Genomic DNA, 72,089 nt, shown 5'->3' on the forward strand with positions numbered 1-72,089 from the left:
TAGATTCCCAATATTAATTGCATACTGAATCATAAAACGTGTCTCATTACTTTGAGAGACAAATTCAAATATTCAAATATTTCTAACTGAATAAAAAATAAATCACAACATATTTAAGGTAGTGGGAAGGAGTTAAAGCAAGGCTTAGAGTGAAATTAGCAGACTTAAATGCTTATTTTTGAAAATAATAAAGGTCTAAATTAATGATATAAAGTAAATTTTATCCCACATAAGCAGAAAGAAGAAAATAGCAATTATATATGTAGAAATCAATGAAGAAAATATAAGATAAGAAATCAAAGATTTGATAACAGAAACAAATCCGTGAATTTTTTAGTTGATTGAAAAATTTACTAGAATCAATAAAATTCTAGCAAAAGAGATCAAGAAAAAAGAGAAATACATATCACAAATATCATATGTGAAAGAGGGGACACAACTAGAAATCATATAGATATTAAAACATAGTGAGAACATAATATGAATAAGATTAGATCAATAAATTGAAAATTGAGATGAAATGAACAGATTTACTTAAAGATATATATTACTGAATCTGACTCAAATAGAGAAAATCAGCCTATCCCTCTTTACACTAAAGAAATTGAATTCATAGTTATAAAACAGATACACACACACACACACACACATATGCACGCACGCATGCCCATCTGGTCTCCATGACATGATTGCATAATCCTATCAAATTCTTAAGGAAGAAATTATATCACTCATATGTAAAATCCTTTCTAAAAGTAGACTATAAAGGGGGAAATTCTTTCCAGCTCACTTTATTAGGCCAACATTACCCTGAAAGGAAAACTAATCAAAATCATTATGATAAAATAAAAATATAGACAAGCACCATTTATGACAGATATTTTGTCCTTAACAAAATATTAGCAAATTGAGTCCAGCAATTTGGGAATGCACCGTGACCAATTGGGGTTCTTTCCAGGAATAACATTGGTTTTACAATCAAAAAATAATTAATTCAAGTTGCCATATAAATGAAATAAAGGAGGGAAAATAAACAACTTCTAGATTCACAGAAAACATTTAACAAAATTAAGCTATTAAGATAAAATATCTCAATAAATTAAGAAGAGCAAGGATTTTCTCAATTTATAAAGATTATCTATAGAGAACCTGCAGCTAACATCAACTTACTGGTAAAAATTTGAATTCTCTCCCTGTAGGATTGAGAATAAAACAAGACTATCTGCTCTGATCATTTCCATTTAACATTAAACTAGAAGTCTTAGTGAAATATGGCAAAAGGAAAAGAAGGAGCTTTTATATAAATTGAAAAGGTAAAACTGTCTCTTTGGAGATGACAATAGTGTGTATAGAGAAAATCTGAAGAGATACAAAGTCACTAAAACTCATGAATAAACTTACTGAGTCAGTATACAGAAATAAATTATATGTCTGTATATTTCCTTTAAGTAAATAACAAAATACAGCAGATCATTTATAGTAACATCAGAAAAGATTAAATATCTAAGGATATATTTGATAAAATATGTGCAAGACTAGTACAGTGAAAGTATAAAATATTGTTGACCGAGATTAAACAATATCTACATGTACGTATGTGGTTAGGAAGACACAATATTGATACAATGTTCATTGTCTCAAAAATGATATATTGGTTCAATATAATTTCATAACAGAACGTTTTGGGTGCAAGTTGATTGTAAAATTTATATGGAAAGGCAGAGACCTAAAATAGCCAAAATATTTTTTATCATTTGATTGATTGATTGATTGATTGATTGATTTTTCATCATGGAAGTGTACTCGTGAATCCCCATCCCCTATTTCACCAATCTTCCCACCCAACTAACCTCTGGTAATCGTCAGTTTGTTTCTTGTGTGTGTGTGTGTGTGTGTGTGTGTGCTTTCTCTCTCTCTTTTTTCTTTCTTGTTTGTTTTGTTTCTTAAATTCCACATATGAGTGAGATCATATGGTATTTGTCTTTCTCTGACTAACTTATTCTGTTTAGCATCATATTCTCTAGCTCTATCCATGTTGCAAATGACAACATTTCATTTCTTTTTCATGGCCAAATAACATTCCATCATTCCATTGTGTGTGTGTGTGTGTGTGTGTGTGTATCACATCTTCTTTATCCACTCATCAATTGATGATGGACACTTGGGCTGTTTCTATAGCTTGACTATTGTAAAAAAATGCTGCAACAAACATAGGGGTGCATGTATCCCTTTGAGTTAGTGTTTTTTGTATTTTTGGTGTAAATACCCAATAGAGTGATTCCTGGGTCATAGGGTAGTTCTATTTTTAAATTTTAAAGAACCTCCATACTGTTTTCCACACTGCCTGCTCCAGGTTGCACTCCTACCAACAGTGCATGAAGATTTCTTTCTCTCCACATTCTCCTCAACACTTGGTGTTTCTTAGACTGTTGATTTTAGCCAATTTGACGCATGTGAGGTGGTAACTCCTTGTAGTTTTGATTTGAATTTCCCTGATGATGAGTGATGTTGAACAACTTTTCATATGTCTGTAGCCATCTGTATGTCTTCTTTGGAGAAATGTCTGTTCATGTTTTCTGCCCATTAAAATATTTTTTAATGTTTGTTTATTTGTGTGTGTGTGTGTGTGTGTGTGTGTGTGAGAGAGAGAGAGAGAGAGAAAGAGAGAGGGAGAGAGAGAGGGGTAGAGAGGGAGAGAGAGAGCATGAGTGGGGGAAGATATCTTCTGCCCATTTTTAATGGGATTATTTGTTTTGGGGGATATTGAGTTATATCAGTTCTTTATATATTTTGGACGCTAACCCTTTCTTGGATATGTCATTTGCAAATATCCTTTCACATTCAGTAGGTTGCATTTAGTTTTGTTGATTGTTTCCTTCACTGTACAGAAACTTTTTAATTTTGATGTACTCCCAATAGTTTATTTTTACCTTTATATCCTTTGCCTCAGGAAACATATCTAGAAAAAATGTTGCTATGGTTACTGTCAGAGAGATTACTTCCTTTGCTCTCTTCAAGTATTTTTGTGGTTTCAGATCTCACATTTAGGTCTTTAATCCATTTTTAGTTTATTTTTCTGTATGGTGAAAGAAAGTGGTCCAGTTTCATTCTTTTGAATGTGACTGTCCAGTTTTCCCAACACCATTTGTTGAAGAGATTCTTTTCCCATTGTATAATCTTTCCTCCTTTGTCAGAGTAATTAATCATATAATGTGAGTTTATTTCTGGGTTTTCTGCTCTTCTATTGATCTATGTGTATATTTTTATTCCAGTACCATACTGTTTTACTTACTACTGCTTTGTAATATACTTTAAGTATATTTACTTACTACTGCTCTGAAATCTGAAATTGTGATAACACCATTTTGTTTTTCTTTTTCAACCAAAATAATTTTCTAAATGCTTATTTATTTTGAGAAAGAGAGCATGCACTAGTGGGGGAGGGGTAGAGAGAGAGGGAGAGAGAGAATCCCAAGTAGTCTCTGTGCTGTCAGCACAGAGCCTGATTCAGGGCTTGATCCCACCAACCATGAGATCATAACCTGAGCCAAAACCCAAGAGTCAGACACCCAACCAACTGAGCCACCCAGGTGCCCCCAGCCAAAATAATTTTTGAGGTGAACAACAAAGTTGGAGAACTTACAGTGCTTTATTTCAAGATATACTATAAAGCTACAGGAATTGAGACAATGTAATATTGGTATGACCTATAAATCAAAGGAACAAAATAGAGGCTAGAAACAGAGATATATGTGTGTGTGTGTGTATATATATATATATATATATATATATATAAATCTTTTGGTTTGTGAGCATAATTGGTTCTGGAAACATGCTTGTAATCCAAAGCACTTGTATATCAAAGCAAATTTACCCATAAGAAATAATGGAAACTCAGATGATTTGTTCCACAACCCAAAAATATTCATATGAAAATGATTAAAATACTGTAATGTAACACAAAATAATAAATAAAAATACAAAATATAAATAAAAATAAACTAACCTGCATTTAACTTTGAAAACCTTCGTGGCTAATGTGAGGGAGACAAGCGATAGGAGGGTTATTGTGTAGGACGACTTTCACTATCACTAATGGAATCACTGCTGTCTATTGGCTCAATGGAATATATTTCTTTTCCTGCAACTTTAACAAGGAACCTATCCAATGACACGTGCTTTTGCCTCCTTTTGAGGATTTTGCAGAAATGTGACATTGCATTGCTGTTAAACAGATTCATTGCTCCCACTGCTTTAGACTACTTCAGGTGGTGTTTTTCTACAAAATTTTGCACTGTTTCCCACATTTTACACATCTCCTTAATCTCATTTGAAGTGAGGGATCCTCACCTTTTTCTCCTCCTCCTCTGCAGATGAGATGCAAAGACTTCTTGTAAAATCTTGCAACTTTGGCCACTCACATACCTCGTTCATACTTCTTCATGATTTCCTTCCTCCACCATAATCATCTCCTTCTTACCACCTTTCTTTTCAACTTTTTTCTGCATGGGGGGCCATTGTATATGCTTGCACGGATGTTGACTACAGTACAGCATTAATAAACCCTTTTCATATACTGTAATGTAACTGGCAATAAGGCAGCAGAGCAAAGGGTCTGAATCTGCAGGCAGCCTGACCTAGAATGAAGCAAAGCATTCCTAAGTCACTCTTGTGTGGAAAAGCAAAGGACTGTCCATAGGTGCTTTGAAGTGACAAAAACTATACTAGTGCCAGTTGTGGGCACCTTCCAACTTTCTGAAAAATCACTGATTTATGCAAAGCACTGTGGCCTGAGACCAAGCATCCAAGCATGGGAGATGAACACCCACAATCACTCAGTGAGAGAGAGAGAGAGAGAAGAACCATTGGTTTGGTTGTGATCATGTGATGTTGTAAGACTCGTATTGCAAGACATCGCTCATTTATCTTGCAGAACAAGTTACTTGCAATCCAAGGTTTTACTGTGTCATTTTTTTGTTTGTTTTTACAGGAAAGATAATCCACTAGGGAAAATGAGAGTTGTTGTTTTTTTTTTTTTTTTTTTTAATTTGGTGCTGGATGGTGCTGGATAATTTGATATGAATATAGAAAAAATATAAACCTCTACCTTTTATCTTAAACTTACAAAATTTTTCTTTGGAATATAACATAAGCCTAAACTTAAAACCTCAATCCTTAAAGTTTCTTTCCAAAAAATGTATAAGAAAAAAAGTTTGTGACCTTGGGATTGGCTATGATTTCTTAGGTAGGACTAAGAAGTACAAATTGTAAAATAAGAAAATTGGTTAAATGGATGATATAAAAATTAAGAAAATTAAGAGGTAATTCAAAGACTAGGAGAAATTCATATACATATGAATATAATTATATATATATAACATATCTATATGAATGTTTAATATGCACATAAAAATTGGTCATTGGGGAAAGATTAGTTGATACCACAATGAGATACCACTACAGACTTACATAGCTAAAATAAAATAAATTCATAAAACCATGTGGTACAATGAATTTTGAAGTATAGGTATGCTTTGCTTGTAAAATGCTAATTTGACCACCACTTTAAAAAGTTTGGCATTTTAGTATAACATGCAGATATCATATGGTCGACCAATTTAATTCTTAATTATTTATCTAAAAGAAATGAAAACATATGTTCATGAATGTTTATTGCAGCTTATTTCTCATAATAGCTTTGCGTTAAAATGAATCTAATGTCCATCAACAGTGAATTAACAAATAAATTGCACCCCATAAATACAATGATATATTACTCGTCAAAAGTCAGCACAAGCTACTGATACACCCAATAATGTGTACATATCTCCAAATGTTATTGAGGGAAAAGGAAGTCAGAGAGAAAACAAAGTGTGACTCCTTTTATGTTAAATTATAGGAGATCCCCAAAATCACCTAAACAAAAATCGGACCCCAGATTGCCTTAAGTTAGGGGATATTGAGGAACTTACTACAAAGAGTCAAGAGCATTATTTGGAGATGTAAGAAATATTCTGTCTTAATTATGGTTTAAGTTATATAGGTGTATACTTTGCCCAAAGGCACCTCACTGTATTTTATATATGGATATATTTTACTGTATATAAATTATGCTCCCCAAACTGATGAAAGATTAGTAATACCTTGATTTAATCATGTATTCTCTGCCTATTTGCATATTGTGCTTGTGGGACAACACCCTACTACTGGCTTCAACATTATTCACAAATCTTTGCCATATTTTAAGAGCACATTGTTTATATTTATATGACCTTTTTCAGTTTTTTTTTTTTTTTGCAGTTCAACACCCATTCTTTAATGCAGTTATTTTTTCTTCAAGTTCATGTGGCTGTTTGAATAAATTATCAAATACAATTGACCCTTGAACGATGTTGGTTTGAACTGTGAAGTTCCACTTTATAGACTGATTTTTTTTTCCCCTGGAGAAAGATTTATTGTTTCCATTTGCTCCATGGCTTGGGAGAGGGGGCCAGGGTGGTTATAAAGCTACCTAGTGCCTTTCAGGAGAAGCTCAGATAGAAGCCCTGATACCAGGTGGGTGACCAAGGAGCTGTTTAAGAGCAGCTGGGCTTAGGAAGCTCCTAGTAATGCTTGGAGGTGAGCCTTTCTAAGATATACTCTCCTCGCCCAGCCTGGAGGCCAGCCAGCAGGTGGAGTTGAGTGAGGTGGTCGCCACATTCTTAATAAGTTTCACCTCTTCATCTAGGAAGTGGTTCTCCAGGAAGTCACAGAGATGAGGGTCTGCTCAGGCCGAACCCAGGGTATGCAGACCCCAAGGGCCTGGTTCAGATTTTTCTCTAGAACTGTGGCAGTTTCAGTTTCGTTCTGGGTTTTACCCTCACCCATCCTGGGACAGTTTCCGCATGTTCTGGGTGAGGGAGTGGTTGCTGTGCTGGTTTTGCGTTTTCAAAAGATGCTTGGCATCCTTGTGCTTCTCCTCTGCTGACTCATGAAAGAAGTGGCCTATGCGCTCCATCATCGAAATAGAAGCCCAGAGAAAGGTAGGTGTAAATGGCCCATAGATGCATGTTAAGCAGGTGCTTGATTGTGCCCCCAACTTGGGGGAATAAGTCTGACAGAATCTGTGAGCTTATGGTTGATTGCAAATAAGGAGTAAACAAAAAAAAAAAAAAAAAAAAAAAAAAAAAATTGTGTCTGGTGTGGTCTGGAGGCAGAGGGCAACTGAGAAAAATGGTTTGTAGGCTTGGAACGGAAAAGAGGTTGGAAGATGGTTGAAGGCTGGAAGAAGGGGCATCCCAGGGCCACACTGTCGAAGGAAGGGTAGGTCTGCAGGACCCTGGACTCATGGATAGGCCGACTTTTTACAGTACATTACTGCAAATGTATTTTTCTCTTAGGATTTTCTTTTCTCTAGCTTGCTTACTTTATCATAAGAACACAATGTATGATACATATACAAAATATGTTAATCAACCATTTATGTTATTTGTAAGGCTTTAGGTCAATAGTACGTTATCAGTAGTTAAGTTTTATGGGAGTCAAAAGTTATAAGTAGCTTTTTGACTGCACAGAGGTCACTGCCCCTGACCCCTGAGCATTGTTGAAGGGTCAACTGTAATTGAACGCTTCACTGTGTGTTTGGCTTTCGGCTTTGTCCAGCAAAGCCAAGCTGAGGACAGCAGAAAGAATATCTCAAGACTCCATGCAAGTCAAGAGAGGTGAGAGTGAGGCTCAGGGAAGTCTCCCCAAGCTGCCCTCAAGCTCCCAGGTTTATTAAGCATACATTTAGGGAAACATCGCACAATATGTCTGTGAGCAAAGTCCCAGTAAGAAGATATAGAGAAACAATGCCTTCCCAGGGCGCCTGGGCGGCTCAGTCGGTTAGGCGTCCGACTTCAGCTCAGGTCATGGTCTCACGGTCCGTGAGTTCGAGCCCTGCGTTGGGCTCTGTGCTGACAGCTTAGAGCCTGGAGCCTGCTTCAGATTCTCTGTCTCCCTCTCTCTTCTGCCCCTCCCCTGCTTATGCACTGTCTCTCTGTCTCAAAAATAAATAAAAACATTAAAAAAAAGAGAAACGATGCCTTCCCAAGACTACAAAAGAGCAGATTCAGAAAGCAGGGTGGGGAACAAGATAAGATATTCCATAGATAGCATGGTGTAAGGAATTCTCGAGGACAGGCAGGACCAACCCCTAATATGCATCAATTAACTAGATACTGGCCCACTGTTCTCAACAAGGCCAGAAAGCAGTGTTCTGCTTTGCAATGTGTTCCTTATAATCTCCTAACCCAGGACAGAGTTACTTGATTTCCCACACTTCATGTTTGTAACTGTGACAAATAGCACTGAGGCTGGGAGAGAAGTGAAATAATAAAAGACAGCCCCCCATACTTAGAAATGATTGTGTTGCTTTCTTTCTGTCTATAACCTACAACTAGATTTTAGTTACACATTCCAGGTGGAATTGAGGTGAAGCCATCGGTAAGCAAGCCGAGTTTCACAATCTTGTACTCACCTATTACTGAAAGACAAAACACCTGGAGGAAATGGTCACAGCCTTGAGTATCATTTTTCTTTAAGTGACTTCATGAGGAAAGCTAAACCTACCTACTTTCGACTCCCCACCCCTCTTGATTTCAAACTCCATTACTGATAAGACTGGTTAACCTATTGGACTGTTTTTATTTGGCTAAATTTTCTAGGTAATTGATTTCCTTGTGAACAGACTATAATTAGAAGTGTAAACTATTAGAATAATATTAATCTGTGGTGTATTTTATATGCATAGGTTTGCAGTTTAGAAATTGCTTTGTTTCTTCTCTTTTCTTTTTTCCCTTAGTGTGAAGTAAAGTACCATGAAGTAGTTTCCTTGTGAAAGGAGCAAAGGGACTTGGGGCATATATTTGTGTGTGTGTTTGCCTAACTTCATTGTTTCTGGAGAAGAAAGCCCTCTAGTGACTTTGTTAGTTCTATAAGTTATGTCCTAAAAATGATTGAGTAGATAATACTTCAATTATCATTTTTTACAAGATTGTAAACAGAACGTCAGATAAACTTTGTGGACATTGTATTTACGCATACATATGCATTTTATGGATCTACACTTACGTTGAAAGAAAGTTGTGGCATATAGAAGAGGTCACATTGCAAGTGTAACAAATAGGAAAAGTCACAAAATGCAGAACTGATTTGAAGAAAATAAATGATTGATGGTGCAATCACTGTGCAAATAGCTAAGGAGAAACTTGGGAAGCAAAAGGGCATCAGGACAATGGAACATATTAAATAAGAGTGGTGGGTGAATAAGCGTCAGTATGGTAGACACTCATAGAGGAGAAACAAATGATTAGAATACACACTTTCAATGAGGACCATAAAGTATTTCCTGTGCGTAAATTTGTAATGTGCATCCACAATATCGTAGGAAGTGTTTACTTTACATATTTTATTGTTACGTGTTTACAAAATAATGAAATCCTTAAAGGTTAGATTTTTGGGTATTGAAAATAACTCAGTTGACAGTATATACCAGTTAGTTAACAGTATTGATATTGACAGGTCTACAAGGTAGTATACTAGCACATCAAATAACCCAAATCTCCAAAAGATAGGTTCATAAGTTAAATTTGAATTATAATCTTAGATAGAAACAGGTTTTTCTTTAGTTCGACCACAAGGTAACCAAACCAGTGGTAGTTTCCTGTTGGGCATAAATCTATTTAAAAACCAGCTTCCCATCATCAAATTTCATATAACTAGAAAATCCTCCAAAGAGAATGAATCCAAAGAGAAACACAAACATACCAAAATGTCTCTTTAGTGTCTTGGCATATAATTTGCATAATAATGGCATCTGAAGTAAGTCAGCACATGTTTAGTAATAATGAAGTAAATTATTCATCAAGTACCCATATGTGGAACAGCAAAAATCAATAGGGTATCAAAGTAATAGGGTCTGTATAGATGCATTTGCTTTTCTCTATATGTATAAGCCATTTTCATCATGGTTTGTTAATGGGAGGTATAAATGCCTGCATTAAAAGCTTTAAGTTATCTGCCTGTGATTTATGTTTGCTGTTCTGCAGTCTAGTTTAATGTAATGCTTCTGATGCTAATTGCAGCTTCACAGCGCTATTTGGTGAACAAAAGTTCTCATTTTTGTCAACATGCAGACCAGTTCCTTTTTTGGACACTCCAACCGGCTTATTCTGCTCGGTCTGTATCTCAGAGGTCAGGGAGAGCTCAAGGGGCTGTGCAGCTGGGGCAAACATTACTCTGCTCTCAGAGATTTGTGGTTCCTGAAAAGACTATAGTTTTAAATTTGCTGTCTTTTATATAGTTGGAGAAGGAAGCAAATACCATTTAACGTGCAAATACTACCTTCTAGGTGCATCGTACAGGTACACTTCCTTATCCCTCACCACTCTGAGAATGGTAAAGTTCTCATTTTATTGATGATGAAACCCTTCAGTTAAGGAACTATATGCCATATCCGTACAACGGTAGAAAACGGTATTCCTTCATACTTACCAGTGGTATGAAGATAAATGAGAAACTACTTGTAAAATTCTTGGAAGAGCGACATTTTAAAAGAATTGATTTAAGGGATGCCCGGGTGGCTCTGTCAGTTAAGCATCCAACTCTCGATTCAGCTTAGGTCGTGATCTCACGTTGGTGAGATGGAGTCCAGCATTGATAGCCCCGCGCTGATAGCAGGGGGCCTACTTGGGATTCTCTCTCTCTGCCCCTCCCTCCTTCTCTCTCTTTCTCTCTTTCCCTCCCTCTCTCAAAATGAATAAACATAAATAAATAAAATAGTTAATTTTAAAAAAAGATTTAAATAACTTATGTCTTATATGGGAGACCATGTTCTTTGCCTTCTAATAGGTGTCACAGAAAATTATATAGACAGGCCCTTGGAAATACAGGATTCTTTGTATAATCAACGTTCTAAAACATTCTGTGATGGAGCTAGCTCATCTGAACACTTTGAGTTAAAGAGAAAGAGTTTTTGAGTTTGTGGAATGCCTCACCACCAAACATTACTATAGTAATCATCAGTGTTGGAAGATACCAGACACATAACACATGTGACCTATAGGGTGGGCAGCCACGGCTGTAACTTTTTCCTGGTAGAATCTTATGTCAGTGTTATGAAATCAAGGCAATAAATACCAAAAAAAAAAAAAAAAAAAAAAAAAAAAAAAAAAATATTCCTATCCTGAAACAGTGAAATGTTCAATTTTTTCTTTATCAATTAATTGACATCTAAAGTACAGATTTGTTAACATGTGTGATTGATAGCCCGATATTAAATTAATCCTGTCTCTAGAGATCACTGAATCATTTCCATCACTTCCTGTGCCGTTCTTATGTTCTCACTTTCTATTACAACAGTCGATGGCAAAGGAAAGCAGAATATTAAATCATTTGTTTTTCATTACAGTTAAGACTTTTAAAACTCCTATGTTCAAAAGTTCAAATTGTTTTCTCTGGATGCTTAAAAATGGAAATATGTTTAATAACTAATAGCTCATTAATCTCACTCAGTAATATTAAAATCACAAACTGACATTTTTTATTATAAATTATCCTCTGTTAAAAGCTGTTGCTTGATAATATATTTCCCTCTCCCTATGCAACTAGCTATTTAACAGCCATTAGGTTTGTTTTTGTTTGTTTTCAGTGCGATTCCAAATGGCTAACTTCAGGCATTGTAACTCCTCCGCTGAGCTCAACCTCCTGAATTCAATCTCCATTAACTTCCCCAAAATGTTAGCGTTGACGCTGATTAGTATATCAACTTGAGAGTTAAATGTTTCTCCTTCCTTTCATCAAAGGGACATTTCTGGATACATGATATGTCCCTTATGAAACACTTATTACTTCTTCAAAGATCCATACTTATTTTGTAAGATTTAATTATCTTTAATTTATCATTTACTCCATGACTTTTGAAAATTCTTTAAAAAAATAATCTACAAAGGTCTGCAGGTAAGGAAGTATATCCATGCCACCGTTCATCTGTTCATCTCAGAGAAGTCTGTCTTTTCTAAAAACATATTTAATCTCACAACATATAGAACTTTTGGGGGGTTTAGGTGAATAGAATTGGCAATGTGTCATTAAAGTAACAGTAAATGGTGCATTAGTTGGCAAGGGATAACAACCTTGTTTTCTAGAGTTATTTTCTTTGTTTTATTTTGATTTCCCGAGAGATTTCATGTTATTAAGATGCAAAATATGTGTTCTAGGTTTTAGAGAGAAGTCACCCATGGCCTTATGATTTGTTAATAAATTAGAAAATACTTCTTTCCCATTGTTTTATTTTGGACAAAAAAATTCCCCAAAGGTATCTAACTTAGCCAGATTTCTTCAGGTGTGCTTTTAATGTAACTGTAATATTTACCTTCGTTTACATATAACAATGGATTCTTCAAACAAATATTGAATGGCATCTATGTCAGGCTCTGTTCTACACACTTGGGGGATAATTGTGAACACTTTCTCTCCCTTTGGAGCTTATTCCATAGGAGAAGACACATTAGTAAAGTGGAAAAATCAACACATAATAATTTACAGTGGCAAATAAAATTAAACAGGTGATATGATAGAAATTGCAGGTGGATTGTTCCTTAGAGTGATTGAGAAAGTTCCTTCAGAGGAAACATTGAAATTGAACAGTGAAAGAGGATGATACTAAGCATTATGCAGAGAAGTCTTAGAGGGAATAGCAAGTGCAACATTCTTGTTAGAACAAATCTGTCATGTTTAAGGGAAAAATATATCAGCATATCTGAGGATTATGAGGGAGGAAGACAGTGACGGAAAAGGCAGATTCCGATCACAGAGAATCTTTAGGTCCATTGAAAGCCTAGTGGGAAGCTATTGGGTGGCAATTGCAGGGGAGCAATAGTGTGATTTAAAAATTTTAAATCACTCTGACTACTTAGTGGAAAAGAAATTTGGGGTAGCAAGGCAAAACCAAGGAGAATGTTGCAGTTGTGCAAGTGAGAAATGATTAAGGGTGTTGAAGAATGAATGCAAGATGGGAAGACATCTTCAAACAAACCTTCAGAGAAATAATACGAAGAAGGACTACAGAGATGGAAAAGAAATTTAGGGTTAAGAAAAGAACACCTAGGGGTGCCTGGCTGGTTCAGTCAGTAGAGACTATTGATTTCAGGGTGGTGAGTTCAAGCCCCACTTTGGGCGTGGAGCCTGGGAGGAAGGAAGGAAGGAGGATGGAAGGAAAGAGGAAAGGAAGGAAAAAAATCTTTCTTTGTCTCAAATAACGAGAAACACTAGAAGAGGTTATAGTTGTATGCCAAAGTGTATTTTCCAGTTGGCAGAACTAAATTGATGTGGGAGAGAAAAATGAAGACTTTGAAAGCATGCTGTTGAAAGTTACTGAAGTATACAAATCCTTGTCGTGAGAGGTGTGGGATATTCCTTTCATTTAAATAAGAGAGGGGAGACTGAATGTGGGTGAATGAACACATTCATGGCAGTTGTTGTTAATGGCACATGGAATGGATGGCATTGGAGACAGCCTGCTGATCCAATGCTGTGAAGGGAAAGGTTGTCTCAACAAGTCACCTGCCATGCTATGTCCCTCTGCCAAGGATATGCTAGCGGTTAGTAAAATGGGTTTGAAGTTTCCATAGATAATCATTTGAAGACAGGCTGTTGCATACATACCAGATGATTTTGTCTTCAAAGGCTACTTTATAAATTCATTGCTGGCAGTCTCTGAATGATCTGAGATGTTTCACTCCATCTTCTCAGCCAGTCAGTGTCCTGTAGTTAGTATTCACCCAACTAGCTCAGAGTCCTGGTATGGTAATTCACTACTCCAAGCATGGCAAGTTAACAGAGCAACTTTAAGTATCTATTCTGAAATAAATAATAGAGAAATGTAACAGGAAGACCAAATGCATATTTCTTCATGAACATCTTCTACCAAATTCACAATGAGGGCCAAAACTAATTCAACTGAGACAGTATTAGCAGGAGGTACGTATGAGTAGTTGGAGAGATCAGGCTTTCTTAATTATTCCAGCCCCTGCCTTATCCATGTTACCATTTCCTAAAAGCACATTAATTTTAAGTATCAGAAATTTCAGATTCTTCAGTTTGCCAAGGTTCATGATAATTCTGATCATGATCCTCAGCATGTCAGTAGCTACTGGCAGAGAAGGCACTGAGCTGTGACAGAAAGCCGCCTATGAGCTTTCAGACTGGACAGATTTTCTCTCTTTCATTATCTTACTTTAGACCCCATAAGTAAATAATTCCATTCTTTATGTTAACATTTCTAAACCTTATAATATCTTCCGTGGAAGGCACATGATCTAAATTAGGTACAGCCTCTAGAAGTAATCCTTATTTCCAAAAATGTTTTTGATTAGGAAGGCAAACCAAAAATGGTCTCTATCCAAGATAAAGAAAATGAAGCTGAGAAATTATAAGTGAAATGGTCAGTACAGTTGACCCTTGAGTAACACAAGGTTAGGAGCACCTAACCTGCACTCTGATGCAATAAAAAATCCATGAATACCTTTTGACTCCTCAAAAATTTAACTACTAATAGCCTACTATCGATCAGAAGACTTACTGATAGCATGAACAGTTGATTAACACATATTTTATATGTTCTATGTATTATACTGTATCCTTACCATAATGTAAGCTAAAGAAAATCTTAAGAAAAATATAATGAAGAGAAAATGCAATTACAGTACTACACTGTACTTATTTAAAAAAAAAATCCGTGTATAAGTGGACCTCCGCAGTTCAAACTCATGTTTGCAAGAATCAACTCTAATTCCCAGTGTTCCTGGGATTCTTGGCCTCTTCCTGTTCTTATGATGTAGTTAATAATAATTCTTGGGATTACATTAAAAAGAATCCATATTTTAGACTATAAGATAAATAGTCTAACTTTTCCCATGTCATTTAGCTAATAGATGGCAGAGTGGGTTTCAAGCTTACATCTAGCTTAAAACTCTGCTCGTTGTTCTACAACCCAATAAATATGCATCTCAGCTCATTAATTTAACCTTTCTATCCAAAAATTCTGTAATTACAAGATAAGAGGGTTAAGATATATTAATTTCAATGTCAATTTGTCTTTTAGACCTTGACCATTTCTATATACCATATTAGCCATATAAGTTAAACAGAAATTAACTTCAGTCGCTTTTGTTTATTGAGAATTTTTTTCCTAGAAAAATATCTCTCTGATAGTTAATTTTTAGATGGATGATCTGTCAATGGATACTTGTTTTACAGTGAACTTTGAATTCAGTCTCAATTCTGTAGGACTAAATATGTGATTGCATGTTTCAGTTCAGATTTAATAGGAAATAATTTAAAAATATATTCAACACAATTTTATTGAGTATCTACTGGCAGGAAAAACTGATAGTCTGTTTTGGGGTGTTAATTATTCCTAGTTTGTTCTTAATAATCATTTTCAATTTTCCATATGTCTCTTCTCTAAGGTAAATGTTGGGGTGAGGCTTTATTTCTAACTGCGTACAAGTCACCCTTGTTTTGTTAGCTTATCTAATTTATAAGCAGGAGCATAAGCCTGTAGTCTTATGTGTCAAAATATGATTTTTGAATTTTATACCTCTTTTTAAATCATGAAAAGAACAAACAAATTCAAATTCCACCTATGGAAGTAGCTAGAACTTTTATAATAATAAAGGATTGGACTGAAGTTAGTATCATACCTCTTAAACACATAATTAAAGTGTGATATCTTATCTGACACAATTAGCTTTCTGCATTTCAGTTTATCCTAATTAACTTGGTTGAGTTTGACAGGTATCAGAATCTCTTGTCTTTGTGCCCTTGTTATATTCTGGCACATTAAATTTAGTCTTAAAACATAAAAAAATATGCCACCACATCCCTGGTAAACTCAAGCCTCTCTGGAGCACTGAAATGACAGTCATAATTTCCTTCATTAAGAGGAAGAGATTTAGAGGATAAAAGTATGGAAATTTAACCAATTTTCCACTGAATATTTTTGCATGAAGTATCCAGTAACTTTCAAGAAAACGTTTTCCTGATGATTTCAATATGATGCTGATATAGCTTATGATTGCTCAACATAAAAGGGAGAAAAAATAGTGACAAAACCCAGTTCTGTGCATTTCTTTTGCATAAAGGATGACTACAATAGCTTGAGATTGAAAAATTATCTTAAATAATTTTACCATTTCTGTATCATCATGCTAAATAATTACAATTAATTAGTTTTTCAAAATTTAAATACATTTTTATATACAATGAACAATATTTTTTGTCAGTGATATGGAAATTAACCAAAGAAGCCATTACATAGAATCACCCCTAAAAGTTGATCAGGCTCTGTTATTATTTGTCTCAAAAATTTCCACATATTTTAGTGAAAATGCTCATATAGCAGTGAATCTCAGGAAGAAAAACTAAAGAAACCAATTGAAGCTCTTTATCAAGTGTGTTTTCCAATATGGCACCCTATTTGTATATTTTTTTTCTTTCTTTAACTTTTTTGGTGCATATAATCACAATCCAACATTAGGTAAATATAATTATGACATCCTCACATCCTGGGGGGGGAGGGGTTTGCAAAGTGCCAGATTCCCGAATTCCTAAAATAATCTTGAGAAGGTAGCTCGCCAATTATTTTTCAATGTTTATTTATTTATTTTTGAGATAGGGAGAGAAGGAGAGGGAGAGAGAGAAGGAGAGAAGGGCAGAGAGAGATAGAGGATCCAAAGCTGGCTCTGCTCTGACAACAGCAAGCCTGATGTGGGACTCGAACTCATGAACTGTGAGATCATGACCTGAGCTGAAGTCAGACGCTTACCCACCCAGGCACCCCAATAGTTTGCTAACTTTGTTGATGCTACTCTGTGGGTACTACACTCTTGGAATATCTGCTAAATAGATGAAAACATGAAATAGGATTGACTCCATCACTGATGAGATTAAAATGATACAACTTTCAAAAAATTAGAATTAGAGAGTAGACTTTGGTAATGTTTTCTGCTTATTAACTGATATTAGAAACATAGCTGCTGTGGATCAGGGTACTTTTTACTTGTTTTAATTTGTAGAGATTTTTTTTGACTTAACATTGAAGTTTGAAACTGATAATAATTTTGTTTGTAATTTGAGCCATACTATATGAGTAAAAGTATTCACTCCTTGATCCAAATGTTATGGTGCTTAAGAAAGGCATGTATTTCTTTTAAATTTAATTATTTTTAACTTGCTCATGGGAATTTAATTCAGAAAAATATTGGATTCTTAATAAATTTTCCTACATGAAAAGGAGAAAAAATATTGTTTTATGCAGATGTCCCGTTTAAGAAATGAGTAAGTTTAGATAGCTATTGAGATATCTAATAACCTAGATGTTCTGATGTACCCTACAACAAAATTTGTCAATTCATATAACCATAAAATATCTTGAATTGCTACTTTACTATAAGTAATAAGAGTATCTACTAATTTATACTGCATAGGGCTAGCTTTACTTTTCAGAACATAAGACAGTCATTTTTCTAGACATTAGTCTTTATGTTCAACTAAATAGCTCCATTTAAGCAATTAATTTGTTGTTGTTTCTTTTTATTTTAAAAAGAGTATTTTCCATGAACCTAGCAGAATGGAAAAAAAGTACATTAAAATGGAAATTACAAATTCTGGCACAGAACATGGACCAACTGGGACTCTCATACCTTCCTGGTGGCACAGTCACTTTGGAAAACAGATTCTCAGTTTCTTAGCTACATTTATATTAACCAGCTATACCATTCACAGTGTCTACCTAAAGAGTTGAAAGCTATTTTCACACAAAAACCTGTGTATGAATGTTTATAGGTAGCTTTAATCCTAATAACCAAAACTGGAGGCATTACTTCATCTGGTAAATGGATAAACTGTGGCATAACAGTATAATCTTATAGCGGAATACTACTGAAGAATGAAAATGAATGAATTGCTGACAGCTGACAATGTGCAGTAGCATGGATGAATCTCAAATGAAAAAAGCCTTATTCAAAAGCTACATTCTCCATAATTCCATTTGCATGACATTCTAGAAAAGACAAATGTATATAGATAGAGTCATCAGTGGTGGCATGGGGATAGAAGGGAATGACTGCAAAATGGTAGCATGAGGGAATCTTTTTTGGGTAATGGGTCTTTTCTGTATCTTGATCATTGTGATACATTTTTAAGTTTATTTATTTTGAGAGAGAGAGAAAGAGTGCAAGCTGAGCAGGGGCAGAGAGAGAGGGAGAGAGAGAGAATCCTGTGCAGACTCCATGCTGTCAGTGCAATGCCTGATGTGGAGCTTGAACTTACAAACTAAGTGATCATGACCTGAACGAAAATCAAGAGCTGGTGACCCAACTGACTGAGCCACCCAGGCACCCCAGATTATGGTGAGAATTTCATGGTTGCATGTAATTTCGAAACACAAAACTATATCAAAGAAAGTGAATTTTACTACATCAGATTATAGCTCAATAAAACCTAATTATATATATCATATATATATATGTTATCATATATATTTATCTTTAATCACATCTAATTTAATTATAAATTATCATCCTCTTTTAATTCCGTATTATTTTCCTTTCCTTATAGGAGAGGTTTCTATTGCTTTCATCAAGTTGCCAAATAAATAACTATTTCGTAAGAATTACCGGTAATTATTTTGGAACAAATGCCACTTAAACACTGTGTCAATTACTATCAAAAGTTAACTTTTAAATGATTAACAGCAAAATGTTGGAAATAATGGTTTGTTTTATTACATTAATGAAATAAGCAAGTTTTCCCTATAGAACAAGAAAAAGGAGAAATAACTTTCTTGTGTGGGAACAAGAATTTGCAATTTACTAACAATGCTAGTTACCATTGTAAAAGCTTGTTTTATTTTTAGATTATTATTTTAAAAATGAAGCATAAAGACATTTCCTAAAAGGAAGGCAAAAAAGTGGAAATTATTCTCACACTACTCAATGTCATTCATTTCATTAGACTTTGTTTTGTATTCATTAAAATAACTGACTTTTTCTAGGCTTGAGTATATTACATGTGGGGGCTTTGTCTCTTTTTTAAATAGTTTTGTTTGAAGTGATTTCATTTCTGTGAAAGAAGGACAAAGCAGAGATAATTACAGCAATATGCTCTACAAGCTCATGGGGTTTCAACTTTTCCATAGTTACTTCTTGAATTAGTTCTATTATAAAAATAAAACCCTTCACAGCTCATTGTCACTGCTGTTCTTGCCTTAAAATGAATCACTTCTCATCTTCTCTTCTTAATATTTGACAAGGCACAACTATTTTTTTAAAGCTTCTCACATCAAACTTTAAAATACTCTCTCAAAAAAAAAAAAAAGGAAAAAAAAACCTGTCTAGGCAGAAGAAAGGTAAGAAACTGGGCAAGTGAAAATGAATTATCAGCTTCACAAGAAAAGTTTTGATGATTAGTTAATTTATTTTTATGTGTCATACTGTCTTAATTATCTCAATAAGTCTAAGCAGAAAAATTCCTAATGAATAACCTATTACCTTTTGAAAATTTATAGATTTTAAATTAATAAGTACATACTGGTTTTCAATATGGAGCATATCGAATACATGAAGTATGAGAAATGTTTCCAGAGTCCAAGTTTCAATAAGTAAAATACAATTATCATTTTATTACTAGATTATGGGCTAAGTATCACAACATATTTAAAGAAGACTTGATTATTTTGCCTCACTCATTATTAACTGTATCTTTTCTGTCTTCCAAAACTTGAGATCTGTTTATAATTTTAAAAAAGCATAGTTAATAATTGCAGGTTATTTTCTCTTAGGGCCCAGGCAGATGAGAGGAGATACAGGGATTATTAACTATTGGCTTATCTAATTTATCTTATGGATACAAGTTTATTAAGGCACACCATTTTCATACCTGGATCTTATGGACCAGCAAAATTTTAATTGTTGATTCTTTTTTTTTTAATTTTTTTTACATTTATTTAATCATTTTTGAGAGAGAGACAGAGCCACAAGTGGGGGATGGGCAGAGAGAGAAGGAGACACAGAATCCGAAGCAGTCTCCAGGCTCTGAGCTGTCAGCAGAGCCCGACGCAGGGCTCGAACTCACAAACTGCAAGATCATGACCTGAGCCGAAGTCGGATGCTCAACCGACTGAGCCACCCAGGTGCCCCAATTGTTGATTCTTGATTCATATTTGTCATCTATATTCTAAATCCTAGCAGTAGCTTAGTCCCCATTATGTAAAGAAACGATTAAAATTCCAAGAGAAAAGTTTCTATTCTGAGACTTAAATCAGCTTCATTTAGTTTGCAGTTCTAATCCAAAAGATCTTTTGATCAAAAGTAGAAGTTTAGGAAATATTTAAAATTATACTGAAAAGAGTACAGATCTTAGCACTGAGACCTGAATCCAGAATTCACTCAAAAATAACAGAAACTTCGACAAAGTATTTAATTTTTTAGACCCTCAGTTTTTGCAGGCCTAAAATAGAAAATTCATACCTATTAACACAGATCATGTTAAAAATTAAATGAGATATGGATTATAAAATGCCTAGTATATAGTGGTTGCTCCACTCATGTTAATTCCTCAGCCAATTAATGTTAACATTTATGTTAGACCATGACTTCTCTCTCAATGAGAAAGCATAATTGAGAAGAATCTACATTTATGTAATGATTTATCATTCTGGTGTTTCTCATGGCTTCTGCTTACTTAATATTGGGAACATCATTACCATTCATTGATTACTTTTATCAATGAATTTATGATCTTTTATCCCAGTACTTTATAATTATCAAATATGATATCAAAAAGATCTAATTGCTGGCAATGTTACACAATTAAAATGAATAATATCTTTCATGATCTTGTCCAGTTCAATTATTTGAAACTTCTTTCCAGCAGCTATAATCAGTGCTCTTATCCAAATTATCTATGATCCCCTTGCCAACTAGGCCGTCTGGGTGGCTTAGTCCATTAAGCATCCTACCCTTGATTTTGGCTCAGGTCATGATCTCACTCACAGTAGTGAGATCGAGCCCCCTTGGGCTTGTGATGGGCGTGGAGCCCATTTGAGATTCTTTCTCTCCCTCTCTCTCTGCCTGTCCCCCACATATGTGCATGCTTTCTCTCTGAAAATAAACATTAAAAAAAAGAATATCCAATTCACCTATGATCCCCTTAATGGTTCTGTGTACCAAATGTCCAGATGTTTAGACGTTCCAAGAGATAACTGTGCCTGGAGTTCGGCCCTCTCTCCACCAGCAATTGACGAGCGGAGGATTATGAAAATCCAGCTCCCTGCCCTTAATGGAGAACAAACTGTGATTTTTATGGTCTTGATCCCTGTTTTATCAATGAAGCTAGCACTTCACTGGACTGGACTGGCTTCTTCCCACTTGTTTATCCTGCTTTTCTTCAGTTTCTTACCAGATTCTTCTTGGGCCGTCTTCTTAAAAATCTTAATAAGTCACTGTAGGAATCCTTGCCTCAGATTCTGCTCCAGGACATCATTAGCCATTATTCATGATGTTATAATACTGGGATCTAACACATGCTTAAAGAGAAATGTCCTCTCTACATTATAAACAATAACCAAACACTCTGATTGACATATTTTTCTGCAAAGATCTCAGTGATTCCACATCATCCACCAAAAACGAAAATGTGAGAACACTTATACAAAATGTTTATAAATGTGTGCTTAGTATAGATGATGTGATTTTACTTCACAAGGAGGTAACTTGTTAGCCACTGGCAAAGGCAACACACATTAGATGCACCTCAAAATTACACAATTATACTCATTTAACCCAACTAAAAGTTCCTGGAGGACTTATATTTATTTACTTACTACTTTTACAAATGGATAGCTCCACCTTCTTTTTTATTTTTAATTTTTATATTACTCTTTTCACCTATGTAAATGTTCATTGTATGCAGGCTAGACAAAAAGCACTAACATAAGGGTTGTGTATGTGGGTTCATTCACAAATATAAAATGAATGAGTCCTCTAGTAAAAGAATTTCTTAATATAAAAACATAAAAATTATCCATACAAATTTTAAATTACTTTTTCTCCCTTTTTCATATTTTACAAATGGTGTCTGTATAATGGGACAAAAGACATAAACTACTAGATGTTCAAAACAAATAGAACTGTTTCACTAAAATTGTGTAATTTTTCATCTTTCTATTTTACAGTACACAGTTCAAAAAAGAATAAATCAAAATACATCTGAACATATATTTGTGTATATTTCATATAGCACATTAGTAAACCTGTTGCTTAAAGCTCAGAATTCTATGGGTGTGTTATTTATTTTCTTCTATTTTACTAATAAATCCAATATTTTATCAAGACCCTTTTTTAACTCATCCATCTTAAATTTTCATAGTAGAATATTGGAAAAAATATTCCTGTTTAAATTTTTTTTAATGTTTATTTATTTTTGAGACAGAGACAGAGTGTGAGCAGGGGAGGGGCAGAGAGAGAGGGAGACACAGAATGTGAAGCAGGCTCCAGTCTCTGAGCTGTCAGCACAGAGCCGGACACAGGGCTTGAACCCACAAACTGTGAGATCATGACCTGAGCCGAAGTCAAACGCTTAACTGACTGAGCCACCCAGGAACCCCAAAATATTCCTGTTTAAATCACGTAAAATTTCACTTCCAACACCCATTTTAAGTATATGTAAGCAACATTTTAAAATACTTTTATTGTGAATTCTGGTATAGAATTGTAGGTTTGCATTCATTACTAAATCTTTTTTAGAAAGTAAGAAGCAATGTTCTCTGTGATAAATTTATCCAGATCGCACAAGTGGCAAATCGTGGAAGGGGGTCTGGAACATAGGCAGAGTCATATGACTTCAAAGTTCATGCTTATTTCCACTCACGTTGCCTTCCTCATGAGAAAGAAAATAAAAGGATGTTAATGTTAATATGAAACTCCATTATAAAAGGGTAATTCTGAGGTGCCTGGTTTGCTCAGTCAAGTGGCTGACTCTTGATTTTGGCTCCTCATCAGCTCATGGTTCTTGAGTTTGAGCCCCACATCAGGCTCTGCACTCAGTACAGAGTCTGCTTCAGATCTTCCTCTTCCCTTCCCCTGCTCTCTTCGCTCTAAAAAATAAATTTTAAAAAAAGTTTAAAAAATTAAGGGTAATTAAAGTTTTAAATATAAGAAAATTGCAAGGGAATCTCACAGATAATTAGAATGAGTTAAATGAGGCCCTAGGTGGTCTAAGGGGAACGTGACATTAATGTTGGCCTTAAAGGGTAAGTTGAATTCAGAAGTCAAGAAAGAATATGAATTTATCCAAACTTTCTGTAGGACCTATTTTAAAAGGTTTTACATAATTTCAAAATGTGCATACCCCTTTATTATTTCTAATTCTAGATATATGTGCTAGATATACTCATATGCCCAAATATGTACTGAGTATTATCATGCCCCTAATATATAAAAATATAAAGTCTGAAATTATATAAATGTCCATCAAGAAAAGAATGGATAAAGTTGTAAGTACATAATGGAACAAATAAATTAGAGGTACAGTTTGAAATAGGACATATATACTTGAGACATTATTAAAAAGGAACTTTCTGAACAATATGCATAGTTTGATTCCATGTATGTAAAACCCATTAAATTGATTTACCTGTTTATGTATAGATTACTAAAAATGTATTTTCAAACTCTGGGAGGATATACCAGAACTTGTGTTGCTAGCTTTAAAGGGGAGTAGGAGTAGCTTTAAAGGGGAGTACAGGTTGGCATTGTGAGTATAACAACTAATGCATTTGTTTTGTTCTTATTCTCAATAATTTTTAGGGATCAAATTTTTGTTCATTACATGTATTCAAATATTATTTAAGTATTAAAATATTCTATATTGATCTAGAGGAATAGGCTCCTTGCCCAGGTTGCTTTCCCACTGTCATTTAGAAAGCAAAGAATTAACCCTTCCCAAACCATTAGCACAAAAGTATATGAAACAATAGTCAGTCTTTATTACCTCTCTGCAACTGGTCTAGATACAGTCAGGAAACTTCAGGCAATTCTGGTGTTATAATAAGTTGCACGATAAGTTGTAAAGATACTGGAGACTAGTATCTTATCACCTCTCATTCTTATATGCTCTGATGGCTGGGAGGAGTAAGCATTTCTCAGTCTCCATTTGCACAATTGTACATTGTCTTTTGAATTTCCATTCCATTAAATATGCTCTTCATTATCTGATGTATTATCTAATTTTTCTCCTTTACCTCTCAACATATTTTTACTTTCCTTTCTGAAATCACTTTGACAATATTCATTAAATATTTTGGGGTCTGTTTCATATCCTTCGGTCTCTTCCAAGTCTTGACAAAATCCAAAGTAAATTTTAAAATTTAAAAAAGATCTCCAACAATTTCACTTCAAATTACTGGGCATTATCCAATACAGAAAAGTAAGAAAAGGAAACGAATGGTAAATATTCTAAAGGAAGATATTATTTACAATGGTTTGTATAGGAAGTTTAAAAGAATCAAATAATTATAAATAAGTAAGATAATACAGTAAGGGGACCTCAGTGTGCAATGCTTCTGGGATATGACACCAAAATCACAGGCATCAAAAAAAATCAATTAAAAATATCAACAGAATAAAAAGGCAACCCTCAGAATAAAAGAAAATATTTAGAAATCATCTATCTGATAAGATATTGATGTCTAGAATATATAAAAAACCTTCTACAACTCAAGAAAACAAACAATCCAATCAAAAATGGGCGGAGGGCCCGAACAGACATTTCTCCAAGGAAGATACACAAATGGTCAATAAGCACATGAAAACATTCTCAACATTCCACTGATAATTAGAGAAATGCAAATCAAAACCACAGTAAGATACTGCTTCACATCCATTAGGATGACTATTACCACTTCATACCTATTAGGAAGGCTATTATAAAAAAGAAAAGAAAAGAAAAACAGATTTGGAGAGAATGAAGAAATTGGAAACGTGTGTAATACTGATAGGAATGTAAAATGGTGTAGTCACTGTTGAAAATGGTATGCTGATTCTTTTTTTTTTTCAACGTTTATTTATTTTTGGGACAGAGAGAGACAGAGCATGAACGGGGGAGGAGCAGAGAGAGAGGGAGACACAGAATCGGAAACAGGCTCCAGGCTCCGAGCCATCAGCCCAGAGCCTGACGCGGGGCTCGAACTCACGGACCGCGAGATCGTGACCTGGCTGAAGTCGGACGCTTAACCGACTGCGCCACCCAGGCGCCCCTGGTATGCTGATTCTTAAAACAAAACAAAAACAGAATTACCATATAATCATATCCAACAATTCCACTTCTGGGCCTATTCCCAAAAGAATTAAAATCAGAGACTTGAACAGATATTGGTGCACCCATGTTCATAGTAGTAGTATTTATTATAGCCAAAATGAGGAAGCAACCCAAGTGTCCACTGAAGGATGAATAAACAAAATGTATATAACAATGGAATATTATTCAACCTTAAGAAGGAAGAAAATCCTGATACATGGGACAAGGTGGATAAGGCTTAACATAATGCTAAATGAAAAAATGAGCCTGTCACAGGACAGGTATTGCATGATACCACTTATGTGAGATTCCTAGGATAATCAAATTCATAGTCAGAAAGTAGAATTGTGGTTGTTAGGATCAGTGGGAGGGAACAATGTGGAATTAGTGTTTAATGGATACAAAATTTCATTTGGGAAAGATGAAATTCTTAAAATGGATGATAATATGACTGTATTTAGTGTCACAAAAATGCACTACCAATGTGTTCCATTGGCTGGAGCATTTTATAAAGAATTTCTCCCATGTTCCTGTTAGCATGGATGTACAAAATTCTCCATGCTGTTTTTGTAGTATCCCAAATTTCAAACAACGTAATTTTCTATCACTAGTTATAATTCCTACTGCAAATCTGGTACTAACTCACCTCTTTTAAAGTCACCTTTGTTTTGCTAAGGAGAAGTTTCTTGTTTTCTTTTCCTTTATGGTCTAGGATAGTTTTTGGTAACTGGAGTGATTCTGGAAGTATTTGGAAGGCAGAAGAAGGCAGGGTCCTTTATTCTCATGAGTTGGTTGTAACCAGGTGCCTGGGGAAAATGAGAGATTTACAACAATTTCTTGGTGAGTGCCTGAGAGCCACTTGTTGGGCTATTGCCACCTGAGATAATTAGTGGAAAGTTTCACAGAGCCTCTTGAACATAGGGGCAGTTCCACATCAGAGCCACAGGCTGGGATTTTCAGTGTCTCCTCCAAAACCTCCTACCACCCTGATTTCTCTGGCGTCCCATGACAACATGCTGTTACTCTAGATCTTTCTTTAAAACTCTGTATCTGGATTACAGAGTACTTCTGTTTCACTGACTGAATATAGATTGATGTAATTAGACAAGCAGTTAACTTATGGTATGCATAAGATACACTCCAGTACTTAAAAAACATGAAGTAGCCCAGTGAATTCTAATTAAGAAAAAAATAATAAAGTTGTAGGGAAACACCAACAGTACTGTCCCACTTAAGACTGTGTTTATAAAATTGTTAACAGGAGTTGTCTCCAGAGAGACTATTGGAGGGCTGGGTGGGATGAATGAAGATGAACATTCACATTATTCTCTTTAAACTTCTGGTTCCCATTTGCATCTTTTGATAAAAACCTTAATGATACTCTTGAAATTAGAAATAACAACAAAAAGAACAACCAGAAAGGCTAAAAAATACCTGACCCTTGGTAATCCCCAATGATTTTTGTCTCCTACGTAGTAACTTCTGATAGTTATGTCGAAGACTACAACTTGTATTTTTATCATTGCTTATATATTATAAATATTATACACACACACACCTCCTGCAGAAAATGTATACCTCACAAAAGCATTCTCCTAACATACAATCCTAACTTTACATTTTGTCATGAACACTAAACCACATTTCAATATCACAGAGACCTATTAGCAATTTCTTCAATTTTTCTTCAATCATTAGACTCCTTGTTCATTTGTTTCTTTTTATTTATTTCAACTTTACCAAGAAAACCCTAACTCTCTAAGATACTTATATTTCTTTGCCATTCTCCTATGAAAATTCAAGCCCCATATCACTATTTCAATCCGATTCCTCCACTTCCAGATAAGGAAAAATGCATTCTGTTGAAGAATATGATACAACTTTTAGACTTGTTATTTGAAGATAATAAACTACAACCATAGATGTTTTCTCAATGTTCAGTCACTATTTTAATTCCATAGTCCTCTCTTTTTTAAATTTCTGTCCAATAGGATTCCAAATTTATTTTCTCAAGATTTAGCATGAAACTCTTATTTCATAAATGTCTGTCCACCAAATAAATTTCTCGTGTTTTCACCTTCTTGCCAAAAATATGTCTATATAAATTCAGAATTGTTGTCCTAAAATATCAGAGGGTCATTATTTCCTGCTGCACCGGTATGACTTCTCCATTCTACTTGGTTTTCCTCAGTACTTGCTCTACAGCTTGTATATATGGAAAAAAGACACACACACATATGTATATATACATATATATATTTATATATGTGTGTGTATGTATGTATATATGTATGTACGTGTGTGTGTGTGTGTGTGTGTGTGTGTGTGTGTGTGTAGTGATTTGGTAATGGAATTGGTGATTTTCCATAAGCACATTCTGACTGCTCACATTATAAGAAGTTTGACTTTAGGCAATCTTTTAAATAATCTCTAATGGATCCATTGCCCTTGGCCAAAACCTCTTAAAGGATACTAATTGTTTTCTCTATTTCCTTCTTGCTAAGAGTTAGCATTGTTATTAAATCTAAGAATAATAATAATAATGGTAATAAGTAATATTTACTGAGTACTTATTATATTCTAGGAATCTTTTAAATACATTAAATTTTTAAAATTTTCATATGTTTTCAACAGCCCTAACAGGTAAGTACTATTATAATTCAAATGTTAAGATTTGTAAACTGAACTATAGAGAATTTGGATAACTTGCCTGAGGTCACACAGTCAATAAGTGATTAAACAGTATTTTAAGCCAAAGTGGCCAACTCCAAAAACTAGCACCTTAATCATTATGTTGTCCTGCATTTCAACTGTACACATTAGTGAAATAATTTGCTCCTTTAAATAGGGAGAAGATTGTGTTTGGTTGATGATTCACAGGCATGGGTGGTACTCTATTTTTATGATGTGTATTATCTAAACTGTGCATATATGTAAACATTTTTTACATATGATAAAATTTTTAAAAATAACCTTACCACAGTGGTCAATTTTGGGATCATTGCCAAGATTGTAACTGATTGCTTTTGCCTTCAGTTTATATCTTGTCTGAACAGGAACTTATTAAAATTTTCCACAAGGCTTATGAAGCTGTTGCTTTATTTTTCTAGGAGTAATGTCACTCCCAGAACTTTTACATTTTATTATTAGTGTAATTTATACATTTTGCATCTTTCTGGAATCATGTCTCAGTGGACATCATTAGGATAAACATTGGCCCTCAGAAAAATACCACATTCCAAAGAAGTTTCTAGGTAAGGAACATTCGAACACAATTAGTATCTAGGCATTGCCCATATTACCTCTTGCCCTTTATCTAAAGATGGAAAGCTTTATCATCTGAAGGTAGTAGGACTCTTCCACAGACTAAATGGGTAGCGCACTAGGCATTTAGCGTCTATTGACAAACACACTTAACAGATAATGAGTGACTTTCAGCAAACGGTCAGGTACAGAGAAAGATAATTATGGATCAATGTTGAAATCCAATTAGAATTTCATTTTGTCTCATTTGGCTAAACAGATACAACCTATCTATGGAGACACATAAATTAACCACAAGTAAAGAGGATTCCTCATCAGGGGGATTTTAAGCTTTGGTTTTCTGATAATAAACCTGTGAACCATCTTGTAAAGAGGGTGCTGTAACCTTAGCACGATCTGCTTAAGAAAAAATAGCAATAATGTTCTATCTGTTCCATAGTGTAGGGGAAATGATTGTATGCTAGTACCAGATGCCTTAAGCAGTATTTGGACATTTTCTTCAAGTTCTACCAGGAGAATGTTATTCAAAGGAGAAGTGCCACTTTGATTCACCAGTAAAGAGTGGACTGAGCTCTCTGTTTGAAATTACAGCCCTTACAAACACTTTGCATATTTCTCTGCTGTGTGTGATTCACTCTTTCTTGGTGTTACTGTAAGTTTCAAAACTCATTATGTAGTTTTGGGTTTTGCTGTTCTAACATCAGTACCCAGAAGTCAATACAGAGTTTCTCAGTCCGGAATTCTGTTCTTTTAAATATTCCTATAATCAACGGTTTTTTGTCATATGCTTTCGGCCTAGTGATTATGTCCTTAAAAGGGCCTTCTTTTATCCACATTTCTGAATATTGTTTCTTCATTAGAATTTAAGTTCCATGAGAACAGGAAATTTTTCATCTTCCTATAATACCTTGACCAATATGTAATACATATGATTCAGTGACTGTCTACTATAATGTTTGGCATAAAATATGTGTTCAACATTGATTTGGTGAATGTATGAGTCAACTATACTACATTTCTTAAAGCATGGAGTTGAAATCTGAATTTCGCCAAAAGTTCATAAACTAGTGAAAATATATTGATCAATTTGCCTTTTTCAACAAATATTGATTAAGTAAATAAAACGTTACAAATAGTATTTCCTGAAAAGATTGAGAAAGTACTCTGGCAACCACATGTGATAATGCTGGATGCCAGAATTTTTTTTTTTTTTTTTTTTTTTTCAACGTTTATTTATTTTTGGGACAGAGAGAGACAGAGCATGAACGGGGGAGGGGCAGAGAGAGAGGGAGACACAGAATCGGAAACAGGCTCCAGGCTCCGAGCCATCAGCCCAGAGCCTGACGCGGGGCTCGAACTCACGGACCGCGAGATCGTGACCTGGCTGAAGTCGGACGCTTAACCGACTGCGCCACCCAGGCGCCCAAGGATGCCAGAATTCTAAAAATAACCAAAAAAATATTGTACATGTTTTCATCCCAAGTCCTCAAATATTTCTGTTAAGGAGGGCTTTTCTTTCTAATTTTGTGCCTTAAAATATACATTACTAACACCACATTAAAAATTCAAGTCTAAATCTTTATAGCCCAAAATACAAAATCTTTTAACACATTAATGTGTATGGAAAAAAAAGATCAATTTTTCTGTTGTTAATGGAAGTATTATTGAAATAAAAGTGGGGATTTCAATTTTTTTTGATTTTCAATTTAAAACATAATCCACTGGATTATTTGTTTTTAGGGTGTGGATTTGGTGAGTTCTTTATAGATTTTGGATACTAGCCCTTAGTCTGATATATCATTTGCAAATATCTTTTCCCATTCCTTTTAGTTTTGTTGATTGTTTCCTTTGCAGTGCAGAAACTTTTTATTTTCATGAGGTCCCAACACTCAGATACCACCTCACGCCAGTCAGAGTGGCTAAAATGAACAAATTAAGAGACTATAGATGCTGGAGAGTATGTGGAGAAACGGGAACCCTCTTGCACTGTTGGGAATGCAAACTGGTGCAGCCACTCTGGAAAACAGTGTGGAGGTTCCTCAAAAAATTAAAACTAGATCTACCCTATGACCCAGCAATAGCACTGCTAGGAATTTACCCAAGGGATACAGGAGTGCTGATGCATAGGGACACTTGTACCCCAACATTTATAGCAGTACTTTCAACAATAGCCAAATTATGGAAGGAGCCTAAATGTCCATCAACTGATGAATGGATAAAGAAATTGTGGTTTATATACACAATGGAGTACTACGTGGCAATGAGAAATAATGAAATATGGCCTTTTGCAGCAACGTGGATGGGACTGGAGAGTGTTATGCTAAGAGAAATAAGTCATACAGAGAAAGACAGATACCATATGTTTTCACTCTTATGTGGATCCTGAGAAACTTAACAGAAGACCATGGGGGAGGGGAAGGAAAAATAAGTTAGGGAGAGAGCCAAGCCATAAGAGACTCTTAAAAACTGAAAACAAACTGAGGGTTGATGGGGGGTGGGAGGGAGGGGAGTGTGGGTGATGGGTATTGAGGAGGGCACCTGTTGGGATGAGCCCTGGGTGTTGTATGGAAACCAATTTGACAATAAATTTCATATTAAAAAAATAAAATACATAAAAGACATAATCCATTTACCATGCACAATTATGTAAAAGTAATATGCTTATACTTTCATTTAAAGAAATAAAAACTGATTATTATTTGACAATTTGATTTCCTTACACCCAGCATATTTTTATTACCTGCTTGGCAAATGCCCATAGGAATTTAGGTTCTGAGCCCAGAAGTTAAAACCCTTCTAAGGGAATTATTTCCTGTCTACGTTTTGTAAGATACCTTGATTCCTCATGGAGTCAGTAAATAAATCATTATCTAACCGTGCAGAAAAGTGTTTATTGGTCTTCTCTTCAGCTTAACAGAATATAATAAAAACCAAAATAAAACCAACCACAACATATTCCTTTTGGCTATTCCTTCAGTTTCATACATAGCACCTTTGACATGATGATAATAGTAAGGACTTGATTGAATTCTAAGGCTGGGATTTGTCTTTTTTAAATTCTTATCTTGCTTTAATTACTTTACAACAGAAATAATAAAACATGTGACTCTATTCTTCCAATAACTTCAATAATTCCTGCCAATAGATCTACCAAAATGTAAGTAGGCACAAAATCTGTATATGATGAAGCACAATTTGCTCATCTGAATAATCTTTTTGCTAAAAGAAAGACTTACCCCTTGATTTTCAATAGATCTTGCTCACGTTGACAACCCCTGAGATTCCTTCCCAGTTTCAGGAGCACACACGAGCAGAAATTTTCTGTAGTTATTATTACTTTCTCCATCAACCATTGATGAATATTTTTAATCCTACCCAGTTTGTGTAAATCAGGGTTATGTTGTATCTGGCAGTGAGATAGGGGCCTTTGTTCAAGGGTGATTAAGAAGTTAACCAGCTTTCAGAATTCATTGAATGAATCTTGGTCATCTCCATGTGACCTATGCTGAAATCATTAGTTATAATCACAGAAGACTTTCAGTCCATAGAATTTGGCATCCCCACTGTTCCACAACCCCCCCTTTTTAAAACACTGCATGTCTCTGCTGTCATACAGGGACCCCCTTTTTATCTCTAATGGAGCCTCTGATTCTACCTCCACTTAACAGCCACCATCCTGCTCTTAAATGCGCTTCTACTCTCATTGTGTTTCATTACACCTGTTACTATGCCATACCCATCACTTCCTAGACCAGTGGCTATTGCCATTGACAGAAATCAAGACCTAATTCACTATGTATCTCAAGTTGAGTGTCCAACAAATTGGTAGATGATCCTGCTATAGTAGGACAGATTTTAAGACATTACAGATGTTTTTGAACTCCAGGGTAAGAAATTATGCTTTTTTTTGATAGGAAATGAAAAGTTATTGTGAAACATTGAAGAGGGCAGTAAAAATGATTAAAAGTGCTCTTGAGGAAACTTGTTGACTTGTATGTAAAGGGAAAATGGAAGCAGGAATGTTTTTTTTTTTGTTGTTTTTTTTTTTGTTTTTGTTTTTTTTTTTATGTTCCAGTTAAGGGTACAGTGTTTAACAACCCTAAAAAGATAGTGACTGGTAAAGAGAACTTTACCACTTTATATCCCTTTGTGGAATGTTTCAAAGAAACAAATTCACATGAACATTTCAACAGATTTTTTTTTAATTTTTATGTTGGTGTGGTAAGAAACTCTTAATATCAGATCTAACCTTTTAATAAAATTGCAAGTGTACAATACAGTATTGTTGCCTGTAGGTGCTATGTTGGACAGCAGATCTGTTCACAGATGGCAGGATCTTATATGTAGAAAATCCTAAAGATTCCACAAATAAACCAACAAACAAAAACTTAAGAAAAGAACTCCATACTAGTTATAGGTCTGTTCAGGATTTCTATTTCTTCATGATTAAATCTTGGTAGGTTATATATTTCTAGGAATTCTTTTGTTCTGGGTTATTCAGTTTGTTGGCATAAAATTGTTTATAATAGCTCGTAGGATCCTTTTTAATTTTGTATCATTAGTTGTAATGTCTCCTCTTTCATTTCTGATTTTGAGTCTTCTCTCTTTATTCACCTATTTAGCTAGCCTAGCTAAAGTCTTATAAACTCTATCATTTTAAGAAATCACCCTTAGTTTCACTGATTTTTTTTCTGTTGTTTTTCTATTCTCTATTTCATTTAATTCTCTAGTCTTTATTATCTCCTTCCTTCTGCTAACTTTGGGCTTAGTTTGTTCCTTTTCTAGTTCTTAAAGTGTAAACTTACTTATTTGTATCTTTTTTTTTTCTATTTAAGTGTTCACTGCTATAAACTTCCCTTTTCTTAGTGCTTTCCTCGTATCTCATAAATTGTGATATTTTATATTTTCATTTTTATTTCTCTTAAGACACCCCCTATTTTTATTTCTTTGTTAGGTGTTCAAAAGTATGTTTAATTTCCACATACTTGTGAATTTGTCTTTTTTTTATAATATTGGTTTCATGCCACTGTATTCAGAAAAGATATTTGGTATGATTTCAGTCTTCTTAAATTTGATAAGACTTGTGACCTGCAGTTTGATCTATCCTTAAGAAAGATTTATGTGCACTTAAGAAATTGTGTATTCTGCTGATCAGTGCAGTGTTCTGTATATGACTATTATATCCATTTTGTCTATAACATTGTCAATCAAGTCCACTCTTTGGTGATTTTCATATGGCTGATTTTTGTCCAGTATTGAAAGTGAGGTATGGGAGTCTTATAGTATTATTGTATTACTATTTTTCTGTTTGATATTTTAATATTTGACTTGGATTTTGTCTATCTATTTTGTCTGATATAAATAGAGACAACAATTCTCTTTGGGAGTCATTTGCATGGAATCCCTTCATTTCCCATCCCTTCACTTTCAACCTATGTGTGTCTTTGAATCTAAAGTAGTTTCTTGTGGGCAGCATGTAGCAATATTGTTTTTTATCCATTCATCCACTCTATGTCTTCTGATTGGTGAATTTATCAGTTTACATTTAATGTAATTATTGATAGGGAAGGATTTCATCTTGTTTTCTGTTTGTTTTATAGTTGTTTTGTCCTCCTTGATTCCTTTGTGTTTTATTGATTTTCTGTATTGTTATATTTTGATTCCTTTTTTTCTTTTTTGTAATATCTATTAGGTGTGTGTGTGTGTGTGTGTGTGTGTGTGTGTGTGTGTGTGAGAGAGAGAGAGAGAGAGAGATTGATTACCATAGGGTTTACATAAAATATCTAGTAGTTATAACAGTCCATTTTAAGCTGGTAACAACTTAATCTCAATCACATACAAACTCTATGCTTTTACTTTTCCTCCCCTGAACTTTGTTATTCATGTCATAACTTACATTTAATTTTATTGTGTATCTATTAACATATTTTAGTTATAGTTATTTTTGATACTTTTGTCTTTTAACTTTTATACCACAATTCAAAAGGGTTTACCCACCACTATTACAATAATACAGGATTCTGTTGCTGTCTATATATTTACCTTTACTGATGGGTTTTAGAATTTCTTAATCTATTTTGCTATCTTTTCAACTTGAAGAACTTTTAGCATTTATTCTAAGTCAGGTCTAGTGGGAATAACTTTCTCAGCTTTTATTTGTCTGAGAATGTCTTCATCTCTTCTTCAGTTGTGAAGGACACTTCTGATATGTATAGAATTCTTGGTTGGCACTTTGTTTTTTTTCCTTTCAGTACTTTGAATACATCATCTCACTCTCTTTGGTGTATAAGTTTTTGGTGAGAAATCTGATTCTAATTTTATGGAGATTCCCTTGTATTTGACCAGTTGCTTTCATTTGCTACATTCAAAATGACTTCTTTCTTTTTGTCTTTTGACAATTTGATTACAATTTGTCTTTGTGTGGGTTTCTTTGGATTTATTTATTAGAATATTATGGACTTTGTGGATCTGGATGTCCATAACTTTCACAGATTTGGTAAGTTTTAAGCCATCGTTTTTTTTGAATAAGTTTTCCAGTCCTTTCTCTTTCTCTCTGTCCTCCCCGAATTAATTTGATGGTGTGCTATAAATGCCTCAGGCCTTTTTCCTTGTTTTCTTTCCTTTTTTTCTCCTCTGACCAAATAACTTCCAATGACTTGTCTTTAAGTTTACTGATCCTTTCTTCTGCTTGACCTAGTCTGGTGTTGAATTCCATTAGTGAATTTTTCAGTCCAGTTATTGTGTTCTTCAGCTCCATGATTTCTGTTTGGTACTTTTTTATATCTTTTTTTTTTTTAAATCTCACTTTATTTATGCATTGTTCTCATGATCTTAGTAAGCCTATGTGTGACAGTTAATATGAATCCTCTTTTAGGTAAATTCTACATCTCTGTTTTCTTAGAGCCTATTTCTGAAGATTTATCTTATTGAATTATTTGTAAAATATTTCCCTGTTTCTTTGTTTTCTTGACTCTGTATTGATATCTATGTATTAGACAAAAGAACCACCTCTCTTAGTGCTGATAGATAAGCCGTGTACTATAAAAGAGCTTCTCTATTAAGTCTTCCCAGATATTATCAAGTCTTTATGCTGGTCCAAACTACTTTGTTTTTAGAGGTCCCCAAGAATTTAGGGTGTGTTGGGTCCCATCACTATTCTGAGACAACAGAGACTGAAGCTAATTCCTCAGGAAGTCTCCAGATAATTTGGGTTGTTGGATGTTCAGTGCACCTCTCCCTCCCTTGGGAGAAACTCCCTCCCTGGAGTTTTTCAGCTACTAGCTCTGTGCTGGGTCAGAGACAGTGGCCTTGGTGAGATCCATTCAAATTGCCATCTCTGTTTTTACAGACCCCAGGCCATTATCATATTCCATATTATCTTAGCATTCTCAGATAGGCTAGATGGAAGTCAATTCTGTGGGTAACACATGGAAAAGTTGAAGCACTGGACCCGTGAACGCATGGTGTACCTCTTTTCTTCCCTAAGGAGAAGCTGGGATCTTTCTTTCTTTCGTTTGTTCATTTGTTCATTCATTCATTCATTCATTCATTCATTCATTTCTGATTGTGTGGCACTGTGTTGGGGGTAGAAATTATGACAAGAGGGTATTTTGAATTTCTGTATTGGTTTGGTTGTGTCCGGGACCACTCATCCAGGATATAGGGGCCTCTTAAGTAATTTCTGGATTTCTCACAAAGGTATTATGTTTATGAATTATTATTGCATAAGTGTGCTTTTGGGGGAAGGTGGGGGTGAGTGCTTCCTATTCCATCATATTGCTGTAAGTACACTAAGTACAGTTTTAAAAGGTCAGTTTCTTTTTGTATATCTTTACATAATATTCCCAAAAGTACTGCATATAAAAGTGAAAAACAAAACTGTGCAGTATGTTTGTTTTGGTTTCTTGTGTGTATGTTTGTATCAATAAAATCTATATTAGAGTTAATATAGCTTAATAAAGCTCTAAGCTGTCAGCACAGAGCCCAACATGGGACTCAAACCCACGGACCATGAAATCATGACCTGAGCTGAAGTCGGATGCTCAATCAACGGAGCCACCTAGGAGCCCCAAAGAAAACGTGACTTTTAAGAAAAAGCTGAATGTGGTAAGGGAAAACCCATTCCAGGCAGAGGAATCACCAGTAGAAAAGCCTGAAGGTGGGAGACTCCCTGATATTTGGAGACCATCCGGGAAGTCTGCCTGTCTGGCATGGAGTGAACAAGGGAGAACACGATAGCAGACAGGGTCAGAGGTGGAAGCAGTGAGTGACCTGGTAGTCTTGGAGTGCCTTTGAGCAGAGGGTTAACACAAACTTACATCTGCATTTTAGAAGGGTAATCTTGGGTATTGTGTGGAGAAGATTCTGTAGGGAGGCAAAAATGGTGGCAGAGAGATCCATGAAGCAGCTGTTGCAATAATTGAGAAAAAAAGATGATGTGGTAGTTTAGAGAATATACAAAGGTTGTCCAGTCACACAGTAAGTGAGTTACCTCAAATCTATGCTTATTTTCTCTGTGTGTTTGGTCCAGCAATGCTGTAACTTAGCCTTGGGAATGTGTGCAGGTGTCTTTCTTGGCATGATAAGGGATACCAGAGTTTGTATTCTAAAGTATAGGATAAAAGGATTGGCTTTTGTTTCGACAAACTTCTGACACCAGTAAATGTCATAGTTGTATCATTAGTTTTAAATATTTCCCTTTATTGGTCTGGATAGCTCTATATAGAGGAAGAAGAATAAGCATTTCTATAATAGTGACATAAATTAAGCAAGAAATAAAATAATGTCTTGCTACTGAGAGAAAGAAATCAACACATTTTCCAATGATTTTTTTTTTTAATTTAGCGTGTGATAACACTTTGTTCACAAAGGACATACTGTTGTGAATCCTTATTGTTCTGCAGAGCATGGGCATATAGCAGTACTATATTTAATTTTTCAGAAAGTAGATGACATTTCTGCCCTTTAGATCGTTCAAATCTTCTCCTTAATCAATAAACTTGAAGTGAGTATCTAGATCATTCTTAAGAGAATTAGAAAGATGTTATAGATACCAGGGAAACATTGAAATATATGTCTTAATAAAGTAGAGTAAAACTAGATAAACATAATAAAATATATTCATGAATGATTTGTTTCTAGAAAAATAATAAAAATAATAAAAATGTTGCATGGATTAAAAATCTTCCTACATACATTTATTTGTGTTTCCATTTTCCTTAAAAAATGCTGAATAAAACATTTTTCAACTAACTTTATATTTAATTAGACTTATTAGGATTATCTTTCATAAAATACCAGTAATTAGGTGCTTCCTTTGAAAGCATAGATGTCAAATGAAACAGGAAAAAATGCCTGCATGTTTGCCTGATTCAGATGATGTTCAAGCCTCATATTTCCTGGTTTTGGACAGCAAAGTGAGAGCTTTCTATGCTTCTGGCCATCTATGTACCCAACAGAGAGTACAGGAGAAGATGGGATACATTTTCCAGTGTTCAAAAGAAAGTGTGGTTTATAAATGTATCAAGGACAAGGACACACACACACACCATCCTATAAAACACTTGGAGAACATCAATAAATATGGTATTATTTCAGTTCTTAAAATTTAGCTACTGTGATTAGATAGGAATTCCTCTTCACCTGCATTGTTAGGAACTTCAGATTAGCAATGAAAGAATTAGCTTTGGTTTGACAGACTTCTTTGATTTCAGTCACAGAGGAATGTGAAAAATATCTAATATCAATTAAATAAATAGCGATACATAGTATCTTATTTTTCAATAGTTGCATCTTTTAAAACATTTTAATGAAAATTTTAAAACCTGTATTATTTCGGTTTCTTCTAAGAGCTTCAAGAATCTCATGCTCTTGTCACCCACTCACCCACACACACGCACATTTTTTTCAACCTCTATCCTCTCCTATTACTGTGTGGACTCACCCTTCCTGTCATGGACAAATTAATTAGAAGAGTAATCGGCATTCTGCCATCACTTCCTCATTATCCATAACTCCTCAACTTACTGCAATTTGCCTTTATCTTATCAAGACTCTATTGGACTTTGCTGGGATTCTCCTAACTTCAAAGTCAATGCTACTTTAGCCTTGATTTTTCTTAATTTCGTGGCAGCATTTCTCTCCACTGGATATTACCCACTTCTTAAATAGCCTTTCTAATCAATTTCCTGAAAAACATGTTCCTTGTCTCCTACTATTCTTGCAGTTTATTCTAAGTCTCATCTCCTTTTATTATTTTATGCTATACACTGTTCCTCATATATCCATCCTTCAAATGTTCCCTAGATCTCCATAAAGACTCTTCTCTACGAGGGCATTCCATGAAACCATACCCATTTGCATTTTTTCACGTTACCAAACTCAGGGAAATCTAAATGTAAATAAACCACCTGAAGTCTGGTTCTCTAACATGACAACCAATATATTGCACCCTCTGCTTAATAAGAGCTTGCAATTTATCCCTAATTACTTCAAACAAGGTTTTTCTAATAAATATATCTCTCTATCACAAATAATCTTCCTCTCAGTAATAATATCTATTAGAATGACTAGAACCTCCCTCAACAACTGTTCCAACTAAACAAACCAAAACTTGTTCTTGTCATTGACCCTACGTGGTCAAGTCACAAAGTTCTGCAGGTGTTAAATAGGTGCTAACTGTTCACACTTCACTCCTTCTATCCCTCTTTCACTGTTTTCTCCAATCTCTCATTCTTTCTCTAAAAGAAATTCTTTCTGTTACTTACTGGGATCACTGTTTTGAATCTAGATTCTCACTCATTATTTTCAGTGACTGGAATGATATGTTGGTTTTAAAAAGAGATAGATGGAGAAATTGGAAAAGAGAAGAAGCAATGGGGGGGAGGAGTGGGGAGAGAGAGCTTGTTCTGCTATGACACATTTTGTTTCTGAGATCTTGGGTTACCAACAATCATTAAATGAGGAAGTTTTACATTTTGCAGAAAACAGGCTGGGGAGTTTCTAACTAGCAAAACTCCCTTCCCCCAAAAGAATTTGAATCACAGAAGTTCTTCATATTTATATAACTACATTGAGAAGATCTCCAATTTATAGCAGCAAATGTATACCCTAGAGAGGCCCTTATTTTTCTGAAATGAATATATTAATAGGATCCTTAGGATATGTTCCTGAGGGTCATAAGGCCCGCAAAGGGCATGCATTAGAAAATGTTTGTGGTTCTACTAATCACCAGGCTTCTGTTTGCTAAGCTAAGCATGTCAGCTGAGATTGAAAACTGAATTGTTTAGGAAAATACAGGAAAAAAAAATTAGCAGCTCTTTAAGTAAAGAATGAAGGGAAAAATAAATCATGTATCAGAGACAAGAAACTTGGCTGGTAGAACAGAGCTTCTAAATTGGAAATGTCATGGCATTTTTCCTGATATAAGTACAATATGAGTGTTTTCCCCACTCACTATTCTTCCTCTCCTGCAAACAAATAGCTGTTGGCATAACACACACACATTGGTCTCTACTTATTTGATCTTATGGTATCAAGTTTATGTGTTCATAACATATAGGAGAAGAAGAGAAATACCTGTGCCATATGAGTGCTTTCAATTGGCAACATAAAATCAAGCCTTCTCTATTCTCAATCTATACTTTGTGGACTTTTATTTCAATGACTCTCATCTGATATGTGTATTTGTCTGACTCTTCCCGAATATTGTAAGACTTTTAGAGCACAGAAGACATACCTTCATCCGGTATCATTTATTCTATTCTCTCCACAACCTCCCAACCTGTTCCATGGCTCTGGCATCTAAAATAATGCTTTAAATATAGCATAACTGTGATTAAAAAATAACTTTAAAAGGTGACAAAAATAACACGTCATGACTTGTGAATTCAGTCCCTTCTACTAATTATGTTACCATTACCCAGTCTGCACAGAGTAAGCCAGAAAATAAAACAAAAGTTTCCAAACTCTTAGACTTATCTGTGGTTAAAATCAATCTCCAGAACAGAGAGGCCTTAAATAAACCTTTTATCTGTTAGAGAATGAAGCAGCTTGCAATCAAATGCTGCCCGAGTAGTTTTTGAGGAACTCTTGCAAAGTTTTACGTGTACAAATAAACTTTTCTGGAAGCGTGTTAAGCCTTAGCAACAAGTATCTCTATATTCCCTTTCTTTTGAACATGACTGTTTAAAAATGGATTAGCTCTGTTACCTGCAGCATTACTATATCATTGCGTTTAGAAATAGATCATTATTTGCCTGTAAAACACTTGAAAATGTTACATAGGAGTTTGTTTTCTGCAGTTCTTACTACCACTGATAGCTACAAACATTGCATCCCCAAAAGTATTTTTGAAGTCAGAATGCTAGTACCCCCAGATAAGGGCTGTAAACCAAAACATTAGTATCACAAATCCACGCTTTATAGATATCCACATCAAAATGTGTTTGTGATTATTATTTAATCAGAAAATAATATATTATTGGGTAAGGAGATCTACTATTCTCTGATTTTATTAAAGGAAGTCTATTCTGTACAGAATGACATTTTGCAATGGGCTTCTGCTCTCCTGGCTTTGTCACAATCATTGTCCTAAGCTAGGGTTTGTTCTAATTCCTGCCAAATACATGGGTACTGCATAAAAACAAATACCTTTTTTTTAAAGAATAAACAAAGTATCTTGAAGCATGAAAGTGCAATTTTTATGTTTCTTCATCTCTTAAAAAAGTTCTTACTGTTGCTGTAAGTCCTAGTGAGTTATAGTTCTTTTATACACATGAAAAAAGATAATGGTTATAACCCCACTATGTGAATTTCAACTTTCACCTCTCTCTCTAAAGTTAAAAGTGAGCTTCCAAAGCTTTTAGAAGGCAGCTGCCCTTTTCAAACTGCATTTCTAGTGCATCAGTCTTATTGATTTATTCATAGTAAATGCTACCTGCTCATTCTTTGTGCGTGAAACTGAAGAAGGCTGCATAAGTGCTTCCTAAACTCTGGCAACCATCTCAGATGTAACCTGCCTACATGGTGAAAACTTACGCTTTCTGGGAGGACAATGCGCGGGCTGGAGAGGGAAAATGGGGCTCTCGGTGCCAACCAGGATAGGTCATAAATTCTAGTTTACCACCAATATCAAATGTGAAATGTTTTAACATTCCAGGAACTATTACTTCCAGAAAGTGATAGACTCTCCAGTAATGAAAGCACTGATCCTGAACTGAACTCTAAGTGCATGGTGTAAATCGGTTAAGTTTTCCTGGAGAAATCCATTTCTGAGTCTCAAAGTCCTTACATGTGAATGCATATTAAAAAAAAAAAAGTGAGGCATCTTAATTTTACCACCCAAGATACAGATTTACAAAGAGAAAAAAAAATTATCTGCTTTGGTCATGCTAAGGAATCTCCTGTCCCCTTATTTACATATTTATTCATGTTTTTTTTTAAACCTGTGACTACTGATTTCACATTGTATAAGTTATTTTACGTGCTAATGTATACTGAACTAGACTTCCTACCATGTAAATGTTTATAGGACAGAAAAACCCTGCAAAGCCATTGCTTTAGGCCAATAACCAAATAAATTATAGGGCAGGTAAAGTCTCTTATTTATTCTCTGTGGGTTATCCATTGAAAACGTTAGGTAGGGACCACCTTGCTTCTCCTTATCTAATTCCATGAAAAAGTAAGAAGCTGATACGATCTGATTGAAATGGTTTGATACACAGCACACATTTTCCAGCTCAGTGTCTAGAACGCTAACGATCAAATGTGTGATAGAAATAATGATGAAATTACTATTTTCCATAAAACAAATACAGCCAAAATATTTCCCACTGTTAATGTCTGGACCCGATCCAATCAGTCAGTGATGTAGCAGTGGGTCTGGTGTATGGTGTAGGGTCTTCTGAGCTGATTTTTAGTGTCTCACTGTCTCACATAAGTAGGCAAGGAGCACCTAACATTTGAGATAAACATTTAAGATGAAGTTACAATATAGCCTATGTGCTAAAATGGGAAACAGAGACAATGTTGGGAGGTGAGAAAAATTGTGAAGAAAATATATTTAAAGGGCAAAAATAAAGATTCTCCAAGGAAGGGAGGAAACTAGGAGAAAAGAAAGAAAGGAAAATATAAAAATTTCAAGAAAAAAAGGGAAATAATAGTAGTTTTTTTACATAGAAAATTTGGCAGAAAAAAATGAGTAAATCTTGTGGAAAAGGGAACAAAAAAGGAGATTAAGGATTAGAAAATATAATTTTCATATTTTTTATTTTTGATATCAGAATAGATAAGCATATAATTCACATCCAGAGTTGTTCAATTGAAATGATTCAACATTCTAAGTTAACAATCCCAATAATTAATGTGAACATTGTCAGTGATAGCATTAGCTAAGTTCTTTTTATTTCTTCAAATCCACAGATTTCCACTAACTTTATCTTTCAAAATTCAATCACTTGGTCTTTGTTCTCAAGAAACAGGAAGGTGAATTACATCCCATCATGGCTGTGCCATCATGGCTGTGCTGTGCTCATTTGTGTATCCTATTACCACACCAGTAGTCCTATCCTTTCAAATTTTTTTAATGTTCATTTATTTTTGAGAGACAGAGCACAAAAGGGGGAGAGGCAGATAGAGAAGGAGACACAGAATCTGAAGCAGGCTCTAGGCTCTGAGCTGTCAGTACAGAGCCCGATATGGGGCTACACCCGCAAACTGCCAGATCATGACCTGAGTTGAAGTCAGATGTTCAACTGACTGAGCCACACAGGCACCCCAAGAGTCTTATCCTTTTAAGTGGAAGATTAACATTTTGTATATATTTTCATATATTCAGCTTTACATATTCCAAAAATATAAAAGAATTTCTGTGCATTTAAGTTAATATCAGCGTGTGAAATCTTTTGTGTGGTCTCATACCAAGAACGGTGCCAAGGATGATGTCATTTTCACAACTGAATATTTATAACACCTTGACTTGAATAAAATCTGTGGATGTAAATTTATACAATATTTTAATTACACAAACCTACATTGTTGGGATAGATTTTTTTTAACATATTGTTTATCATTATGAAAATACTTAATATTATATGTCATTATTTTCTCTACATGCATGTTAGATTTTAAAGGAATGCTTTTCCAGATTGATGATTTCTTTAAACTTTGTTTACCCCATATAGTATATATATTTGGATCTCAATAATCTATTCATCAATAAAGGAAAAATCAAGATGTAGGAAAATTATGAGAAACATTTTCAGAGGAACTGTGCTCAAGTGAAATGGTTTGAAAATCACTGTGCATAATAAGTGATGATATTGATGAGATTATGGATAATCATGTTTTAAAAATCGTTAGTATGATGTCTCAAGGAAGAAAAGGATGAGAATCTGCTCTCCTCTAGAATAGTTTTCTTTATTATGGATGATTCATTATCTGGTCTAGTTTTAGTCTTATGCAGCATACTTATCGCATTAAAATCATGGGCTTTATCAACATTTTGAGCACTTATTATGTGAAAGATACTAAGATCAATTAGGTTCTAAAAGATTTTGATAATTTTGCATTCATCTTTGGCTATATTTCCACAGTATCTGTTCCAAAACCTTTTCTAATTTTCTTAGTTTTATATTCACTTATGTTAATTGAATCCAACATATTTACTGAGAAATCAAAGTTATTTGAAATGATGTCTCTCCTCATTCTCTATTTTCCTAGCTCCTTCCTACCCTCAAGCCTGAGGCCAAAAGGTATTTGTATTACTGCCAAAAAGCAATTTCTCCACTTATGTTTTCACTGATAGCCCAACTTGTGTTCTGCACGCTTCAACTCATTCTCCTTTGTAACTTTTAATTTAACAAAACAGGTAAATAACCAACAAATGGAGAGATGATCACTCAACTCTGCTGTTGCCATTTTTTTTCTTCAAACTGTATCCTTTCTTTTAAATTATGGATTTCTAAGAATATCTCACAATCATTACCTTTCTATCCTAACACCTTATTTTTGCCTTACCTTCCCACATCTTCTAAATTTCTTACTCTCAACCTTCAAAAATAACAGGGATTCACAAATCACAACCTAATATCTTCCAAGTCCACATTTTCCTTGACTTTCTTGAAGTAGATTTTATTTCCTTCTCTTGCTCATTAAACATCGGAACTCTTTATGTTTTTTTTTAATGCTTATTTATTTATTTTGAGAAAGACAGAAAGAGAGAGTGGGGGCTGGGCAGAGACAGCCTGAGAGGGAGAGAGAGAGTCTCAAGCAGGCTCTGCATTAAACAGCATAGAGCCTGACACAGGGCTCAGTCTCACAAACTGCGAGATCATGACGTGAGCTGAAATCGAGAGTCGGATGCTTAACCCACTGAGCCACCCAGGCACCCCTGAAAGTTTTTTCCTATTTTAGCACAGTGCATTTATATCTAATTCACAATCATAAAATAAAATCCTTTTAGTGGCTCTCCTGTTTCTGTCAATTATGTAACTAAACAGGTTCAAATTCTTAATAATTTTCAGGGGTGCCTGGGTGGCTCAGTTGGCTAAGCCACCAACTCTTGATTTCAGGTCAGGTCAGGTCATGTGCTTTGTGGGTTCAAGCACAGAGCCTGTTTGTGATCCTCTCTCTCCCTCTCTCTCTGCCCGCCCCCCACCTGTCTCTCTCAAAATAAGTAAACTTATTTTTTAATTCTTAATAATTTCAAATTATTTTCTCTTCTTTCACTCACATTTCAGTTAAAACCTCTAAATGATATTATTCCTTGCCTGTCTCCCTACAAAAGGCAATGTACATATTCACCAATTCACAAATAACGCAATTGAAATATCTCTCACTTTATAGTGATAGGACTATGAATAGTGGTCCTTTGCCATTTTGTTTGTTTGTTTTGCTAACTAAGGACTTTAGGTCATAGAAAAATTAGAAATACAAATTGAGCGCTATTTCCCTGGGCATGGAGCAAGGATCAGGGTGAGGAATCCCCCAGGGCTAGGTCAATACCCTCATATGCTAGAGGAGTTGTGATAATCCCCTCCCTGGCCCCTTTGATGGGGAACCTCAGCAAGTTCAGGACCCTGTGCCAGAGCCCATCGGTCAATAACTCAGGCTAGGGTTCAGTTCCTGAGGGGATAGAGTCCGGCAACAACACAGCTCGTGTCCAAACACAAGGTCAAGTCATAAGTACCAAGATTGTCCTGCCCATGAAAGTGATCTTGTTCAAGAAGACAGTCCCCCAACTTGGGGCTGCCCAGGGCCATGTACATCTGCTCCAACAGCTGCTCTTTGGTGAAACAGTGCTGGTCTCTCAGGAAGCATCTGAACAAAGCCCAGTGCAGAGTTTGTGTCTGATGCCATGACCTTCATCACAGCCTCCGTATGCTCCAGCTATCAGCTGACCAAAGCATGCCTGTCTCGTGAAGCACAACCACTTTCTGTACTTCCTTTGAGAGGATCTTGCTCTTTTGTGCAGTCCGGGCAATGATGCACTCCTCATGGTACCTGAGGTTAAATGTGTCAGTGGACTCAGCATGCAGCAGGCTTCCTTAAAGATGCTGAACACTGAACCCTGGAATCAGCACCTCCAGAAGCGATGGGTGAAAGCTTCTGGCCTGGGTCAGCTTCAGGCTCTTGAGATGCTCTTCAGAAATGTCCCACCTTCCCTGCAGTGGGGGAAAGTGGATGGAAACATGCAGATTAAGTGGCCCTGCCTCCAGAAGAGGGTTGTTCAAAATAGCTTGATTGGTGAACGCTGCCAGGAATAGGACAGGGGGAGTGGTGCCCGTCCCATCCATTTACACTTGGGCCCTGGCGGAGGGAAAGTTTTGTGGGGTTTTTTCCCCTACATGAAGCACCTTTTATTTGATTAGACCAACTAAATATGTTTAATTCAAAAACTATTTTAAAACTGTTCTTTTAAAAAAATTTTAATGTTTATTTCTGAGACAGAGACAGAGCATGAGTGGTGGAGCGGCAGAGAGAAAGGGAGACACAGAATCCGAAGCAGGCTCCAGGCTCTGAGCTGTGAGCACAGAGGCTGATGCGGGGCTCTAACTTACAAACGGTGAGATCATGACCTGAGCGGAAGTCAGTCGCTCAACCGACTGAGACACCCAGGCGCCCCTTAAAACTGTTCTTAAAATGAAAATAAGTGAAGGGCTAACATGATTCACTAGATTATGACAATCTAGTTAGGAGATAAGAACAAATCATCCTTAAGCATGAAAAATCGTCCAAATAAATGACCTAACCTGAAAATCAAAGAACTACAAAATGGGGGATAAGAAGAAGTGAGAAAAAAAATGGCCAAGACTCCATGACCTTTGTGGTAATATCAGTCTAGCATATATGTGTTTCACATGCATAATGAGAAGGATGGGAGAAACACAGTTGAAAAATTAACACCAAAAATTCCCATAATTTGGTGAAAAGGATAACTTAGATCAAAGAAACTCTTTGAACTGTGAGAAGGGTTACATAAAAAGAATGCCATATAGTCAAAATACAGAAAAGCAGAGGCTAAGGGAAACATCTCAAAGACTCCACAGTAAAAGAACGTATGGTACGTGGAAGAACGATGATATGAGGAACAGTCATCTCTCTTTTAAAAGGGGGTGGCGCTGGGCAGGGAAACCAATATAGAGGCCAGGACATATCCTAAAAACTGAATGTGAAGAGAAGACCACATTCAGAGAGACAAAAGTTGAGAAGCTTTAAGTCATAACATGAAACTACCTAAGTCGTGTAGGATGCTGTTGGTATGAGAAGAGGAAAAAGTAGATCCGTGGAACAGAATGAAGAACCCAGGAATAGACAAACACGTATAAGCTCATTTAATTTTGGACAGAGATGCTGAAGTATTTCCACGGGGGAAGGGCAGTCTTTTAAATGAATGGCCCTTCAGTAACTGGAGGCACATATGGAATAACCCTTAATCCCGCCTAGTGGCATACGAGAAACAGTTGAGGTGAAGCCAAATTTCAATGCAAAAGCTAACCTCCAAAAATTTAGGAAAAAAATTAGTGGATTTTCTGTGCAACCTGAGGTAGGCAAAGATTGCTTACAACACAGAAAGGAATAATAAGAAAGATAAAACATTATAAATTAGACTTCATTAAAATCAGACTTTGTCAACAGAAGAAAATTAATAAAATGTACAAGCAGTCTTTAACAGGCAGAAGACCCGCATAAAGAATTATGTAAAGTACTTTCATAACTCAATAATAAGGAGATAAGCATTCTAACAAAAATGGGTGGAAAAACTTGTATACTTCACAAAGAAATATGTGTGTTTAACAAATATGAGAAATATGCAATATTATTCATTAAGAAAATGTGAATTGGGGCGCCTGGGTGGCGCAGTCGGTTAAGCGTCCGACTTCAGCCAGGTCACGATCTCACGGTCCGTGAGTTCGAGCCCCGCGTCAGGCTCTGGGCTGATGGCTCGGAGCCTGGAGCCTGTTTCCGATTCTGTGTCTCCCTCTCTTTCTGCCCCTCCCCCGTTCATGCTCTGTCTCTCTCTGTCCCAAAATAAATAAAAAACGTTGAAAAAAAAATTAAAAAAAAAAAAAAGAAAATGTGAATTAACTTCAAATTTATATGCACTCACTAGAATGACGAAAATTTAAAAGGTTGTCAGCACCAAATGTTGGCCAGGGTATAGAACAACGAGATCTCTCATGCGTGCTGGTGAGAATATGAATAACGAGAAAGTTTGGTAGCCTATCATAAAGGGATACGTCTGTGCCTAAAATTTTACCCTAATTATTTACTCAAGATCTGGAAATCTACAAATAATAGTTTTACACAAGAATGTCCAAAGCTGCTTTATACACAGCCGAAAACTAGAAGTGGCCCTAATTTACAAACAGGAAATGCCCTAATATTTTATGGTGAATTCATATAACAAATATACTGCTTATCAGTTAAAAAAAACCTTAATATATACAAAATGACACATCTCACAGACACATTGGAAAATGAACCAGATACTAAAAATTATAAGCTACAGGATTCTTACAGTGTGTTCTAGAACTGGTAAAACCAATCCATGATGGAAAAGAAAAAATTGTAACATTTACTTCTGTGGACGGTGAGGGTATTGATTGAAAGCAGCTACGTGTTTCTGACGTGACATAAATCTTATGTCTCAACAGTATATTCTTTTGTCAAAACTCATTAAATTTTACATTTAAGCTTTGCTCACTTCACTCTAATTAAATTTTATCTCAAGGAAACAAAGGAATGGTAAACAAATATTGAACTCTAGTTACAAGTGTTTTGTTTTAGTGGTGTAGGTTACCAATTTTGAAACTGTCTTCTGTGTTTGCTAAGCTTAAGCAAACGCATAAATATATTGAGGTTAATGAGAATCAGGATTGTCATTGTTTTCAAAAGGAGTTAAAAATATTAAAAAGAAGAAAAAATCTAGGTGCCCTGAATTGTTGGATAAAATTAGAGACATCAATATGAACTTGTCATTTTAAAAGAGAGAGACATATTTCCAAGTTTGTTCACCGAGAGTCATAGAAGCTGTGAATGTATTTGGCTCCCAGTTTTGTTTTCTAACAACTGTTGTCCATTGGAAAAGGAATAGGGAATGTTGCTGATAGTTGGGCTGAGCCATAAAAAGTGAGATGCAAGCCTGGATCATCCTGTAGTGCCAGACATTAAAGAAGTGCTCTAAGAATCATGGAGAGATGTCTAAAGAACACAAGAGACAGCCACATACACACAGAGAGAGTAAGGGAGAAAGAATGTTAAGAGGCAAATTGTCAACAGTCAGTGAATGTAAGTAAAGTATTTCAAGGATACAGGGCTGTTGTTGCAACTTTTTTTTAAAATGTGAGATGAAATCAAAATGAAAGGTGCAAAATATGTTCTAGCAGGTGTCTTACACATGATTGAAAACCACTGGACTAGTCTATCCGGTCTATCTGAACTCAATCATGGAATTCTGACTCTACTCCTTTCTTAAGAATGCTTTCACAATGAATACCTGTTTCCTACCTCCCTGTCACAATCTGTCCCTCAGAATTCACCTAAAGGGCTTTTTTTTCTCCATGAGACGTTACCTGCACATCTTTATACCTAACTGAGTGGGCCATGCAGGTGTAATTTATGAATGCTTTCTTTATGACTCTTAATTTTTGGCATGTCTTTTTGTTTTAAAGCTTTAAAAAAATTTATTTAAATTCATGTTAGTTAGCATACAGTGTACTGTTGGTTTCAGAAGTAGAACTAGTGATTCATCACTTACATATATTCATGCTCACACAATATCCATGCTCATCCCTACAAGTGCCCTGCTGATGCCCTTTACCCATTTAGGCCATCCCCCCACCAACCTCCCCTCCAGAAACCCTCAGTTTGTACTCTGTATTTAAGAGTCTCATATGGTTTGCTTCCTCTCCATTTTTTTCTTATTTTTCCTTTCTTTCTACTGTTTTCATCTGTTTTTTCTTAAATTCCACATATGAGTGAAATCATATGATATTTGTCTTTCTCTGACTTATCTTGCTTAGCATAATACACTCTAGCTCCATCCACGTTGTTGCAAATGGCAATATTTCATTCTTTTTGATGGGTAAGTAATATTCCATTGTTTTTTAAACATTTTTCCTTTTTTAAATGTTTATTGCTTTTTTAAAAAAAAATAACATTTACTTTGAGAGGAAGAGAGACAGAATGTGACTGGAGGAAGGGCAGAGAGAGAAGGAGACACAGAATCCAAAGCAGGTTCCAGGTTCTGAGCTGTCAGCACAGAATCTGATGCAGGGCTTGAACCCACAAACCATGTGATCACCCAGGTGGCCCAATTCAATTTTCTTTAAGAGACAGAGACAGGGTGAAAGTGGGGGAGGGGCAGAGAGAGAGGGAGACACGGAATCTGAAACAGGCTCCAGGCTCTGAGCTGTCAGCACAGAGCCTGACATGGGGCTCGAACTCACCAACTGTGAGATCATGACCTGAGTCGTAATCAGACACTTAACTGACTGAGCTCCCAGACACCCTGAGTAATATTCCATTGTATATATATACACCACACCTTTATCCATTCATCAGTTGATGGACATTTGAGCTCTTTCCATAATTTTGCTATTGTTGATAGTGTTGCTATAAACATTAGGGTACATGTGCCCCTTGAATCAGCATTTTTGCATGCTTTGGATAAATACCTAGTAGTGAAATTGCTGGGCTGTAGGGTAGTTCTATTTTTAACTTTTTGAGGAACCTCCATACTGTTTTCCAGAGTGGCTGCACCAGCTCGCATTCCCACCAACAGAGCAAAAGTGTTCCCCTTTGTTTGCATCCTCACCAACATCTGGTGTTTTCTAAATTGTTAATTTTAGCCATCCTGACAGGTGTGAGGTGGTATCTCATTGTGGTTTTGATTTGTATTTTTCTGATGATGAGTGATGTTGAGTATCTTTTCATGTGTCTATTAGCCATCCGATGTCTTTTGGAAAAGCGTCTACTCATATCTTCTGCCCATTTCTTCACGAGATTATTTGATTTTGGGTGTGAAGTTTAATAAATTCTTTATAGCTTTTAGATGCTAACCCTTTATCTGATATGTCATTTGCACATATCTTCTCTCATTCCATTGGTTGCCTTTTAGTTTTGCTGATTGTTTCCTTTGCTGTGCAGAAGCTTTTTATCTTGCAAAAAATAGTTCATTTTTGCTTTTATTTCCCTTGCCTCTGGAGACCTATCTAGTAAGAAGTTGCTGTAGCAGAGGTCAAAGAGGATGCTGCCTGTTTTCTTTAATAGGATTTTGATAGTTTCTTGTTTTATATTCAGGTCATTCATCCATCTTGAATTTATTTTTGTGTATGGTGTAAGGAAGTAGTCCGGGTTTATTCTTCTGCACGTTGCTGTCCAGTTTTCCCAGCACCATTTCCTGAGGAGACTGTCTTTTTTTTTTTCCATTGGATATTCTTTCCTGCTTTGTTGAAGATTAGTTGGCCACACTTTTGTGGGTCCATTTCTACGTTTTCTATTCTGTTCTATTGGTCTATGTGTCTGTTTTTGTGCCCTAACAATTGTAAATATTTATGCCCCCAACTTAAAACACCCAGATATAGAAATCAATTAATCCCAAACACAAATTCATTGATAGTAATACAATAATAGTAGGGAATTTTAATGCCCCACTTACAGCAATGGACCAATTATCTAAGCAGAAAATCATCAAGGAAACAATGACTTTGAATGACACACTGGACCAGATGGACTTAACAGATATATTCAGAACATTTAACCTAAAACAGCAGAATATACATTCTTCTCAAGGCCACATGGAACTTTCTCCAGAAGAGATCACATAGTTGGTTACAAATCAGCCCTTAACAGGTACAAAAAGATTGAGATCATACCATGCATATTTTCAGATCACAGTGCTATGAAACTTGAAGTCAACCACTAGAAAAATTTTGGAAAGCCCTCAAATACATGGAGGCTGAAGTACATCCTACTAAAGAATGAATGGGTTAACCAGGGAATTAAAGAAGAAATAAAAAATACATGGGAACCAACGAAAATGAAAACATGACAGTCCAAACCTTTTGGGATGCAGCAAAGGCAGTCTTATGAGGAAAGTACATTGCAGTTCAGGCCTATCTCAAGAAGCAAGAAAGGTCCTCAATATACAGTCTAACCTTATACCTAAAGGAGTTAGAAAAGGAACAGCAAATAAAGCTTAAAGCCACCAGAAGGCAAATAATAAAGTTTAGAACAGAAATGCATGATATAGAAACAATACCAACAAAAAACAGTAGAACAGATCATGAAATTAAGAACTGGTTCTTTGAAAGAATAAACAAAATTGATAAACCTCTAGCCAGACATCAAAAGGAAAAGTGAAAGGACCCAAATACATAAAATCATGACTAAAGGAGGAGAGATCACAACCAACACCACAGAAATACAAATTTATAAGGGGATACTATGAAAAATTATATGCCAATTGGGCAATCTGGAAGAAATGGACAAATTCTTAGACACCCACACACTACAAAAACTGAAACAGGAAGAAATACGAAATTTGAACAGACCCACAAACAGCAAAGAAATTGAATCAGTAATCAAAATCTCCCAACAAACAGGAGTCCTAGGCCAGATGTCTTCCCGGGGAAATTCTACCAGACATTTAGAGTTAATACCTATTCTTCTCAAGGTGTTCCAAATATACATATATATATATATATATATATATATATATATATATATATATATGTATGTATATATATATATAAATACACACACACACACACACACACACACACACTCACACATACATGGAAGAAAAGCTTCCAAACTTATTGTATGAAGCAAACATTACCTTGATTCCAAAGCCGGACAAAGACCCCACTAAAAAGGATAATTATAGGCCAATATTCCTGATAAACCAGGATGCAAAAATTCTCAGCAAAATACTAGAAAATTGAATCTAACAGTACCTTAAAAGAATTATTCACCATGATCAAGTGGAATTTATTCCCGGGCTGCAGGGTCTGGTACAATATTCACAAATCAGTCAGTGTGATATACCACATTAAAAAAAGAAAGGATAAGAACCATATGATCTTGTCAATAGATGGAGAAAATGCATTTGACAAACTACAGCATCCTTGCTTGATAAATACCTTCAAGAAACTAGGGACAGAAGGAACATACCCTAACTTCATAAAGGCTATATCCACAAGACCCGAAACACTCCACCAAATTGTTTTAAAACTTTCGAAGCTCTAACAGGCAGAAATTCCCTAACACCTAACTGCTTTGCTGGAGCTAAGCAGGTGCTTAATATTTTCAGTTCAATTGTTTTTGGTTTGGAAAAAAAAAAACATATCCCAGTGAAAGCCTGGCTTTGAAAGATATTTAATTCTAAGTTTTTATGCTTTTATTTTAAAACTTATTTATATAAGCCAAACTTATATTAGAAAGTTAAATTTTTGTAGGCTTTGGAACAAATGCAATTTTTTTGAAATCCGACCTCATTTCTTAAGTGCAAATATATTTGAACTTGTGAGTTACTTTAATAAGTTCAAACATCAGTCAATTCATGACCTTACATTTGCTACTCTTTCTTGTAGGATATGGTGTCTATTGTGTAGTCGAAATGTTTTCGCACCTTGATACTATTTTAATCACATGAATAAAAATTACTGAATTTCCTGGTCCTTGCCAGATCCGATACAGCCTTGGTAGGCAGCTACCATCATCCTCCGAAAGCCTTTATCTTCATGGTTCTGGAATGACAAAAGGAGAGTGAACAGATGTTTTCAAACTCCAGTGGCCATCTGCTGGGCCCTGAGCAACCCTCCTGACAGAGGAGCAATCTGCAGAGCACTTACTCGTAAAACACCCATTTCGTGAATGAAATGATTTTAGTGGTCTCTAAGGCTATCACTTTGTCATCCTCTGTCAGTACTAAAATTAATGTGGAAATAAAAGTAAACAAAGCATCTTTCCTTCCTGTGTTTCCAGAAATTTATCGACTTGTTTAAACATCTGACTCTTGTGCAAACACACATGGTTTTATTATAATTGCATTTAAATCTTGATGAGAACAGCAACCTCTCATCAGAGTTTTTCCTCTTTAGGATCATGCACATAGGCTTAACATTGAACTCCATTCTACTCTTTGGTAGAAAACCCATGTTTTGTTTTTATTTTCTAGAAGTAATTTCCCCCTCCAGACGTCCTACGTGACACATGCTAATATCCGCATATACTAATATCACATATTAAATCTGCATTAGTCTGCTAGGGATATTGTAACAAAATACCACAGTCTGCGTGGCTTAAACAACAGAAATTTATTTCTCACCACTCCAGAGGCGAGAAAGCCAAAATCAAAGTGTTAGCAAGTTGGTTTTCTATGGAGGGCCTTATGGGAAGCGTCTATTCCAGGCTTTTCACTTTGCCTTATAGATGGCACCTTCTCACTGTGTCTTTACATAGATGTCCCTCTGTGTGTGCGGGTCTTCTGCCTCCCTGTATTTCCTCAGAGCCCCTGTATCATGTGATTTGTCTTCCCAACTCTGTATTCTCTTTATTCTTGTCATTGCTGGGGCATAATATGGGACCACCTTCCTCATTGTCTCTTCTTCCACACATTTAATACTTCACCATTTAATGGACTCGTACTATAGGCATATTGTTAATTGCTGAAGAGATAATAAATAATGTATACTTTTATCCTCATGATGTATAGTTAGGAGACGACCTCTGATTGTGTTTGCATACGTATACATGGCCAGTGATATTGTACAGTAGCTAGAGGTGGTGATGGGGGAGAGTCTAAGAAAAATAGTTTAGCTTTAGATGTGTTTAATTTGAGGAAACTGGAGTAGCCCAGGAGGAAATTGTATAGAAACAGAAAAACTGGCAACGAAGTTGCAATTCATTACCCTACAGGTAGTGGTTGAAATCAGTGAAACCACTAAAGATCTTAAAAGATTTTCCCAGCAGAAGCCGTGAGGAAGGAGAGGAAAAAAGGGCAAGGACAGGATTTAGGTGACGATGCTTTGAGTGAAAATAGAGCAAAAGCTCCTCCTCAACTTTAGGGTTTTAAAACTTCCCAGATTTTATGAAATTTCAAAATAAAGGTTTATTTCCAGTGTTTGACCCTATTTGAATAGCTTAGAACCTATTCTGCTTCCTAAAGATAAAATTCTACAGGTGAAAGCTGGTGTAGAATAAATGCATTCTGCTGCCCTGGGATCAAACATACAGTCCAGAGTTTTGTCACTTTGCCTTTTGCCTTAATCCTCCTCAGAGCTTTCTTGTAACTGCTGAATCATGGCATCCTTCTCAAGTTGAGATTATCTCTATCGATTTTCCTTTCCTCTAATTCAGGGCTCTATATGTAGGCTGCTTTTCTCACATCTCAGCAGCCTCCATCACTGATACATTCACCTGGGGATCTATCTCCTCTTCACACCGTGAAACTGGAGACCAGATTGAATCCCTACTTATTGCTGGTCTCAGAGACAAGCACCCAGAGAGTTTTGTTTTGTTTTTGCTGGCTTTTTGGAGATATAATCGCCATACAACATTATGTAAGTTTAAGGTGTACAATGTGATGATTTGATACATACATATATATTGCAAGATGTTTACCATGATAAGTTTATCTCATCCTTCACGTAATTACCATTTGTTGTTTTTTGTTAAGACGAGGCCATTAAATTTCTATTCTTATAGCAACTTTTAAGAATATAATACAGTGGGGGCATCGTTGGCTCAGTCGGTTAAGTGTCTGACTTCAGCTCAGGTCATGAACTCACATCATGGGTTTGAGCCTCGCATTGGGCTCTGTGCTGATGGCTCAGAGCCTGGAGCCTGCTTTGGATTCTCTGTCTCCCTCTCTCTTTGCCCCTCCCCCACTCATCTCTCTCTCTCTCTCTCTCTCTCTCTCTCTCTCTCAAAAATACTACAATTTTTAAAAAAAGAATACAATACAGTGTTTTTAACTTAGTCACTATGCTGTACCTTAGATACCCAGTACTTATAACTAAAAGTTTGTACCTTTGACCAATATCTCATTTCCCCAACTCTTCAGCCCCTGGCAACTAACATTCTATACCCTCTGCTTCTATGAGTACAATTTTGTTTAGATTCCACATGTAAGATAATACAGTATCTTTCTCTGACAGAAAGTTTTCTTATGCTAGGTCTTAAGGCAAATCACCAGAGGGAAATAGAAGACATAAACAATTTAGAGATGGGGCACTGGTAAAGCTCAGAAAGTTCTTAAACCAACAGTCCTTGTACTTACATCTCTGCCTTCCATTTAAGACAGTAAGATAAAGGTTATTTTGGCTTCAGATTCTGGCATAAGATTTTTGAGAATGGAATTCTCACATTTCTCCCACCCTTAGCCTTCTACCCCTACCCAAGCAAAAAGGGGTATTAAAGTTCCTGCCTACTATATACACTGTGTCTGAAAGAAAAACTGAAATTAACTCTGATGATGCAAATTAGATGGAGTATGGTTTCTCTCTCACTTGCTTTTAAACAGGAGACTCGAAAAGTTAATTTTTCTCTTAAGCATTGTATCAAATCCCACATTCCAATGGTCCAGGATTTATTTTCTTTAGCCAAATTTTCATTTCAAGGAAAAGTTATAAGTGAGGTAAGATACTGGTGCAGTGGTTCACAAACTAAACATATCTCAAATAGAATGTTGAAGGAGAGATGTCAGTGTGATCAGAGGAATGGCAATTCTTTAAAGCTTTACGATCTTCCTTCCCATATTAAATTATGTATAGGGGTGCCTGGGTGGCTCAGTCGGTTGAGCATCCAACTTAGGCTCAGGTCATGATCTCACGGTTCATGGGTTAGAGCCCTGCATCTGGCTCTGTGCTGACAGCTCAGAGCCTGGAGCCTGCTTCAGATTCTGTGTCTCCCTCTTCCTCTGCACCTTTTCCCACTTGTGCTCTGTCTCTGTCTGTCTGTCTCTCTCAAAAATAAATATAAAAAAATTATGTATGAATAAAAGGTATTTGGAAGATGCATTTATATTCTTCAGATAAGGATAGTTGTTTTTAAAGGATTTATTTTTAAAGTTTATTTATTTACTTTTGAGACAAAGAGTGAGAGAACAAGCAGGAGGGGGCGCGGGGGGGGTGGGCAGGGAGAATCCCAAGTAGTCTCTGAACTTTCAGAATAGAACCTAGTGTGGGGCTCAATCTCATGAGCCATGAGATCATGACCTGAGCAGAAATCTAGAGTTGGAAGCTTAACTGATTGAGCCACCCAGGTGCCCCAAGGATAGTTACTTTAACTTATGAAAACATGACTGCAGTCAAGTAGCAACTGCATGTTCTTTTCCATGATACGTGAACTCTAGCCCTCAACCAGCCGGTGTCAAACTCTTAATAACTAATAGTGAGCTATCGCTAATCCCAAGAAACCCAGGGATACCTAGACACTACCCTTACACACTCATATATAACAGCCGTATGGACAACATTCAGCAAATGGAAACCTCAAAGCCTATATTCGCGGGATCAGTAATAATACCTCTCCATATGATATTAATCTTATTCCACTTATTATTCTGTGATAAAGTTTTATCTATATTTTCATTAAAATTAGTTTATTGTAAAGTTTTTTAAAAAGAGTACTTACGGCTAAATGCTTTTCAATTTTTTTTTAATGTTTATTTATTTTTGAGAGAGAGACAGAGGCAGGGAGGAGCAGAGAGAGAGGGAGACACAGAATCCAAAACAGGCTCCAGACTCTGAGCTGTCAGCACAAAGCCTGATGAGGGGCTCGAACTTATGAACCGCGAGATCGTGACCTGAGCCAAAATTGGACGCTTAACCAACTGAGCCACGCAGACACCCTTAAATGCTTTTAAAATCAATAATATATGAAAGCATTTAAAGTCCTGTTAACCTATTTCTCAATAAGACAAAACAAAGCCTAATCATACTGTTACTGTCATAATTAGTTTCTTAGGTATAAATAATACCACTAGAGATAAACTTTTATTGAAGGGCTATCCCTTTTAATGATTGAATTTGTCTCCATCGTTAGTTTTATCCATACCTCATTTTATCTTGAACTAGCTTACAAAATCTAGCATGGAAAATAATGTGAGAGCCACTGAATTAAGTTCTCCAGGGAAGCTTACTCACTTTGGCCTGAGGGAAATGAAGAATGCAGGTGGCTGTTGAAGGATGATGACCATCTTTTTTTTGTTTGTGTTTTCCCAAATAAATGCATTTTCAAGTGTGGATGGGGCAACTCAGTCCTTTCAGAAATTGGCTGAACAGATTAAATCAGAATATTGTTCTTGCCACCTCCTTGATTTCCCCAATTCTTCTCAACTTTCTCTTAATGAATGTCTTTCTTTGCGCCATAATTCATCTGCTACAGACCATGCAGGTTCAAGTGAGGGTAGTAATTTCCTAAGGGGACTTGACTCTCGGGGAAATTCCAACAAAAAACTAATTTTAAACTTAATGTTTGTTATAAATCACACATAAGGAGCCCAAGGGAGTTTTCTTTCTGAATGCTATTCAAACCAAACCAAACAAAAAAGAACTTTAATGGTTGATAAGCAGGGATGGAGCTCAGAAGAAAATTTTCTGTGTTTATGTGGTTCTATTGATTCTATTTTGTGGTCATTTATGAAATCTTCAGTTTTCACTCTCTGGATATGTGACTTATCAATAATCTTATCATGTGAATATTAAGAGCTGCTGTCCCTTTTCAGAATGCTCTCAAGACATGAGCTAATGCATAAAACAGCAAAAGAAAAAAAAAAAAGAATTCCAAGAAGTCCTTGCACTTATTTCTAGGTAAAGGAAGGAGTAGTGGGCATTTTTTTTTTATAAACCAGCATAATTGTTTCTATAATCTTAAACTGAAAATCTCAATCATTACCAAAACTGAAGAGAAGACTGGATCCTCCTCCGGAAACACATTTGTAATTAAATTGCTTAAGATCTATACTCCATCTCCTTTTTCCCTCCTACAGGCATTTTCCAAAAGGAAAATAAATCTTTCCTCAAAAAATAGATCTTTCATCAAATAAATATCTTTACTACAAGGAAATAATGAGGATAGACAAATGAGTATACAAATATTTAACCATTTGTAATTTTTCTATTCTAGTAAAATGTTCGTTCAATATTGGCTGCGGAATTGCGCAAGTTAGGAAGCACTCTAGACCTTCATTCGTATTACTGTTAGAACCATGATATAGTACAAATCCATCAGAACATCAGCCCAGATGGCATAAACCTCATTCTCATTTTAATTAAGAACAGCATATACCAATATTTGATGTTTTTACATGAACAGATGAAAATTGGATGTATCCAGCCATTAGGGAAAAAGTTAATATCTGTTGCAATGGATAAATATTACCTTAAAATATGTTAAAATAAACAGGTTATATATTACTACTCATTTTTGTATTTGCATTTGTATGCTTAAATATATATAGGAAGCTGTACCTGCAGATAAGACACTGTTTTTGAGAACTAACAGACCTAGATTTTCACTTTTTAGTTATATGCAATTGGGCATGTTACTTAGTCCTTCTAAAAGTGATTTTTCGATACGCAAAATTTGGGCAATGCTCATGGGCACTTCATATGATCGCTCTGAAAATTATGTAAGAAAATTGTGTATAAATGAAAATGGTTGGACCTGTAGAAGATCCTCAGTTCAAGGTTTCCACCATACCTCTTGTTAAACTTCAGTATTTTTGATATTATAAAGGATTGTTGAAGAGGTCTTTACTCAGAACTTCTAAATTTTGATACTACCAATAAATTTTCTTTATATACTGTTATCCATCAACAAACATCCCTTCTCTTCATTTTACTTATCAACATAAATGTGATTTAAAAAAAATGTTTCCACCCCTTGGTTCAATACCTTATTGGATGCTCAGGTGTGTATTCTATTTAGTTCAACTCATCATGGTAATGGGATTATCTTTGCCAGTGAATGGAACTGTAAAGTCACGTTTGCAACAGCATAAGTATGACAATGACACCAAAGAGTAAGTCCTCAGGTAAATTTTAGGAAAATTTTAATCGTTCTAAAAAAGTGGCGTGCAATCTCTTCCTACTTCAATCATTGTCATATTTGAATGTGCCATCTGAAAATGACAAAGTCATCTTCGAAACATGAGGAGAGGTAGCTTGAGAAAAATAAGGACATTATCATGAAATCAAATAAGAAATTAAAATTAAAAAAACCTCTGGAATAATTATATCTTTGTGCATTTCATGATGGGAGATGTTTTTGGCCTTAAATTTTAATGATTTCAAGTGGAATTTATCTTACTTTGAATGGAAAATATTTTCACCCACATTAGCAAAGTAGAAACTTAAATGTAAAATGTTGGTGTTTGTTGTCTAATGCCTGACAAGCACAGATACACTTTTTTGTAAAAGTAAGCATTAGTACTTCTGACAAAAATAATTTTTCAATCTCTGGTAAATAAAATATTTTATATCTTGTATATTTTTTATTGATTGGATGTACTATTATAAAATGCTCTCTGATAATTTTACGATCAAACATCTTCTACTCAGGGTACATATATTTTTCTTTGCCTTAAAAAGAACCTACAGATTTTTATTTGTGGAAGCTTGGTAGATTACCCATCCTCATGCTGAAAACAACTGAAGGATGGTAGATAAAATATGTTTTAGCTTAATGACTTGGAAATGAGATACAGGATATTCAGAAACTAAAAGGTAGATGAGAGAGGGATCCAGGGAGGTCAACAGAGCACTAAAGCTTACTTTTGCCCTGAAGATGTTTGATAAACCTTATTAACTTTCAGGTCACTGTGGATAAAGTCTAGAGCCTACTGAGATGTGTAGAAGCTCATAAGAGGTCCCTTGCCCCATTAAACTGGGATCCAAGAAAACTTAATCCTCTCTGCAGTGGTTAACTGTAATTGGCCAACCTCAATTCCAAAGTACATATAGTTCATGACTGTATAAACATTGGCTCCCAGGTTGGGAAACATTTGTTTCTTTCTTTAGGTTCTATAACCTCAAGTCAACATCACCAGAAGTTTGCACCAAATTCATACTCTCTGGATATTTGGAAATCTCAAAATGCATTATTTATTTAAGGTGTTTTTGCTTTCATTAGAAAGTCAGAAACAGGAGCAGTTTCTCTCTAGAGTAACCTACCTTCAACACTGGCCTCAAATTTTCCCTCAAATTAACCTTCCAAAAAAATTAAAGAAATATACAGCTCATGGTATAAACAAATCATAAAATATCCAGAAAAATAATAAATCCCACGCAAGTTCCACCTGGAAATACATGGTCAATTGATGCTTATTATTATTCTTGCTTTTCTAAGACATTCAATGTTTACATTTCCTAGACTTCTCTGATCAAAATTTCAGCTAGATTTCACATATAAGAAGCATCCACATAAAATCTGAAAAGCTAAAGAGAATAAGAAACCGCCTAGTAGATGACACAGCTATGTGGTTCTTCCACTGGTGGATGTGTTCCTCTGAGACTGGCTCACTTGGTCACCTAAATGAGCCACAAGACAGGGCATGAACAGCATCTGCCTCATATCACAGCTTTCACATACCATCCTGAGTCATCCTTGTTAGGGTTTGAGGAAGGTGAGATCATTGGCTAGAGATCCCAGTAATTGCTACATTTCTGGAGTTTCTGAAAGCTATTGGCAGAAACACTGACATTTGGCATACTAGTCGTTTCAAGTTAGTGTAAGCCTTTATTTTCCCATTGTTTTTTATTTTATTTTATTTTATTTTATTTTATTTTATTTTATTTTATTTTATTTTATTATTTTATTTTATTTATGTATTTATGTATTTATGTATGTATTTATTTATTTATTTTTCAATATATGAAATTTATTGTCAAATTGGTTTCTATACAACACCCAGTGCTCATCCCAAAAGGTGCCCTCCTCAATACCCATCACCCACCCTCCACTCCCTCCCACCCCCCATCAACCCTCAGTTTGTTCTCAGTTTTTAAGTGTCTCTTATGCTTTGGCTCTCTTCCACTCTAACCCCTTTTTTTTTTCCTTCCCCTCCTCCATGGGTTTCTGTTAAGTTTCTCAGGATTCACATAAGAGTGAAACCATATGGTATCTGTCTTTCTCTGTATGGCTTATTTCACTTAGCATCACACTCTCCAGTTCCATCCATGTTGCTACAAAGGGCCATATTTCATTCTTTCTCATTGCCACGTAGTATTCCATTGTGTATATAAACCACAATTTCTTTATCCATTCATCAGTTGATGGACATTTAGGCCCCATTGTTTTTTTATTAAGACTTCTACAGGGACATCCATTTTCCTGTGAGACGTTGGTAAATATACTAGATTGTAAAAACCAGGCAACAGCTGGTAAGCTCAGAAATCATTCAGAAGTTAGAATTACTGGGGGCACTTACATGGCTCAGTCAGTTAGGCATTGGACTTTGGCTCACGTCATGAGCTCCCAGTCTGTGAGTTCAAGCCCTGCGTTGGGCTCTGTGTGAGAGTTCAGAGCCTGGAGCCTGCTTCGGATTCTGTGTCTCCCTCCCTCTCTGCTCCTCCCCCACTTGTGCTCTCTCTCTCAAAAATAAATACACATTAAAAAAAGAAATTAGAATTACTGAAGCAGAATAGAAAAGGCATATTTTAAACAATGCTTAAAAAACTTAAAGATAGGATTAAAAATATGACTAAAGAGCAACAGACATACTAATGGCCAAATTAAACTGAAAAAGTTGGAGATTAACCAGACAAAAAGATGAAAAATATGTAAAAAGGGTAAGGAATACAGGAAATGAGTGAGAAGATACAATATATGTTTAAGGTAACTTCAGAATAACAAGAAAAAAGGGTGAGCACTTGAGAAATAATGGATTTTCCAGATATGATGAAATCTACAGGTTCAGGAATTTCTGTGAATCACAAGCTATATTTACACACACACACACACGCGCGCACACACACACACACACACACACACACACCAAACAGGAAACAGTATTTAGATTCATGAGAATTCAAACTTATAATGTCAAAGAAATAGAGAAAATTTGTAGAACACCAAGAAATAAAAGATAGCTTACCCAGAAACAAAATTAGGCTGCTGGAAACCTGTCAGAAATTGGTTGAATTTTAAATTTAATGAGTTGAGAAAAATTTCTTGGCAATGTATTATCTCTTATGGTGTATATGTGTGTGCACACACATGCATGTGTTTAAAATAGCAATCAACAAAGCTACAGATAGATATAAAATGTCTTTTTATAATTGCGAATTTATCAAATATGGCTCTGTCAGTGATTGATAGATCAAGCAGACAAAAATTCAAAAATTACACAGATGATATAAATAACTGAAATATCAATATTAATCTGATACGTGAAAAATGACACAGCACAGTGAAGAATATGTCTTCTATTCAAGCGCATATGGACCAGTAAGAAAATTGACCTCATAAAGGACTGGCCAACCAACCCTAATCAAAATTCAAACTATTAACAGTATCTATCAACTACAAAAAAATTATGTTAGAAATATATAATAAAGAAACCCCCAGAAAAGTCCAGGTGTTTAGACATGAAAAAAAACCAAAAACTATTAGATTGGAGAGGAAAAGATCATGGTATTTAAGCATGATTAAAGTGAAAGATAAAGAAAATGCTACTTATCAAAACTTGCTGCATATAACTAAATGGTCTTAAAGAAAAATGCATCCTTATTTGTATAAAATAGGATATATGAAAATAAAGATATAAAAACAAAATCATGGGCTATTGAAATAGAAAAGAGAAATGAAGTAGAGAATATATAATTGCCAAAGATATCTTCATTGATGAAAAATAGATGACTATTTAACAAAGATTAAGGGGGAAAATGAGGATCCCAAATAAATAAAAATAGAAAAAATGGTGACCTGTAAAAGTAAGTATAAAATTAAAAATATATTAACTAAAATTTATATCAGTAGGAAAACTTGCATTTACTTCTCAGTAATTTACAAAAAATGGCTCAAAAAAAAAAAAACCCTCATGAGTCTTGGAAGTTTTAATTAAATCGATCAATATTCTAAAATCTTATAATAAACTAACAGGCCCAGATTTTGTTTCCAGTGAATTCCACCAAGTGTTTAAGGAACACATATTTTTAAAGCTTACCCAAACTACTGCAGGACCTTCAACTAAGACAAGAACAACTTTTACCCAAAGACTGATAAAGACATTACCCAATGGAAAATTTCATGCTAATTTCATTCATGGTTATGAATTTAAAAATCTTAAATAAAACACTTGAAATATGAATCATGAATCTGGAAATGACATTGGGTTCATTCCAGGACTGCAAGTTTGATTTAACATTAGAAAATTAAAATCATTTGCATGTTAATGGAAAACTAATTCATTCATTCACCTAATAAGCACAGAAGACACATTGTCATAAAATTTCTGATAAAATTTTTCATCTAAATATCAAAAGGGTATTTCCATAGGTTGATAATCTCATTCGAATAATTAAATTGTATAATAGATTTAAAAATAATATATTTATTTTTTACTCACTTACTGGTTCAGCGTGGGTTCACCTGTTGAGCAGGTCTTCTTTAGAGACCTCAGGGGTCAGCTGCTTTCTTTTCATCATGTGATTTTTCAATAGGATAGCTTTATCATGTATTGTTCAAAATAGAATATCTTTGAAATGATGCGGAAAACTATAAATAATTTGCCTAGAATATCAGGTGTAAGTCTTTACTGTCCCAGACAAACTGGGATAGACAGTCATCCTTCAAAAGATTTGTCTGGTCATAGCAATTTCTATGTTTAGGATGGGTCATAAAGTATGAAAGAACATAAAGGATTTCCTGAAATTATATGCATCATTTTTAATCAGCTTCATTTTCTGTAATTTGTCACATAACTTATGGAATTGCAAGGTTGGTAGGAAATTTGGTCAAATATTTGCCCATAGAGTAAGATTGATTTTCATCAATAGCTAGTGGTCTTTGCCATATATAATACAGAATATCTGAAAAAATCTTTGTCATTATATTTAATCATGAAAATATTAAAAGAATGATAATGCAAGATCAAGACCAATCAAGGATACACAATCTTATTTAATACCGATTTGGAAATCCTATCCAGAGATAAATTAGATAAGGTACAAAGCTTGGAAAAGTATACAAAGTGTTATTTATTATTTACAGATAATATGATTTTTTAATAGAAACCACTAACACACTCTATGTAAATTATTAGAGTTGAACATGGATTCAGGATTCAAAATTAACATAGAACAATTACATTTCTATAGTCCAACAATAAGTGTTATTAAAAATAACATGGACTATTTTGCTACAATACTGATAATAATATAAATAAATCTAATGAAAGCTGTATAAGAGCAGTATAGAAAATATTACAAGACTTTATTAAAGTATACTAAATTAGACCTAAATAAATTGAGGTATATAATACATAATAATAGTTAAAATATAAACTCTCAAGAAATTATCCAATAGATTCAATACAATGCATATTAAATAAAATCAAGCTACAATCTGCAAAGGATTTCTCTTGACAATCTGAATCATAAACACACACATGGATGCACATAAGGAATAAGGAGCCCAGAATGACTAAGATACTGCTTAATTTGGATAGGGTATTTCAAAGATAGTTTTTTTTATAAATTATATTTGGCTGTACTTGTTAGAATGTTTTCATTATGCTGTATATTTTCTCTGCGCAATATCTTAGAGAAATAAAGTGTTGGATAGTTTAATGGAGAGTAAACTTAGACCACTTTTATAGACAGGTCAAAGATGCATGCCAAACTTCTGTATGAGAATTCTGGGAGTGGCTTGACCAGGAAACACTCAAGAATCCTTATTGATGGTTTTCATCTGATGAGAGTAAACATGCAAATAAGTTTCTCTTTTTCACAAATCTTTCTCTTCTACTCATGTTGTTCTGTTGAGTTACAGACTTGTATATCAAAATCACATCTCCACATTGAAGTGTGTGGACATTTGCATTTGTTTGAGATTGAATATGTTATGTTGTACATCTTCAGTTCTCATCCCATGAGATCTAGTTCAACCAGCTGTCAGAGAAACTGGATTATCACCCTGGATTCTTTCTTTTCCTTTTCTCCCTCTTCCATGTCTTCTACTGTATAAAAATGAATCACTGCTAGGAAATAGATTTAACAATAAAATCTTTGGCCATTCTGTCTCCTGTTGTTAAATTTCCCACTCCCTTCTTCAGGCTCTCATCATTTCTGATTGGTCTGCAGTGTGGCGTCTCTTTAATCCATTCTTCTAGCTGTGCCTAGAGTAGAGCTTCTAAATCAGAACTGATGAGGTTGCTTCCCTTTAAATTTTCTAATGCTCCAAGTGTCTTCATGAATTGTATACATCCAATTGTATAAATTAATTAAGGTAGATTAGGCTGTAGTCTCACATAAACTCCGTAAAGCATATAATGGCTTGGTAACTGATGTTAAATTTCTTGCTTATGAAGCGGCCGCATGGATGTTACTGGTTTTTCAGAGAGCTTCCTGTCATACACTGATTCCGGGGCCCACATTCTTTCCATCTTTTGGCTCTTTACAATCTATTCCTGCCAACCAAAAGAAGAAACAAAAAATCATAAACCAATGAAATGAAGCACAGTCACATTCTAAAAGCCTAGAAATGGTACCCATATTCTATTGACTGGAAATCAGTTCCATGGCAACACCTAGGTGAAAATAAGCCTGAAAAATGAAGTCAGTCTGTGTGCTCAGGAGAAAGAGAAGAGTGTGGATTTTGGTAACTGCTTGCCTTTAAAGATGTTATGATCTGGGCCTTCCTGGCTACTTCCTGATGAGCTACTTCCTGGCTCCATGCAAACACTCTCTCTAGCCATCATGAATTATCTGCAACTCTCTACATTCTCTTTTCTCAAGTCCCAAACCCAGTACCTCAGAATGTAACCATAATTGGAGATGAGCTCTCTAAAGAGGTGTTTAAGTTCAAATAAGGCTGTCCCAGAGTGGGCTCTAATCTAACATGCCTCGTGTCCTTAAAAGAAGTCGAGGAAACACTAGAGATGCATGCCCAGTGCACAGAGAAGAGATCTTGTGATGACACACTGAGAAGGCAGCCATCTGAAAACCAAAGAGAGAGACCTCGGAAGATACCAAATACTGGTGTTAGCTAGCACCTCTATCATGCATGTGACTTTCTTTGTGGGCAGACAAAGATGTGATAAATGAGTGGATGGGCCAGCCTAATTGAGTGAAGGTTGAGGTGACAACAAAGGACACAAAGCAAGAAAACATAATGTGAGGTTCAGACATCTAAATCCCTTGGAACTGATTCCATTAGAGGAGCAGACTGTTCTCCAAGACAGCCAGATCATAATGTGATCTACTGGAGAAGCTCTGATAAATAAAAGCTAATTATTTCCACTAACTTTGAATATAAACATGGCTAGCTGATTCATTAGCACATTACCTAATACTGATGCTTAATTTTTGCAAACTACAATCACAATCCTGGGGAGTAGGACCCCAAGAGCCCTGCAGTATGCCTTGAAATAGCATGCTTGTATTTTGCCCGAGCAGGCATAGATTATCAGAAAGATGCAGATTTACTAGGACTAGTAATTTAAATATTGTATCCACTAATGTTATTTAAGAGGCTTGGTGAATAATAGCTCACTCATTTGTCCCTCTTGTCACCAGAGTTCTCTTGATCTGCTGAGTAAACAAGATCTTGGAGATTTTGGTTGCAGATATTTTTATGCTACTATATTCTATGGCATAGAATACATATAATTTTTTTCTTGCCTGCTCTCTTAAGCAGATAAATGCACTATCTCGAAAGTTATTAGCATATCAGTGTCTAATTGACTGTAATAAAAAATGAAAAATCCTAATAACATTCCTATATGTCATTCCCATAGACCTCAATTATTCAGAAGTTTCATAATGCTGCTGCTGCCTAGTAGAGTATAACCCATTAAATATGCATCTGGGCTAAAATATAAAAGTTTCTCAAATGCTCATAGGATGAAATCATGGTGGTGTTTTAAAATTTAATGTTGCTTAACCTGCAACACAATGAATTCCTCTGCCTGGATATAAAGTTTATGGTGTGAAAGTCAAAATTAATCCATGGTGTTTTGTAAAACTGGTCACACCAAAATTTTTATTTTTCTTTCTTTGTTCAACTTTTGATTTCTGCTCCAAATACGCAGCTTGCCTCTGACAAAGTTTTAAAGTTTGAAAAGAAGAATAGCCATCTAACAAATTGTTATGGCTGTTATTCACCTAACTCAAGTAAATAAGATCAAGAAAAATAAAAGGAGAAATTAAGCAAGTTGTTATATATTTCAAACTCTACCTCAAATCAATCTATGTTTCTGTCCATCTATTTATCTATCTGTCTATCCATCTATCTAATCATCATCATCTATCAAAGAGCAAAGAACAACCCAGACACATTTAAAAAATTAAATATTCAAAGATAATTTTGCATAAGTATCATGAAAAAAAAGTTGTTATGTGAGATAATATTTAACAAATTTTTTGTCTGCCAGACATGTTAGGTAACATGTATGTTATTATTTTAAAATATGCCACACATTTTGTTGTGTATTCTTAATATTCTTTAAGAAATAAAGTTTATGCTATTTTATTTGACAATAAACACAGATGTATATCTGAGAAAAATATGCAAATCTACACCTTGCATCAAACGAACTCTTTAAAAAATTATAGGAAAACATCATTATATATGTCCACAGGACTTTAAGAAAACTATAGATAATTTGTAATTTCAGTATCATTTTGGAAGATGAGTATTTCCAAAATGAACTTAAACCAACAACATTACTTATCACATTCAAAATCCATTCCTAATTTAAAAATGCACTCACCACTTTTAGAATTTGTAACATATTTCATACAACTACTTTTTGTCCTTAACCTTTTTATAGATGTGGACATTCTGGAAAACATTCTGAAGGCAGTTATCAAGATGATGAATTGCTTTGGACATCAAGTCACTGAAGGTTAGATTTTCCTCTTTCTTTTCTTTCTTTCTTTTTCTTTTCTTTTTTCTTTTCTTTCTTTTTCTCTTTCTCTTTCTCTTTCTCTTTCTCTTTCTCTTTCTCTTTCTCTTTCTCTTTCTCTTTCTCTTTTTCTTTTTCTTTTTCTTTCTTCCCAGAAACATAGATATAGGGGTGATAGACAAAGAGAAAGGTAATACAGCTCAGGTTTTGGGAGAGATTTTCGAACTTGCAGAGGTGCCTAAAGATAAATTTACTTCTTTCAAATGTAGTGTATTTAATAATCAACTGAGGATATTTCAAAATAAGCTAGGAAAAGAGTTGTTGCGGGTTTATGCTGAGAGGATTAAGTCATGAGACGGTTGAACTTGGGTTTTAGGAGCAATATCAATCCTTTTTTCTATGTCCCTGGAAAGCAGTGGTTGGAAAATGAGAAAAGCCATAGTATCAGCCCCTTCTCTTGGGCAGGGCAGCAATATCTCCAACATTCAAGTAACCTGGTCTATGCGTTCTTTAAAAAAAATACTGATCAGTACTCTTTATGTGTTTATATTTGTTTCCTTATATTAATATATCTTTACTGACATGGTATCAAAGGGGAAAAAAAAACCTAAAAGTTGCGTTAATGCCCCAAGATACGCATGCATGCACACACACACACTCCCCAATATTTAGTATGTGAGAAATCTGTTATTCCATGTCTTTGGAATAAATGGGGTGAATCAAATGGCATGAATTAATAATTAATCCATAGCTAAACCATGTTTTTCTCATGGAACATGTGGAAGAAAGCCCCTTGACGCTACCTTCAAAAAAGCAGTTTTATAAAACACTTCATCCTTGTTCTATGAGTGGAGACATTTCAAAACTATAACTAATTTATAGAATTTATTGGCAAAAATATATCTTCTGCCAAAACACACATAGAGAACATGCACGCACAGAGAGACACATATGCACGTGCTTTTACTATGTTGAAAAGAATTATTTAAAATAAAGCCATCTATTTTAATAATGATGCACTCATTGCACATTTTAAGGTCTGAAAATACTTTAAAATTTAAATGTAAAAATCAAGGAAATTTTCAGGTGAAAAAAATAACTTGCTAGTAGAGGACATATTTGTAGTTAAGGACATTTTAAAAGACAAATTGATACCTGTCTTAAGTTTTTTTTTTAATATTTATTAATTTTTGAGGGGGGGGCAGGGTCAGAGAGAGAGAGGGAGACACAGACCTGAAGCAGCCTCCAGACTCCGAGCTGCCAGTACAGAGCCCAATGCTGGGCTCGAACTTGTGAACCACTAGATCATGACGTGAGCTGAAATCGACACTTACCTGACTGAGTGACTCAGGCGCTCTGATAGCTGTCTTTAAAAAAACGTATAACAGGGGCGCCTGGGTGGCGCAGTCGGTTAAGCGTCCGACTTCAGCCAGGTCACGATCTCACGGTCCGTGGGTTCGAGCCCCGCGTCAGGCTCTGGGCTGATGGCTCAGAGCCTGGAGCCTGTTTTGGATTCTGTGTCTCCCTCTCTCTCTGCCCCTCCCCCGTTCATGCTCTGTCTCTCTCTGTCCCAAAAAAAATAAATAAACGTTGAAAAAAAAATATTTAAAAAAAAAAAAAACGTATAACAAAAAAGAAAAAAAAATAATTAAAAAAATATGTAACAAAACGAAAATTGTACTTGTAAGCTGAAATACTATCTCATCATGTTTTTCTTTCCCCTTATTCCTCCGAATTCATTAATGCCCTCACATCCTCAAAAAATAACACATTTAGGTTTTTGGCAAAACTTACATATTGTTTTTAAAAGGAAATATTTGAACAAAATATGAGTTCATTTATTCCAATTTTTGTTGACTTTTGAAATTAACTTCTTTTAAATTTTAGAAGAGCTTCAGATTTCTAGAAACATGCAAAATAATAAAGAGTTTATATATACCCCACACTCAGTTTCTGTGTGAATACTTTATATTTATACGGTATGTTGGTCACAATTAAGGAACCAGTACTGATAATTATTTACTAAACTACATACTTTATCTGGACTTTCTTAGTTTTATTTAATGTCTTGTTCTATTTCAGGATCCCTTCCAGGAAACTACATTACATTTATTTATTGTGTCTCTTTAGGTTCCTATTGGCTACGATAGTTTCTCTGACTTTCCTTGTTTATCATGACCTGGACAGATTTGCAGAACACTGATAAAGTATTTTTTAAATGCTTCTCAGTTGAAATGTTTGTAAAAATTTTATCATGAGTGGGTACTGAATTTTTCAAATATTCTCTCTGCATCAATGAATATGATCATACATTTTTCCTTTAATCTGTTGATAATGGTAGATTATATTTACAGAGTTTGAATGTTGAAACAGCCTCATATACTTAAAATAAATCCGACTTGGTGCATAATTCTTTTTATATATTGTTGGATTTGTTGAGGATTTCTGCTTGTGTTTTCTGAGAGAATTTGGTCTATAAGCTTTTTACATTTTTTTTAATTTTAATTTTTTAGGAGTTTTTTCTTTAACGTTTACTTAATTTGAGAGAGAGAGAGAGAGAGAGAGAGAGAGAGAGCAAGCGCTAGCATGAGTGGGGGAGGGGAAGAGAGAGGGAGACAGAAGATCTGAAGTTGCCCTGCCCTGTGAGCAGAGAGCCCTACACAGGGCTGGAACCCACAAACCATGAGATCATGATCTGAGTCGAAAATCAAGTCTAAGGCTTAACCATGAGCCACCCAGGCACCACTTTGTAGTTTTTTTTTTTTTAATGTTTATTTATTTTTGAGAGAGAGAGAGACAGGCAGAGCATAGGTAAGAGAGGGACAGAGAGAGAAGGAGACACAGAATCCAAAGTAGGCTCCAGGCACTG

The 72,089-nt window shown here is 35.2% G+C and overlaps 1 pseudogene; it reads right to left on the minus strand.

The window, feature by feature from the left end:
* Positions 1-6,602: 6,602 nt before the first annotated feature.
* Positions 6,603-46,138, minus strand: LOC115523614 (annotated as a pseudogene).
* Between the last annotated feature and the right edge of the window lie 25,951 nt (positions 46,139-72,089).

The sequence above is a fragment of the Lynx canadensis genome, chromosome A1, assembly GCF_007474595.2.
Source record: "Lynx canadensis isolate LIC74 chromosome A1, mLynCan4.pri.v2, whole genome shotgun sequence".
In the NCBI taxonomy this organism is placed as follows: domain Eukaryota; kingdom Metazoa; phylum Chordata; class Mammalia; order Carnivora; family Felidae; genus Lynx; species Lynx canadensis.